Here is a 61,895-nt window from a genome sequence, read left to right as displayed (position 1 = left end):
AAGCATTAACTAACCCTTAACTTAGTGACCCTTATTGTAAAGTGTTACTGACAGAGGCTATAAATTGGATGTATGCTCTGCAGCAAATCAGTAACACTTCTATATGTCAAAGCCGGTCACATCTCATTCCAGCCAGGTCAAGGGGATAAATAGCGTGACCCAGTAAACACTACAGTCATGGCGGTGCTAAATGAAGAACATTGTTCTGTCCTGTGGCAGGACGGCCTGCCAGTCACACAGACTGTCCTGCTACAGAAAGGTCACAGGTCTGATCAGCCATGTGTTCTGCTGAAGCCTCCTGGAGCAAGACACTGAAACTAGAGCTGGGCGATATGGTTGAAATCAATATCATGATAATCAGAAGGATTTTTTTTCTAATTCGATATGTATATCACGATATGGCTCACGTATGCAAAATCACGTTAAATAATCAAATTAATGTTCATCCCATTGAACCGATTGGTAATGAAATTTTCAAATAATATTCCTGCCATAACTTTGTCAGATGTTTTAAATAAAACGTGCTTGTTATCACGAGTTTAGACAGCAGAACTGTGTGTCATGAGATCCCAAAATCACCATAACATCGATATGATTCCACTGAAAGACAACAAATGATAATATTGAATTATCGCCATTATCCAGATAAGAGTGTCAGCTAAATGCCTCAAAGTTAAATGAAAGATTTCACTCCAAAATGAGATACTCACCACTCAAAAAAATGTGTACAGTTACTCGTAAACAATGTCTGCTAGCTAGAAAATAAAATTCACCACTGAATATTGGAAATGATTAGCTATCTTCTAGGGATGGGACGATCTGCTTACCTCCTGATACGATTCGATACGCAATATGTGGTTCACGATTCAATACAACCACGATACAATGTAATAAATAAAAATTCAGTGACAACAAAGTCTGACTGTGCAGAATTATGTTTATTTCGATGCCAATGGCTGCTAGAATGTAAACAACAATTTCAAAATGTCATTACAAAGTGACAATAATATAATTTGGATGGAGAGCTTGTGAAACTGTGATGGTAAAGAGTCTCATTTGTGATTACTACAGCAGAATAACATGGAGCTGATATCACCATTCATGATATACTGAATTTCAATATATCGTCCTATCCCTACTATCTTCATACCCTATAGCTTACAAATTAGTGACATTTGAGGGCATGTGATCATCTGTAGTTTTGAAACAATCAGAAATGTACAACAGGGGCCAATTGCATAAAGATAGACCTGGTCTTAGACTTAAATGTGACCTTAAGTCAAACTTGCTATAGACACTTATATTTACCCGTTCCTACAACTTCTTGATTGTTGTAGATCTCTAATGTGTTGTTTCTGTCTCTAAAGACTCGCTCTCTTCTTCAGGTCTTTCCAATAAACAGAGATTTGCCGTCTTTTATGAAACAGCTTCAGTATTTAAACTTCCCACTCACAGTTAGGCCGACTTGTTGCCATAACAACAAAGTTCTTAACTCAAGATTAGCCAGGGGGAAGGTGGCAAACGTTCCTACCTCAAAATAAGTCAGTCATAATATTTAAGTAACAGACAGTCTTAATTAGCCGAGTCCAACCTGAGAATCTAAGACCAGTCTAAGGCTTAGACTAGTCTTAAACAGTGGTGGAAAGTAACTAACTACATTTACTCAAGTACTGTACTTAAGTACAATTTTGGGGTACTTGTACTTAACTTGAGTATTTCCATTTTCTGCTAATTTATACTTCTACTCCACTACAATTCAGAGGCAAATATTGTACTTTTTACTCCACTACATATATTTGATCTTAAGTTACTAGTTACTTTGCATATTCAGATTAATAATACAAAATATAATCAACAAATAAATCATGATGTATTATTATAGATTAAGATAAAACTTTATTGATCCCCAGGGGAAAATTTACAAACTACCCAGCAGTAAATAAAGTCATTAAAATCAGCTTCACCTTTACCAGCTGCAACATTAAGTGATGCTTACACATTAATGCATCAATAATTATAATCCAATAATATGATATACATTATTCTGAAATGGGCCATTCTGCATAATGAGTACTTTTACTTTTGGTACTTTAAGTATATTTTGATGCTAATACTTTTGTACTTCTAGTTAAGTAAAAATTTGAATGCAGGACTTTTACTTGTAACAGAGTATTTTTATACTGTGGTATTGTTACTTTTACTACAAGTACAAGATCTGAGTACTTCTTCCACCGCTGGTCTTAAACTAGCTTTATGCAACCGGCCCCCAGGTAACAAGTTTCCAAAATGGACACAGAGTGTTTTGGAATGAAAGGATCTGACGTTACGAAACAGCTTCTATCTCCGGAGCATGGACCTGCAGCTTGGCCTCCTGCCTGGACCCACGCTCCCGCTCAGCATCTGGCAGGCGGGCCGCTCCGCTCACAGAAAAGGGTTTTGTGGAATACGAGCTGCTGTAAGAGAGACCGGGATGCAGCTTGAAATTAGGTCATGTTGTTTTTGTTGTTGTTTTTATGTCTTTTTTATCTGCCTTCTCATCCCCTTCGGTTCCTGCGGGTTACGGCGTGCGTGCGCTCGTCTCTCTCGGGGGAAAATAGTTTCTAACTTTAGCCGTCGGTTTGTTGTTTTGTGTCTTTTACTTCAGGACAGCCGTAGATCTGGGGTCTAAAGATAGAAGATCTGCATTCTAATGATGGCATGTCGAGCTTGAAAATGAGTGTTAGCTAATGGTAACCCTCAAAGAAATAAAAAAAAATGACAAAAACCTTCACATTTAAAGTAATAATCTGTGACATTTCTATAAAAATAAATGTCCATATTGCTGCTCTCTAACTCAACAGTGATCCAACCTATATCCAGTTCATAAATCTTCTCCACTGTCTGTTCTAAACAGCTGGTGTCTGGTAGCTCTTTCCTGGGAAAAATCCTCTGCCACACAGGAAGTGATGCGTTTTACGTTTCCGGTTTGTTTGGAATAAACAGAAGAAGAAGAACTGGGTAGTTAGCATGAGCAGTGATAGCCACCATGGCTGAACAAACAGAGAAAAGAGAAACTCAAACTGCATCAACAGAAAACCCAAGCTCCGCCCCCACACTGTTTGATTGACAGGTGATCTGTGGGAAGAGCAGTGCAGAAACACCACAGTGAGGCTGAGGGATGAAGATCTTGCAGATTCCCACTTTACATTCCACTGATGTTTCTCTGTATTCTCTCTCTCTCTGACAGAAAAGGGAGACTTCATCGCTCTGGACCTGGGGGGGTCCAACTTCCGGATCCTGCGTGTCAAGGTGACGCAGGACAAGAAGCAGCCGGTCCAAATGGAGAGCCAGGTCTACGAGACGCCTGATGACATCATCCACGGGAGCGGGACACGGGTAAAAACTTCAGTGTGACATCTATACGTGTGACGTCCTGTTGGGTTCCAATTCGGCTTCAGGACTGACTAGCATGTCATCCCCCTTTCTCTCTCCAATCTTTCATGTCTCTCTCCACTGTAAACTGTCCGATAAAGCAGATATGCCAAAAAATAACCCATACAAAATATAATTAAACTGCAGTGGTACCTCCTTATGTCCTTATGAGACCTGGGTCATATTTGAAAATACTTTCTTTTTGGTCTATTTTAGCCTTCTTGGGTGCGTAAAAACTGTAAAAACATACCAGACCCTATCTGAATTGTCCTGGGGCCAGTTGCATAAAGCTAGTTTAAGACTAGTCCAAGCCTTAGACAGGTCTTAGATTCTCAGGTTGGACTCGGCTAATTAAGACTGTCTGTTACTTAAATATTACGACTGACTTATTTTGAGGTAGGAAAGATAGCCACCTTCCCCCCGGCTAATCTTGAGTTAAGAACTTTGTTGTTATGGCAACGAGTCGGGCCTGCCTGTCAGAGTGGGAAGTTTAAATACTGAAGCTGTTTAAGAAAAGATGGCAAATCTCTGGTTTTTGGAAAGACCTGAAGAAGAGAGAGGGTCTATAGAGACAGAAACAAGCTGTTAGAGATCTACAACAATCAAGAAGTAGTAGGAACAGGTAAATATAAGTATCTATAGCAAGTTAGACTTAAGGTCACATTAAAGTCTAAGACTAGGTCTATCTTTATGCAACTGGCCCCTGATGTTGTAATTCCGAACCGTGAACACTCGGAAAAGTAATATTTGGAATAAGATACTCGATTGTTTTTTCCATTGCAAAGTACTTCCTGTTTTTGTCTGCCCTCAATACAAAGCCCGGTGGTTTTTAAGGATCGATCGGTTGTAAAATCGGCTCCTGAACAACACTGAGACTAATGAGAGTGACGTCAGGCCTCGGGCCGCACGCTGACCCCCTCTGAACCCCAGCAGAACAGCCGGCAGGCGCACCGTAACACGATAACCAAAACATCAGACTGTCTGAGACGGTGTGATTGGTTTAGAGCGCGGCACACAAAAGAAATGACCAGAGACAGATGCTGATTAATGAAAAGTAGAGGGGACAGCTGGACAGAAAAGTAACGTGATCTACGAGCAGGATTCCCGATGACAAGGTTTATTGTGATTTGGTTAAACGTAAACATTATGAATCCAATGCACTTCAGCCAACAGCCTTCATCTGGGTGACATTCACAATACAAGTTCCTGTATGGATTGTTTACCAAATGTAGCCGAATTCTTCTGTTTGTTCAGTTCACTGTTTTGTAAGCACCTTGGGAGAACTGAGAACTTCTATTTCCTTATTAAATGCAAATATTTGATATTTTTATGTAGTAATCCACTACCAGTCAAAAGTCTGGACCCACCTGACTGAATGTTCAGTGTTTTTCATTCTCTTAAAGCCATTTTGATCTAAAGGCTTCTGCTTGAAAATGCTTGAAATGTGTTTCTTAGACAAATATAAATAGTGAAGTTGATCCTATGTATGAATTTCTTTCCAAAGCCTTTTGCCTTTCCATCAAGGCAAAGGGCGGCTACTTTAAAGAATCGAAAATATAAGATAGTTTTGATTTGTTTAACACTTTTTTTGGTCGCTGCATGATTCCATTTGTGTTATTTCATAGTTTCGATGTCTTTACTGTTACTCTAAAATGTGGAAAATAGTAAAAATAAAGTAGTGTAGTTGTGAAGGATTATCTAAGAACTACAATGTTTTTATCAGTTAATGACAAAACTATCTGCTAAACTTCTAGTAACACTTTACAAATGTATGTTAATGTGATGATGGTGAAGAGTTTTGGTGTGTTCCTCTTCCCTTCCACAGTGTAAAGTCTGTTTTCTGCCCACAGCTCTTCGACCATGTCGCAGACTGTCTGGGCGACTTCATGGAGAAGCAAAGCATCAAGGACAAAAAGCTTCCTGTAGGATTCACCTTCTCCTTCCCCTGCGCCCAGTCCAAACTGAATGAGGTACGCACTTTAAAAACTATATTACATCATGTGTATGTATAACTGTGCCAAAATCAACTTTCAGGGTCGTATTCTGCAAAAGTAGATACTTCGTAATACTTTCTTTAAGTTTTTTCTGAGTTTTGAGTGATGGGTTCCCGAGATCAAGGATAATGAAATTCTGTGACATCATCAAACCGCATTACCTGAGACGGTCGAGAGAAAATTTAATTTCATTCAGTCATTTTCTCATCCTTACGGAAGCCGAGAACGGCCGTGCTTGCAATTATTTTTTTTAATTATCTCGAGATCACAAGTTAATTTAATCTCGTGATCTCGAGAAAACGAGCTTTGTTATCTCGAGATAATGAGATAATCAACCCGTTATCACGAGAAAACAAAATGTTGTTTCCTCTTATTACTTATAATGTTTATCAGAGATCAGGAGTGACATGCCAGCATGCATAGATGTTGTCTTGACAACTGTAGCAACTGATTTAAGGGGAAAATGTCTGATCAAGGAGTATCCATTATTGATCAACGCATCAGACTGTACTTCAATCAAGGTCTAACACAGGCAGAAATTGCATTGTGTCTTGTTTTCTCGAGATAACGAGATAAATTAACCCGTTATCTCGAGAAAACGAGCTTTGTTATCTCGAGATCACAAGATAATTAACTTGTGATCTCGAGATAACGGCATTAAAAAAATAATTGCAAGCACGGCCGTTCTCGGCTTCCGTACATCCTTGTATTAAATGTCTACATTTTTTCATAATTTAAAAGCTTAATATAATCATGGGAACATCACAGACCAATTTTGCCTTGATGCATTTTCCTTGATTTTGGGAACTCAAAACTCATAAAACAAAAGAAAAAAAAATCTTGGGAAATGTTTTACTTTTGCCTAAAAGTTAAATATGATGGAATTGTACCTAAAATGTGTTTTGGTGTAAGTGTTAGTGTTAGAAACGTGTTGTCTGGAGACTGAAGCTGTGGCTGGAATATCAATGGACAGAAATCTCCGAGCTGCCAAGTCTGTGTGACTGTAACTCAGAGTTTGGCCTTATAAAAGAGTTTGTTTTCCAGGCCGTCTTAGTGACATGGACAAAGAAGTTTAAGGCCAGTGGAGTGGAAGGGATGGATGTGGTGAAGCTTCTGAACAAGGCAATCAAGAAACGAGGGGTGAGGGTTTTTTTTGTTTTTTTTTAACTAGTTTACTAACATATATGTGATACATACATGTCCAGCAGCTACATTCACTATTTTACTAGTCAAAAGATGGCGCCAGTGTATGGTGACATGGTGCGGTATCCATCTTCATTTTTCCTTTTTTTTATTATTTTTCATGTATTCTATGTATTTTATGTATTATTTATGTTGTGTATAGTCTACCGTCTTAGGAGTAGAAAACTTGGCAAATCAAACTTGTTGACAAGGAAATAAATTATCTTGAATCAAATGTGTTTTTAAGAATAGAAAATGACCTTTGCACAATGATTGGCTACTTATCAAAATAGCTGGTAGAGTAGAGAAACTTACCAGCCAAAGTCACAATGTGCCAGCTTTTTCTTGGTGGCTAGTAATCAAATTTTGGGCCTTTTTAGAGTTAAAAATCATCTTGTGTTTTCAGGACTACGAGGCGGACATCATGGCTGTGGTGAACGACACAGTCGGCACCATGATGACCTGCGGATTTGACGACCAGCGCTGTGAAGTGGGAATCATCATAGGTAAAAACAAAGATTGGAAGGGGAAATAATAGTAAAAAATAAATTATACATAGTGATTTAATAAGATAAATTGCATTGTGCTCCTGTACCTCATCAAGGAAGAAGTTAGAAAATAAAAAATTCAAGGACAGATTGTTTTAAGATGATCATTCAGAATCATGTCTGGGAATATTACCCCCTAACCCTGCCATTATTACTACCATGTAGAGGTGTGACCAAGTCAACTCTGCTCGAGTCCCAAGTCAGTTTCAAATCTTGAGGCACAAGTCTCAAGTCAAGTCTCAAGTCTAAATGTAGAACAGCAAGTCAAGTCAGAACAAATCAAGAGTCCAGTATCAATTTAATATCTTAAAGAAAACTAAATATCGAGGACTTTTCAATGCAATATGGTTTTAATAGGATAAAAACTTGGTAAGAGCATCATGAGTTTGATTTCTATAATCAGTTTCAACTTCAATAAATCCAATCATTCCATACAAATTCAGAAAACAGAATTTAAATTCAGTCGTCTGCTGGAACAAATCTCATCACTTTCAATCTGAGTCATTTACACAAACACAAGATCTCAAGTCAAGACTTTAGAAACCTTTTCAAGTCATCAGAGTACAAGTCAGAGTCGAGTCCCAAGTCAACAGAACCCAAGTCAAGTCTCAAGTTTTCTCTTCACGCATCAAGTCAAGTCTCAGGTAACTAAAACTGTGACTGGAGTCTGACCTCAGCCACCCAGGAGCAGCAGTCTCAGGTGTCACGTGTCTCTGAACCCCCACAGGAACGGGAACCAACGCCTCCTACATGGAGGAGCTGCGCCACATCGACCTGGTGGAGGGAGACGAGGGCCGGATGTGCGTGAACACGGAGTGGGGCGCCTTCGGGGACGACGGCTCGCTGGAGGACCTCCGCACAGAGTTCGACCGCGAGATCGACAGGGGCTCCATCAACCCGGGAAGGCAGCTGTGAGAGTTTTTTTTTTTTAAACCTAACCTTTATTTATCCACAGAAGGGTTTTACTAAGCGAGCATGGCCCTGCTTCACAATCACATGGGAGATTCCTCGGATCTGCTGACTGCCCATTTTCAACACCAAGATTTCCCTAAACCCCCCGATGGGTTCAGGGATTCACAAGGCTGCTTAAACTATGGGAAATAATTGGAAATATAGTTTGTTTTTTTTTAAACTTTGTTTATTGGGTTTTGCAAGAACATACAACTGTGTCATCAAAGCATTTATAAAAAGTAAAAAGGTATATATTCCCTCTATAAAAAGACATTATAAAAAAAGTGGCAATTGACATATTGCTAAACACCAAAACAGCTTACAAAGACTGAGAAAACTAAAATAACACAACCACAAACACAAATAATAAAAAAAGGAAATATAGTTTTATAGTTTTATATTCATGTACATTACCTTTCCTGTATTTTTTTTATTTTATTACCTCTTTTTTTATTATGTTTCCTGAACTCTACATCCTTGGCATTGTTCCGCCAATTGCTGCTGTGGCACCTGAATTTCCCCCCGAGGATCAATAAAGTGCAATCTTATCTTTATCTTATTTTATCTCATCTTACCTTAAAGTAACAAGGGGCTACACAGAAGCTTCAGCTGGTTTAATCTAATCATGAACAAATAGTCACCATTTGAGAAAAGTGTCATCTACTCTTGCAGAATAATTGATACCGCAAAAAAAAAAAATTGCAGTACGTTTAAAGAACATTAGGTAAAGCAAGTGCTTTGTTGATAAAAATTATTACACATTTACAGATTAGATACTCAATATTTTAGAGATATTGAATGAACTACAGGTAATGCTTTTTTTCCCAAATGGACACACAGCATTTTAGATCAGCACTCTTGAAATTTCAACATTCTTCCTAGACATCGACATTTTATTGTGTGTATTATATTCTACTTGTGGGTCACTTAAGAGAGGATGACATGACTGATGCCTTCATGATCCGTACAGCATCACCTGACGATGCTGCTGTGTTTGTGTGCGGTCAGGTTTGAGAAGATGGCCAGTGGGATGTACATGGGAGAGCTGGTGCGGCTCATCCTGGTCAAGATGGCCAAAGAAGGCCTGCTGTTCGAGGGGCGGATCACCCCCGAGCTGCTGACCAAGGGAAAGATCGAAACAAAGCATGTTTCAGCCATCGAAAAGTGAGTGGGAGATTTTCCTCGTATGCTCTGAGGGTCTAAGGCTGGTGGAGTCGGTAGGTTAGGACAGTGGTTCTCAAAGTGGGGTCCGGGGACCCCCAAGGGTCCTTGAGGGGGTTCCAAGGGGTCCCCAGCAAAAAGGGGAATAATTTATTTTCACTATAATTCCATCCATATGTAACACAATGACAGAATGTATGACTATTTTGGTCATGGTTTTCATACACTTTCTGTAATAAAACATCTAAAAGCAAAAATCTTATCAGATGGGGGACCCTTGGACAAAATCTTATCAAATGGGGGTCCGTAGTCTAATTTGTGTCAGTTTAGGGGTCCTTGACGTGAAAAAGTTTGAGAACCACTGGGTTAGGATATGTAGATTAGGTAGGCTGTTATCTCGCTAAAATCTGCTTTTGTGTGTCTTGTGCTCTCCCTGATGTTTGTTCTATATCATTCTGTTCTATGGTTGATTGTTGATCAGTTAGATCTAGTTAGGCTTATTCTCTGTTAAGTCCTTTGAACCATGAACCGTGATAAAGGGCTGCAGAAATAAACTGGACTTGACTTGAGTGGGGAAAACTTACTGGTACTGTATAATACACAAGAGAAAAATGTGCATAAAGTTCTATGCACTGTATGATGCTGTTGTCTCACAAAACCATAAGTTTGCATAAAGTACGCATAGGATTATATATATACTGTATATACTGAATACCCGTTTTCAGCTTCATTAATTTTTGAAATTATAGAATGGGGTTTCAAGAGTTCAAGGGTCATGAAACTCACTCAACATAAAAATGACCGTTCCACTTTTAAATTTCTATTGTTTTTTGTTTTGTTTTGTTTAGAACTTCTGTTTATAACCCTGTTAAAATAATACAAATATTTTAACATATAAATGACCATGTAAACTTTAAACTCAAGAAAAAAACACCAAGATAGTAGGTACACTGCCTTTCTGCAACAGCGGGAATACCTTCTGTAATATACTGAGAAAGCACTTCCCGTTTCAGGAGCAAGGAGGGTCTGAAGAAGTGCATGGAGATCCTGACGAGGCTCGGCGTGGAGCCTTCGGACGAGGACTGCCTCGCCGTGCAGCACGTCTGCACCATCGTTTCCTTCCGCTCGGCAAACCTGATCGCCGCCACGCTGGGCGGGATCCTCGCCCGCCTGAAGGAGAACAAGGGAGTCGCTCGCCTTCGCACCACCGTGGGCATCGACGGGTCGCTCTACAAGATGCATCCGCAGTGAGTGTTTCACCAGATAAGACATTCACTGAAGGAAGAAGCGAGCAAGTAGGGGTGGAAAGAGGACTTCAACATCCTAGTTCAGTGGTTCTCAACGTCGTGTCCGGGGACCACCAGGGGTCCTTGTGGGCATTATTTAATTTACAAGAAGTTAACCCAATTAGAGAATGTAGAAGAATGACTGTTTTGATCATAGTTTCTCTGTTATCTCTCTACCTACAATACTGAATTCTGGACAAAATCATGTCTGACAATAACAATATTCTCAGATTTGGGTTTGAGAGACAAACTCTCATCAAACGGGGGTCCGGGGCCCAAATGTGGACTAAATTATGGGTCCTTGATATGTAAGGAGAAATATGAAAGAGATATGATAGAGTTATGAAAAGGAGAAATTGACCTATGATTCACCAAACATACATACATAACATAACAAGTCTCTATCCTGTAACTTCATTCAAACCAGAAGAAGGAAGAGTTTCTGGAGAGTTTAACCGAATGCAATGCATCCTGGGAAGTCTGCTAATAAACTAACAGTGTTGAGTTTAGTGAACGCTTTATAAGGTGTTCTTTCAACTCATAATTTTAACTCATGATTTTAAGTCATGAAGCTCATAACTAGCACTTTTAAGTTGAAATTGACAAACACATCTATATACATTGTGTTAATGGATAAAGATGAGTTGATTTCTCTAAATTGCACTATGAGTTTTCACACTGTAGAGATTAAGCCTTTCTCAATAAGGACATCTTCTGGACTCTCCTCTGAACAGATACGCCCGCCGTCTCCACAAGACCGTGCGCCGCCTGGTGCCGGACTCCGACGTCCGCTTCCTGCTGTCGGAGAGCGGGAGCGCTAAAGGCGCCGCCATGGTGACGGCCGTGGCGTACCGGCTGGCCGACCAGGCGCGCCAGATCGAGCAGACGCTGGCGGAGTTCCGGCTGAGCAAGGGCCAGCTGCTGGAGGTGAAGAAGAGGATGCGGACGGAGATCGAAAGAGGCCTGGCGAAGGACAGCCACAAGGACGCCACGGTCAAAATGTTGCCCACCTTCGTCCGGAGCACGCCAGATGGAACAGGTGACAGGAGGGGGGAAGGGGGGGGGGGGGGACAACAGATGGAGGGGAGGGAGGAGTGATGAAAAGATCTGATTTTCATGTTTGAGTCCTCTTGATGTTGATCACTGCTGTCTTTCTATTTGTTTTTATCTCTTATATGTATATGTTGACTAGGGCTGCAACTAACGATCATTTTCATTGTCGATTAATCTGTCGATTATTTTCTCGATTAATCGATTAGTTGTTTGGTCTATAAAATGTCAGAAAATGGTGAAAAATGTGGATCAGTGTTTCCCAAAGCCCAAGATGACGTCCTCAAATGTCTTGTTTTGTCCACAACCCAAAGATATTCAGTTTACTGTCATAGAGGAGGAAAGAAACCAGAAAATATTCACATTTAAGAAGCTGGAATCAGAGAATTTTGACTTATTTTTCTTAAAAAAAATTGCTCAAACCGATTAATCGAATATCAAAATAGTTGGCGATTAATTTAATAGTTGACAACTAATCGATTAATAGTTGCAGCTCTAATGTTGATGTATTTTCCATTGATTTTAATCTTATTTAAATGCACAGTATGTAATTTCTGCTGCTAGGGGTCTCTCAATCAAAACAATAACAAAAGATGTAGTTTGATGATGTCGTGAAGCAGCGTGGGATCATGGGAGTTTTTTTAAGGGGACAGCTTCAGCAACAGAACGGGAATGAATAATAAGTGATCCGTCACAAGTGAGCGATAAAAACAATAGAATGAAAAAAACAACAGAGCGGCTAGAGCAGCTAGCTAGCTAGATGGCCGACTTCCTTCCTCACTCTCTGATGGATCATCTGGTGTTTCCCGTGTTTCCCCGGAAGTTAGGGGGTAAAGGGGATATGATGCCATGACAGGAAGTTAAGGGGTAAAGGGGATATGACGCCATGACAGGAAGTTAGGGGGTAAAGGGGATATGACGCCATGACAGGAAGTTAGGGGGTAAAGGGGATATGACGCCATGACAGGAAGTTAGGGGGTAAAGGGGATATGACGCCATGACAGGAAGTTAGGGGGTAAAGGGGATATGACGCCATGACAGGAAGTTAGGGGGTAAAGGGGATATGATGCCATGACAGGAAGTTAAGGGTAAAGGGGATATGACGCCATGACAGGAAGTTAGGGGGTAAAGGGGATATGACGCCATGACAGGAAGTTAGGGGGTAAAGGGGATATGACGCCATGACAGGAAGTTAGGGGGTAAAGGGGATATGACGCCATGACAGGAAGTTAGGGGGTAAAGGGGATATGACGCCATGACAGGAAGTTAGGGGGTAAAGGGGATATGACGCCATGACAGGAAGTTAGGGGGTAAAGGGGATATGACGCCATGACAGGAAGTTAGGCGGTAAAGGGGATATGACGCCATGACAGGAGACCAAATGAAACGCACCGTTACCTTTAATACAATTACGGATTTCTCTGGGTTTGAACATTGTTGGAAACATTTGGGATAATGTAAGTACAAAACTAAAAAAAAATATATAACATAGCTCTAGTCATTTTTAGATATTTTAATGCGGAAATGTTACATATTATACCTTTAAAGACCCCATGAATGCCATTGCCCAAAAAGCAATATTATTTGACGGGAGGGGTGGAGGGGCGGGACTGTTCAAAAATCTGATGGTTTTATTGGTTAGAAATTTATAATTACGCCTACTAATGCAGCATGAGGTCACCATGCAAAGATACTGTGTTTTCCAAGAGGTAAAACTAATGGGAGTTAATTTCCTGGGGGACTTGGAAAAAATGGTACATTTGTTTTTATTTGGTGTAAACTTCAATAAATTATGTATTATGCTAATTTCCATTAAAAAAAAAAACACCACAGGAATGGTAGTGGAAGGAAGACAGTACTGTAAGTTAGAGTTGCTGTGACACAATAATTCAGCTGGTACCTTCAGGTGAGGTTCGGTATAATTAATAGGTTCCCACAGTTTGCATCTCAATTTCCACACATGAGGCAGAGTTTGTCTACCTGGCGGCCGTCCAGAAGCACAGTTGCATTATAAGATCAAAGGTGGCGAGTGCAAGTGGATCAGGTTCCTCCACATTGTTGCTAAATAATCCTCAGGCATCAACATGCAGAGGTAATTTTATGTTAAACTGTCCACAGCTATCCCGCCCTAATGTTGACAACATATTTAGGTCTTGGTGCTCGAGCAGTTCAAACATAAATGTGACTAAATGAAGAGTTCAATGCCAAAATGGGATACGCACCATTTGAAAACTTGGCACCTAGTCTGACAAAATGATTTTTTGCATGGAAGTAAAACTACTTATTATTGTAGTTATTATTAGTCATCTTGAATCCATACCTTCCAGCATTTTAGACAATGTAAACATACTTTAAATAGCATGCATTGAGCATCGAGGAGCATTATTTCTTCTACAATCAAACTCTTCAAAGTTTTTGTCGGTTCTTCGGCTAACGAGGCCCTTTTCTCCCGACACAGAGAACGGGGATTTCCTCGCTCTGGACCTCGGAGGGACAAACTTCCGCGTGCTTCTGGTCAAGATCCGCAGCGGGAAGAGGCGAACAGTGGAGATGCACAACAAAATCTACGCCATCCCCATAGAAGTCATGCAGGGCACAGGAGAAGAGGTAAAAACCAAACCAGTGAACCTTAGTTTAACAGCAATGTGGATTCTCAGTTTTGTTTTTGTTTTTCCCTCCTCAGTGGGTGAGTTCATTTCATGGGGACTTTAAACCCTCCAAATGAATCCAAATTTCCAATAAAAATGTTTTTGTCTCACCATATAAAGTACACACCTAACAATTATCTCCCCATGTTCAAAACCACTGAAGTCAAGTCTCTGTCTCTGTGATTCCCAGCTCTTCGACCACATTGTGCACTGCATCTCCGACTTCCTGGACTACATGGGAATGAAGAGCGCCCGTCTGCCTCTGGGATTCACCTTCTCCTTCCCCTGCCATCAGACCAGCCTGGACGCAGTACGTTCTCCATCAGTTACCTCAAAAACAGCACCAATTCTTAATCTTTATTTAGCCAGGGACACTAAGACCCAGACCTGGATCCCTACCTGCTAGTGCGGGCGGGAAGTAACAAGAAGGCCACTGAAAGTCAATTTAGGGGACTTTTCTGAGATTCTCAAATGACCTAACATAATCTGCACTGTCCTAATGGGGTAAATCCCCCAATCTGGTCCTTCAAACAGGCTAAAACATATTCTACTTTTACCTCCAAATACTAATAGACCCTGGTAGCCTAAAACAACACATTCCTGTTTGCAGCAGTGGCCATGGAGAGCGGGTAAACGCATTCACTCACATGGGAACTAGTCAGTGCTACCACAGTATTAGCAGTCTGTGCTGTTGGTCACTGAGCAGATGGGACTGACCTTCTAAGCCAGTGATTCTCAACCTTTTTCATATACAGGACCCTAATTTAGTCCACATTAGAGCCACGGACCCCCATTTGATGAGATTTTGTCTCTCGGACCCAAATCTGAGAATATTTGTATTGTCAGATATGATTTTGTCCAGAATCCCATGACTATATATATTGTAGGTAGAGAGATAACAGAGAAACTATGATCGAAACATCATTCTTCTACATTCTCTAATTGTGTTGACTTCTTGTAAATGGAATAATAGTGAAAAATAGTCCATTTGTTGGGGACCCCCTGGAACCCCCTCAAGGACCCCTGGTGGTCCCCGCACCTCATGTTGAGAACCACTGTTCTAAGCATCATGACTAACATCTCACCGTCTAAAGACAAAATACACAGCTCAGTTTTTAATCTTTATTTAATCAAGGAGGGCTTGTTGAGTGCCCTGACCTTTTCCAGCCCCACCCTGCTTCACAGTCACACAGTTCCCCAGGTTCACACTGGGAGCTTCCCAGTATAACCACAGTCTTCTACTGTTGGACACTGGGTATCTGGGACTAAACAGAGCGTTACTCATTCAATTTCCATTCCCAGATTTTCCCTTTGTGTTCAGGGACTCAAACAGTGACCTTCCAGTCAGAACGGTTGCTTCTCTGACCTTTAGGGGACTGTCAAATGTTTTCTGTGATCCGAACACAGTGTCATGTGCTCTGCAGGGAATCCTGGTAAACTGGACCAAAGGCTTCAAAGCCACTGACTGTGAGGGGGAGGATGTGGTGGAGCTTCTGCGGGAAGGAATCAAGAGGAAAGAGGTAACTGGAGACAGGAAATACATCGAACCGTAACAGTAGCTGTGTCATAGAGCTGTAGACAACACTGTATCTGCAGCTAGAGTTTATCCATCACTGCCAACACATAACGCTCCAAACACTACATATGACAATGTCTCTTAAAAACCAGTGGTGGAAGAAGTACTGAGATCTTTTACTTCAGTAAAAGTAGCAATACAACAATGTAAAGATACTCCATTACAAGTAAAAGTCCTGCATTCAAAATCTTACTTAAGTAAAAGTACATAAGTATTGGCAGCAAAATGGACTTAGAGTATCAAAGTAAACGTACTCATTATGCAAACTGTCCCCATTTAGAGAGTTATATTTTTCATAAATTATTGGAATATTAATACTGATTTATTGACATACATGTACATGTAAGCAGCATTTTAAAGTTGTCAACGTGAAGCTAATCTTAACAATTTAGCTATACTTTTGGGTAGTCTAATCTATAACAATGCTACTTTATAGTTATTTTATAAAGATGATCAAATGTTTTAAATATAAAATATTGATCTGAAAAGTAACTAGTAACTACAGCTGTGAAATAAATGTAATGGAGTAAAAAGTACAATATTTCCCTCTAAAATGTAGTGGAGTATAAGTACAAAGTAGCATAAAATGGAAATACTCAAGTAAAGTACAAGTACCTCAAAATTGTACTTAAGTACAGTACTTGAGTAAATGTACTTAGTTACTTTGCACCACTGTTAAAAACACTAGTGTCGCTTCTGTGTTCATTCAGCAGCGGTGTGCTACTACAGTAAGAAAATGACTGCCACTGGTAGAGAAAATGAAAAATTTCCCTTAAAACATAAGGAAGTATCGCCCTAATTTGTAGAATTACTGTTTTTATTTTGATAAAGTATCCAAAGGAAAAACAAGGACAAGGATAAAAATTTGAAGAATGTAGAACCAAAAAAATCAAAATGATACCCTGAGCACGATTTTAGACTGAACTGCAATTTTGCGATTTTAACATGAAGACATTTTAGCCCCGCCCCCCCACTCTGTAAGCCTGTGGTTGGACAGCACCCAGCACTGACCGTGTCACTCATCATCATAAATATGCACATTATCTGTTCTTATCACTCTTATCACACCGTGTCATTTTTGTATTCTATGAGTTCCCATTATTCACAAGTCATCAGTTTTGAGTTTCTTTTATTGATTTCGCCCTTTTAGATGGAGGATCCAGTAAGTATTAAGCGAATGTGAATTATTAACCTTCAGGTAAAGCGGTGCCGGGCTGCAGAGGCGTGTGGTTATGGTTGTAATGGCATGTCAGAAAAAAACTGGAAAACTTACTTTCAGACTCTTGTGGAGGAGTGTGACTGTCGTGTGAACTCTGGACTCTCCATTTCAGCCGAGGATTTTAATGACTATGGTATTTTTTGTGTGTTGGGCATTGCTTTTGAGTTGTGTGGCGATCTGAGTCGGTCTGTTTATTGAACTGTCTGCCGTCCAGTCTGTCAGGGTGTGAGTGACCTGCATTGTGCTTGGTGTGCCATTTGAAAAGTTGCCAGGTCGGATATTATCCCTCAATCAAAACAGCCATTCAGTAACAAGTGTAGTCAGAATTAAACATTTGGACTAAACAGTACTGAAATGTTGAGTGGACAGCTGGATAAGTAAATTTGAGTTTGAGTTTGAGTTTATTAGTATTCATGCTCACAGTTAACAACTGAATAGAAGCAGAATTTACATTAATAAAAATAGAATAGATTGTACATCATAAAAATGTAAAACTATACATATTTATATACACATATGCTCCCATACATTCATACTCATACATACGCATTTACAAAATACAACCATACACTTACATACAACCATGCATACATTTTAAAATGTATGCAGTAATGTGAAATATTAACAATATTGCCAGTATTGCTGATTTTGATATGATATGATTATTTTTGGTAAAAAAGAAAGTTCTGCAGAGACATTTTAACAAAGAACTACCTAGCTTTACCAGCTCTAATGATTAAAATATAATATGATAAACTTCTAACAAAAACTTGCTAATCTCCTCTGTGCATTGCATGATTCTTCGAGGGTGAAGGGTGAGATTTATCTATGTGACAGCAAGCGTACGTGTTTGTTTTACTGCAACAAATATGTAATATAATTATACTCTACAATATGACTAATTTGTGTTGTGTCGTTTGTGTGTATAGGAGTTTGAGCTGGATGTGGTTGCCATAGTGAACGACACAGTGGGGACGATGATGACCTGTGCGTATGAGGAGCCCACCTGTGAGGTGGGGCTGATCGCAGGTGAGTTGCCTCTGCACTCCTTTGACTGTCTAATAAAAAAAAATTACCTTTAAATAAAAAAAGAAATGAATGGGAGTTGCATGTTCAAAAACCTGAAATCCTGAAAATACCAGCCATAATGCTAATACATGCATACATAAATGTTGCTAAAACAGTATCTCCAAATACTTCAGGAACCATAATTGAATTGTGTGTGAGTAAACTAGGAAAAAGAAAAAATGGTGTAGGAAATAAAAATGTATACCTGGGTGAAAGTAGAAATCCCCTTGGCAGAAAATGAGAAATGTATTTTAATACACTATTTTCTTGGAATTACATGTGTGAAAGCACAGGATGGATAAATATATAATTTAAGAAGGTCGTTCAGACAAGGATTTATAAGTTTGCTATTATTCTTGAGGAATTGTGATTGATTTATAATTTTTGTGTTTGGGCTTGAGGTCTGGATGACAATACTGTTTCTCTTCCATATGTACTTGTTAATTCAATAAGATGAGCTGTTGTGTTTGTTGTGTTTATGTGGTTATAGTGTGTATAAGTGTGTATGACTGTATGTGTGGTGGACCCCAGGAAGAATAGCCAATGCTTATGCTGGTGCTAATACTGTAATGCAGTGGTTTTCAACGTGGGGTCCGGGGACCACCAGTGGTCCTTGAGGGGGGTTCCAGGGGGTCCCCAGCAAATTGATGAATTGTTAAACTTCACCATCATTTAATTTACAAGAAGTGAACACAATTAGAGAATGTAGAAGAATGACTGTTTTGATCATAGTTTCTCTGTTATCTCTCTACCTACAATACAGATAGTCATGGAATTCTGGACAATATCATATCTAGCAATACAAATATTCTCAGATTTGGGTCGGAGAGATAAAATCTCAACAAATGGGGGTCCGTGGCCTTAATTTGTACAAAATTAGGGGTCCTTGATATGAAAAAGGTTGAGAATCACTGCTGTAGTGCCTGTTATAGTTCAAGACATTCTAAAATTCGTGGGTCGCCGTGTTCTTCCTCTCAGGGACGGGCAGCAACGCCTGCTACATGGAGGAGATGAAGAACATCGAGACCGTGGACGGGAACCAGGGCCGCATGTGCGTCAACATGGAGTGGGGGGCGTTCGGAGACAACGGCTGCCTGGACGACATCAGGACCCAGTACGACCGGGCCGTGGACGAGAACTCGCTCAACGAGGGGAAACAAAGGTGAAGTTTACCAATTTTAAAGGAACTTCAACCGCTACATGTTGTCCGTATGCAGATTCTACACTTAAGAAAACATATATCAAGTGTTTGTCCTACTGATGTCATCACATCAGCCACTGTCCTCACTGTCCACCATCCAAAACTGACAGTTAAATACTTAAATTCAGTTCATTCATACTATTGAAATCAGAGCCCACTCAAATAGCAGATATGGGGTTTTGAAGGCCGACACCAATATGGATATTTTTAATTTGAAGCTGTCAATAGCCGACATTTTGGGCCAATTTTCATGCCAAAAAATTACAAGGATTCAGAGTTTTCTTCTCATCAGGATGCAAAAGCCTCTGAAAAAGCATTTAGAGCATCACAGGACACTAAAACTCTCCACTGAAACCAGACTGATGAAATTATTTTAGTGTCAGAAGTGAAACTCTGGGATACATTACTGCCTTTAAATGAAGAATTAACTTCCAAAAATATTTTGAACAATTGAATAAACAAATAAAATGCACAGGTTTTCCAGCCTGTTTTTCTGTATCTGTGGTCAGGGAGGAACCTCCATCATATCAGAGATGGATGACACTGACTGACTGATATCCAATGTTTAATACAAAGCCAATATCAACCTGCTACATTGGCAAACCGATATATTGATCTAACCCTAGTGCAGTGGTTCCCAACTCTGCTCCTCACTGTCTAAACTTTCTGACACTCACTGTATTGTGCTGGCAACTAAGTAGGCAAACACAAACCATAAAGTGTATTTACAGATGTTTCTGATTCTGATTTAATCACAATGTTTTATAGTAAACATTCCATTAGTTACTGTGGAAATGGTGATGTGTTTTTTAATGAGTGCTTAGTGACCTTTGTGCTAAGTGAGACTCTTCTCCTCCTCCTCCATGTCAGATATGAGAAGATGTGCAGCGGCATGTACCTGGGAGAGATCGTCAGGAACATTTTGATCGACCTGACCAAGCGCGGTTTCCTGTTCCGGGGACAAATCTCCGAGACGCTGAAGACCAGGGGCATCTTCGAGACCAAGTTCCTGTCCCAGATAGAGAGGTGAGGGCTTCGTTTTCACTCTTATTACTGTTTTAAGGAAGAAGGTTCTGCACACTTAGATCCATGCAAGTTTCTTTAATAAATCAAGTGCCAAGCTTTCGGTCACAAGACCTTCATCAGGGCAAAGCAGCCTTCACAATGACCTAGGTCCATATATGATCATCAAGGCAATCAGATGTACAGATAACACCTGTGCTGTATTGCTCTTGCTCAGATGGGAAGTGTAGTTCAGCAGATTCTTAGTGTGTAGTCCTGTCTAGATGCACACAAGAAAATACATACCGTACATTAACTAGATGGAACACAAGAGGATGTATAATCCACATAATCACAAGTGCGAACACTCAAGAAGCACAGTGTGCAAAAAAATGACAAACAACCAGAAAATAGAAAAGAAAAAATACTTAACATATATATTTAAGGGGTAAAGGTAAAGTTCCTAAAGCCCTAGGTTATCAGATAAACCAATGAAATCTCACAAAACTCCACATTATAACATTATGACACATCGACATTTAAACCCGTAGGATATAAGGAGCCTAGTGTGTGTATCCAAAAGAGTTCCCTTTGACACAGCCTTTTGTCAGTGTCTCCTCCTTATGTCTACTCTTATTACTGTTGACTCATCACTGTTGAATCAGTAATTTATTGCCACATGAAAAACACTAGCTGTTTGTCTATAGGCAAGCAATATGTGTTTGTTACCATCTATTCTATCATATTTAAGGAAAAATCCATCCTAAAACATTTTAACAGTTAAAAAACAGCTTTAACTTTTTGGGCCCATTTTGCTGTTTGGTGTATTTTTCTTCTTCCTTTGGAAAACCGGTCAAATGTGGACAAAGCGACGTCACCTCCAGATGTTTCCAGCAGCTCCAGTGGAGTTTGATATGAGAAAATGTTTCAGGATGTAAAACCTCAGCGGTAAACGTCAGGTTTTTGGTGTCAGTCCCTCAGAATCAAAGAGCGAGGGCTTCTTCTTTCTAGAGCCGCCATTTTGCAACCAAGAGACGTTCAACAATCATACAGGGAGAAATCCACCGTAGAAGAGGCGAGAGAGACCAATTTCTCCACCCACAGGAGCAGGAGAGAGACCAGAATGCAATGCAGCAGAGAGACAGGCTGGGTTTTGGTCATGAAGGGAAACAGCAGGAAATCACTAACTGAAGTAGAAAAGGGCGAGGCAGGTTGAGGGGAAAGTGGGTTCACCAAAAACAGTAAATTACAGCAATAATTCAGTGTCAGAGTATCCAAGGGTGGATTTTTCCTTAAACAAAAGAACCTAAATTGCATAAAAACATTATGCTCATAAATATTCCAAACTACACTATTCCTATCAAAGTAGAATCTAGTGGGAAAACACACCTAGAAAAAAAAGGAGGAGGAGGGGAACGCAACGAGTCGACTCAGTTTATACAACCTTTAAGCCCACCTTAGCCTCTTGGAACAGCTGTATGGTATCCAGTGACTCTCCTGCTGTTGGCTGACCTTTGACCCCCTCTCCCCCCCCTCCCCCCCCACTCCACAGCGATCGTCTGGCCCTGCTGCAGGTCAGGGCGATCCTGCAGCAGCTGGGTCTGGACAGCACCTGTGACGACAGTATCATCGTGAAGCAGGTGTGCGGCACCGTGTCCCACCGCGCCGCTCAGATCTGCGGAGCCGGGATGGCGGCCGTGGTCGACAAGATCCGTGAGAACCGAGGGCTGGACCGCCTGGACATCACCGTGGGGGTCGACGGCACGCTCTACAAGCTCCACCCACAGTAAGGGACGGGACGGGACACGCTGCAAAAAAAGATGTCATTTAGTCTCATATTCAGCCTTCAAACTTTATTTTTCCTAAAACAAGAGAAAAATTCGGTAACACTTTATAATAACCATCATTAATAAATGGTAAATTGATAGTAAAATAACTGTTAACTAAAGTTTATTAACTGTTAGCAAACAATGAAATGATCATTAATAATGTTTACTAATTATTAGTAATGCTATAATTTATGTTATTTTATCATTCGTTTGTGTAATATAAAATCATTTGTTTATAAATTATATATTGTATCATAGCTTTTTACCCTTTTTACCGTCTCTTATCAGCTATGATACAATATATCATTTGATCAATGATTTTATATTACACAAACTAATGATAAAATAACATAAATTATAGCATTACCAATAATTAGTAAACATTATTAATGATCATTTCATTTCGTTTGTTAACAGTAAAATAACTATAAACTAAAGTTTAATTAACTATCAATTTACCATTTATTAATGATGGTTATTATAAAGTGTTACCAAAAATTCTGCCTGTGAGGAGAGATAACTCCACTTCTTTCCAATACAGTTTCACTTGTTTCAGGAATTTCCTAGAAATCAGAATCAGAATCAGCTTTATTGGCCAAGTATGTACACATACAAGGAATTTGACTCCGGTTTTTCGTTGCTCTCAATGTACTTACACAGAATAAATATACAGCTAAAAACAAGGACGACAAGATGAACAGAGGTAAACCTAAACATTTAACTACTATGTAGAGTGTCAGCATGTTTAAACAAGTCAGAATAAGGCAGATTACTGCACTGCTATCAAGAAGGCAAGGCAAGGCAAGTTTATTTATATAGCACATTAAAAAAACATTAAAAGCATCGAGACAGAAAAACGACAGAAAAACGACACTTTCTACTAAAATTGGAAACAAGTGAAATTATCTCAACCCACTGGTAGATTCTTTCACTTATTTTTTTTTAGAAAATTACAGTTTTACGGCTCAATGATAGACCAGGGTTCCTACACATTTTCAATTAAAAAATTCCATACTTTTTCCAGATGTTGATTTGTTTTGAAGATTTTGTCTGGTGTTCAATATGATTTACGCAGATAGACATCTTGCCCCTGCTAACTAGGTCATATCACTGTATAGATGAAGATTGTTCTTCACAGAGACAAATATCAGAATATGTGAGATGATTGGCAGGGTTCCTACACGGTTTCCATTTTAAAATTCCATATTTTTCCCAGACCCTATGTTCTTGACCGGATTTGATTTTGGTGGGTATTTGATATAATGCATGCTGACAGCGGCTGGGTAATAAGAGCGTCCCTCTATCTGAACATTATTCTTCACATCAACACAAACTGTGGACTCAAAGTGGCTCTACAACAACATAAAAGATAGAATGATGTGTGTATCGGACCTGAACCGCAACATTTTCCATACTTTTTCCAGACATTTTTTCAAATTCCCAAACTATTCAAGACCTGGAAATGATCAAATTAATTTTTAATACTTTTCCAGACTTTCCAGACCTGCGTAGGAACCCTGACAGACTAAAATGACTTAAGATGGAGACTTTTTGCTGTGTAAGAAGGGGAGGGGGGGGGATCTGCCTGTTACTGTGGGGACATTAAAATCTGAAGAGAACCCTAAAGGAGGCGCTTCATAAGAGCCACTGATCCCCACGGCTTTACAGAGGCAATAACTGTGTAGCTGTTGTCAGTTTAATTCAGCGGCCCAGTAACCCGAGTCCTGTAACCCCCGTTTTTTTCCAGGCACTTAAGTCTCTCAATCCAGTATAAGATAATGGCGTTGCAACATTAGCTGACTGCTATACTTCCATCTGATTATGGAGGCTTTGTTTCAGACTGTCTCTCCGTTCAGTTTGTGTCGGCAGAGACAGCAGACAGGAGGAGACAGATGAGCCGCAGCATAGGTGCAATGAATTATGGTTGTTGTAGTTCACCAGTGGTGGAAAGTAACTAAGTGCATTTACTCAAGTACTGCAATTAAGTACAATTTTGAGATACTTCCACTCCACTACATTTCAGAGGGAAATATTGTACTTTCTACTCCACTACATTTATTTGACAGCTTTAGTTACTTTTCAGATGGAGATTTGACACAATGGATAATATAACAAGCTTTTAGAATACAACACATTGTTAAAGATGAAACCAGTGGTTTCCAACCTTTTTGGCTTTTGACGTCTTACAAAAAGCAGTGTGTAGTCGGGTCACATTTCAGATGTCTATGAGTTGTTAACAGCTCCATCAAATAGTGATTTTTCCCTCTAAACCTCACATGGTTTCATTTCAATAAATGTTCAAATGATCCAATATTTCAGCAAAAATCAAAGATTAGAGAAAAAGTCCAAAAACTGAAAACAGATTTGTGTATCAGAACTTTGCTTTTTCTTCTTTCCTCTCCTATTAATCATCTCACGACCCCTCAGATTTATCTGGTGACCCTTTGGAGGGGCCCGACCCCTAGTTTGGGAACCACTGGACTAAACTAGCTAACTGTATATAAAGTAGTTCAAACTAGCTCCACCTCCAGCAGCTACAACAGTAACATGCTGCTTACACACTGATGCTTCAGTATTAATAATCTAATGATGTCATATATAATAAAATATCAGTCAGAGGGACCAAACCACTACTTTTACTTTAATACTTTAACTACATTTTGCTGCTAATACTTATGTACTTTTACTTAAGTAGGATTTTTCATGCAGGACTTTTACTTGTAATGGAGTATTTTTACATTGCTGTATTGGTACTTTTACTGAAGTAAAGGATCAGAGTACTTCTTCCACCACTGGTTGCGGTTCTCTAGGGTTAGGGGTTAGGTGGGAAGGGCTTTCAGCGCTTGGCAGCATTAGATCTGGTGCCATCAGGTGATTTCACTGATGAGTTCCCCCTCTCTGGTTGAAGTTTTACTAATCAGTGAAATCAGCTGCTGCAGACGGTTGATCGCTCGTCCGTCGCTTTAACATCCGAGCCTCTTTTCTGCATAGCTGCTCATCCTCGTTTTACTGCACAAGGGAAGAGTTACATCAGATGTTTGTGCTGGCAAACGTCTCTCTCTCCCTTCCAAGCGTTGTCTCCGTGGAGCTCAGTAGAGAAGCGTCTGCTGACCTCGGTTTCCTGTCGCCCTCCTCCCACAGCTTCTCCAGGATCTTCCACCAGACGGTGAAGGACCTCGCCCCCAAATGTGACGTCAACTTCCTGCTGTCGGAGGACGGCAGCGGCAAGGGGGCCGCCCTGATCACCGCTGTGGGCTGCCGCCAGAGGGAGGCGCAGCACTGAGGAGCTCCGCCCCCCCCCCCCCCCCCTTCAGGCCTCCAAGACGACCTGCTGCTCCACCTCGAACCTTCACCCACCGCACTGCCACCCCCCCCACCCCCACCCCCCCCCCACCCCACACACCTCCACCTCCATCTCCCCTTGGCAGCCGTGACTCCACCTCCGCCCCACCTGGCCCCCCCGACAGCCAGAGAGACACGCTACATGCATAGGGAATTAACTGAATATTTGAATATTTATTTATACTGCACCGGAGGGTTTATTATTTCAATGTTTGTACATTTTCCTCAATAGCTTGTTGTCAATAATCTGATAAATCTAAACTCCTTAGGTGTGCAATATTTGTGTATTGCTAATTTTATTTTTATATGGAGGCGAATATATAATTGTATTTATATAGCTAAGGCCACTTTGAATCCCAGAGGTCATTTAGGATTTTTTGCACCACAGACACAAAAAAATTCTCTGTACTTTTTATATCAGAGTTAGTGAGAGCAGCATTTAAATGTAAGGAACCCCCCTCGCTGAACGCTATGGGACTCGACTTCTCCGGGCTCCGCTGGTTTAGGAAACCAGTTCCAAAAGGGCTCACGCATCGGGTTGAATGCCAGAGTCACGGCTGTTAAAAAACATCCTCATTTTACGTACCACACGCTCACACCATGTGCTAGGCTACTAACCCCCTTTTTTCGTGTACATGTCAGTGTAACTCACATCACGAAGTAACCCAGCAGCATCACACCATTTCCTCCTGAGCGGGTGGAACGGCCCCAGCGGAAGTGTTAGCCTATCTTGTTGCTGTTTGTGATCTACTTATACTTTTAGGTGTTGTGTTGAATCCCACCTCTACACATTGTACGTACAAAGGAATAAATGTTTATTGGGCCACGAGAAACGAGTGGACACTAAAGAGCGCTTTCGTGTGTATTTGTGGCTGAGTGTCAGTGTGTCCTACTGTAACGACCTGTAGCTTTTCAATGTCCAAAGCTGTATGGAGACTGCATGCCTTACATTGAGACAAAGGAGAGTACTGGATCCTTTTCTTTTTTTTTTTTTTTTTTTTTTTACATCAATATAGATTTGTGATCAAAACAGTGAAAAGTGAATTCATTAAATTATATTTTGTTGTGCAGTAAATCCTGTGGTCTCTTTCTTGAACTGCCGAAGATGAGGAGAGGCGAGCCTGAACCTGCAGACCAGAAGGGGAATTTAATAACAGGCAAACAGCTTCAATATATGAAATGTGGGAAACTTGTCTGATACAAGAGAAGAGACTGATTACCTTTTAATTGTGTTGCATCTTTCTTTTGCCCCAGGCTAGACACACCTTATAGTCTCACATAAGTTATGTGAGCATGTTTTAGATCTATTCACACCAGAGGTGGGGATTCGAGTCACATCAGACTCGAGTCACAGTTTTAATTGCATGAGACTTGACTTGGGTTCTGGTGACTTGGGACTTGACTCTGACTTGTACTCTGATGACTTGAAAAGGTTTCTAAAGTCTTGACTTGAGATCTTGTGTTTGTGTAAATGACTTAGATTGAAAGTGATGAGATTTGTTCCAGCAGACGACTGAATTTAAATTCTGTTTTCTGAATTTGTATGGAATGATTGAATTTATTGAAGTTGAAACTGATTATAGAAATCAAACTCTTGATGCTCTTACCAAGTTTTTATCCTACTAAAACCATATTGCATTGAAAAGTCCTAGATATTTAGTTTTCTTTAAGATATTAAATTGATACTGGACTCCGACTTGACTTGGTAATCTACAGTTAGACTTGGGACTTGACTTGAGACTTGTGTCTAAGACTTGAGACTGACTCGAGCAAAGTTGACTTGGTCACACCTCTGATTTGCACACATTTTATGTAACTCGAGCGCAAAATCTTTTTTTTTTCTACAGGACAGCCAATGCCGAGCTCCGTAAGACTGTGTTCATGTGTTTTTTGTATGTCTGTGTGTGTGTGTGTGTGTGTGTGTGTGTGTGTGTGTGTGTTACTGACCTCCTCTCTGTGCTCCCGGCACCCAGAAACATGTTGGTGAAGCCGAGACTCAGATACGACCTCTGAGGTTTCTTCCCATTCTTCTCTCTAGGAGAAAATCAACAGGATGGCTCTGACTTCACATTAATTACTGAAATTGGTGCACTGAAATTCCCTCCACTCCAAATATGGACTCTAACTATCTCCACACACTCAGCTGGAGACTCTTCCAACTTTAAAATATTCGAGTTCAAGTTCAAGTTCAAGTTCAAGTTCAAGTTTGTTTATTTCTGCAGCTCTTTATCACAGCATGACTCAAAGGACTTTACAGAGAATGAGCCTAACTCTAACTGATCAACAACCAGTGGTGCAAGAAGTACTGAGATCTTTTACTTCAGTAAAAGTAGCAATACAACAATGTAAAGATACTCCATTACAAGTAAAAGTCCTGCATTCAAAATCTTACTTAAGTAAAAGTACATAAGTATTGGCAGCAAAATGTACTTACAGTATCAAAGTAAACGTACTCATTATGCAAACTGTCCCCATTTAGAGAGTTATATTTTTCATAAATTATTGGAATATTAATACTGATTTATTGACATACATGTACATGTAAGCAGCATTTTAAAGTTGTCAACGTGAAGCTAATCTTAACAATTTAGCTATACTTTTGGGTAGTCTAATCTATAACAATGCTATTTTATAGTTATTTTATAAAGATGATCAAATGTTTTAAATATAAAATATTGATCTGAAAAGTAACTAGTAACTATAGCTGTGAAATAAATGTAATGGAATAAAAAGTACAATATTTCCCTCTAAAATGTAGTGGAGTATAAGTACAAAGTAGCATAAAATGGAAATACTCAAGTAAAGTACAAGTACCTCAAAATTGTACTTAAGTTCAGTACTTGAGTAAATGTACTTAGTTACTTTCCACCACTGTCAACAATCAACCATAGAACAGAATGATATAGAACAAACACCAGAACACAAGACACACAAAAACAGATTATAGCGAGACCTAACAGCCTTCCTGTTCTACAGCCTAACCGGCTCCACCCAGTGCATAACAAGGAAAAATGTCCAAAAAAAAACCTTGTTGGGAAAATGTTTGGGTCATTTAGGAGATGTGGGGATATATTCAACCTGTTGATACTCTTTACAACCTTTTGATAAACTATAAATTATTCTTAATATTTAATTTAATATTTATTAATTCCTTAATATATTCCCAAGAGTGAATAGTGACACCTGCTGGTCAAACTGTGAAGCCTTTTACAAGATTAAAGTCACAATTAAATGAAAAGTGACTTTGCCAAATTTCCTTATTGTAATGTACAACTATTTAACAATAACTGACAAAAACATTTTCATTTTCATTCATTTTCTCCTATTTTCATATCAAAATCAAACAAATGTACAACATTTCGGAGTGCAGCTTTAAAGGATAAGTTCAGTGATTTTGGACTTTTCATCAAAATATCTCCAAAAAAGCCAGTCTGTCAAAACGATCCGGAGAGCGACCGACGTATTTCTCTCCTCGGCCCAGTAGATCGTCTTCTACCGAACTCTACTGGTTACAATCTGACCCGACCGTCCAGAACTATAGATCACTCCACCAGGAACCGCCTTCCGCCCCACAGCGGTCTGTGCTGCGGCAGCAGAAAAAAATAGTTCTGTGTATTTCCTGATTAGAGAAACTGTGCATAATGGCAGAACTGTGTCATGAAATCAGAGCTAATTGTATTTTTTTAACTTTTCCGTCTCTTCCCCTGTGGAGCCACAAACGACTTTTTTGGAGATATTTTACAAACCCAGTTTGGACTCATCAACAACTGACTCTGGAGCCAATATTGTCTGTGGGTCCAAGTATTACAGGTATGTAAGAAATAAATTACATATACCGTAAAACTTCAATTAAAAGCAGAGTCCCATTTACTGGCCGGGTGTGGCTACAGGTTTTGACGAATAAAGTCCGGTCTCAATTAGAAGCCGGTTGCCATTGACGCTGTGAAGCAGTTTTTTTTTTTTTATTTGCACTCAAACATCAGTCACATTTGCTGATCACCATGGCGGCACAGTAGGTAGGTAGGCTACCGGTATTTTGATACGGGGCTCTCTCTCTCTCTCTCTCTCACTCTCTCTCTCTCTCTCCCTATCTCTCTCTCTCTCAGTGCATGAGGTCGGCCTAGATGCGCTGTCTCTCGGAGCGAGATCAAATGAATGATTCGTAATTGATATGTTATTCGATAGCCTAATTTTTATACATAATATTCATACTGGTTTCAATAAACAATTTGATTAGTATTTCCCATCTTTGCTGAGCAAGAGTTTTGTGCGAAAGGAATTAAAGGCCTGTCCCATATAGACACCTGTCCCAAATACAGGCCGGTTGAGTTCAGTGTTTGAAGCAAATAAAAGCCCGGGCTGTTAAGTGAAGTTTTACAGTAAGTCGAAAAATCACCAAACTTATCCTTTAACATATAACTGTGGCCCACGATGAAATTAGGGGAGGGACTATATGGATCGCCCCGGTCCCTCTGTCACTGTTTGGATTTTGATGAAACCTGGGGGAATGATGCATCTCACCACTGTGTTCTCACATTTTCAAAATTACACTGATCAGCCCAAGACAAGGGGAGGCGGAGGGCTAAATCATTTGTTTGCCATTTGTCAAGCACAATATCTCAGACACCGCTGTTTGGATTTTGACAAAACCTGGGGACAATGATGCATCTCACCGCCGATCGGCCCAAGGGGAGAACTACAGCTGCAGCTCAAAACACGGTGACATGTCTGTTCCTGATTGGCCCAGACGGAGACTTCATCATTCGTAGGGGACGACATGTTTACCGTTGTCTTGTTTACTGAAGCGTTTATGTCTCGCCCCTTCCCTCACTTTACCTTTGCGTCTCCGTTGCATCCTGGCAGATACGAGCCGAACCGGTCCTGCAAACCACATGGAAGTTATCCACCAGGAGCAATGCTACAGTGCAGGCAGGACGTCTCACTGTACAATGCTCTTTTAGCCTGTAAAATATTTTGTTTGCACACCCTGCGTATGAACTGTAAATTTCCAGATCACCTGCAAACATTTGCTCATCTATGAAACTGTCAGCAGCTGATATAGAGAGGATTTGTTCAAGCTAATAGAAGTTTTATTATGATGATGCTGTATGTTTATCTTCAATGCATTGTTCCTGTAATTAATTGTTTTATTATGCTCAGTACATTCTGTCTGTTGTAGGTTTATCTATATCATTTTCTTTGTTTCCCTATGGGGATCATTAAAGTTTCACATTAGGGTTTAACCAATACCATTCACTCCAAGTTTAGTCTGCCTGTGTGTGTGTATTCATTCATGTTTGTTTATGTTTATAGTCATGCTTCCTTAAGTGTGGTGTGTGTGTGTGTGTGTGTGTATTTGTATGCATTTATGTTTGATGATGGTCATGCTGCCTTGTGTGTAGGTATGTGTGACTGTAGTCATACTTTTTGAGGTGCGCGCGCGCGTGTGTATGCAGTTTATGCGTGTGCATGTATGTATTGTATGTATTTATGGATGAAGTAATGCAAGTACACTCGCAAATTGTGCACGATTTAAGATGATTTAGGACAACCTCCAACACTCTGGCGTGATCGTAGTCATACTGTGTGTTTGTGTGTGTATGTGTGTATGTGTGTGTGTACGTGTATGTGTGTGTTTGTCTCCAGCTCGCACTAGGTTGTGGTGCGTTATAGAGGGCTTCCTGCTGCATCCATCTCCGAAATTAACAACCACCGAATTGTCATTGCATATTGCAGGTACGTTTTCAGGGTAAAACAAGATGCAAATACAATGTAACTGTAAGCTAGTTTGGTCGAAGACGCTTTGTGCAAAAAAAAAAGGGTGTTAGCCAGTTAGCAGGCAGGCTAACTTTAGTAGTTCTGCCTTTGGCTATATGCGCTAGCTAGCTAGTAATCTAGGTTAGCTTTGTATTGTAGCGTGGAGGCGAGCTTCGATAGCTGCTTTTATGTTTAGCTAACGAGGCTGCCAGATGTCATCTAATATTTAACAGTTGAAGTTTGTTTTCATTTAACCACGGCGGTTTGTATGCACGAGAAAATTTGTGCATTTCGTGTAGATTTCTGTGCGGGAGTGGAGGGGCTAATGTCAACAGCTAACGCCAGCTAACGTTAGCTTGTCAGCGTTAACCTGTTCGCTTGTTGCTACGGCTAACGTTAGCTAGTTAGCCATCCTTTCACTCGAACTGACAGTTGCATTTGTGATTAACAGGGCGTTTTATTTCTGCAGTTACTACTGTCCTCCTCGTCGTGGGTCTGTTTAGCTCAACTTACAGTCAAAGAATCATTGGAGTTGCATGACCGGCCACCTACTGTGCAGAATACCCAAATAATATGACCTAACTAGTAGCTATCGGACTCGCGCACGGCACGTGCTGTCATTTGTCCAAAACAGGTGTTCCAGATGACGCACGCGATTGATTTGATTATTGGTTTGATGACTAATTGGCAGCTGGTCAGCTGTCACTTCTGTCACCCCCTAGCTACAGCTGTATGATTTGGCATCAAAATAAATTGAATTCATCAATACATAAAATAAAAACACTTTGTGCAACTGCATATTTAGCATTTACAAATGCTGTTGTGATTGATTTCAACAGGGTTTATCTGAGTGAGTGAAGTTGGTAGAAAAGCACCTCTTGAAGTCCCTCCCTCTCAGGACAACAAAGGCAGCTCCTTCAACACTTGAAAACAGTAGAGAAGCAGCTTGAAGCCCATCAGACTCATGACTGTTTGAAGGGAGGCGGCCCCACCGTGGCCCATGCACTGTACCCGTTTCCCTCCCTGTCCTCCTTATCCCTCAAGCTGACGCAAAACCCCAGACACCTACCCCCCCTCCCCCACCCCCACTCCCACCCCCACCCCATCCCCGGCGCCCCTCCCCCTCCCGTCATGGCGCCCGGCACGGAGACCGTGCACTACATCCACCTCCACAACTCCAGCCAGTCGGTGCTGGAAGCCCTGCGCACGCAGCGGCGCGAGGGCCTGTTCTGCGACGTGACGGTGCGGATACACGACGCCTCGCTGCGCGCCCACGCCTGCGTGCTGGCGGCCGGCAGCCCCTTCTTCCAGGACAAACTGTTGCTGGGACACTCCGAAATCTCGGTGCCGCCGCTGGTCCCCGCCGAAACCGTGAAACAGCTCGTGGATTTCATGTACAGCGGCTCCCTGGTGGTGCTGCAGTCGCAGGCCCTCTGCATCCTCACCGCCGCCAGCATCCTGCAGATCAAGACGGTCATTGACGAGTGCACCCAGATCATCTCTCAGAGGAAGGCGGCCGCCGGGGCGGCGGCTGCTGCGGCCGCCGCACAGGGGGGGATGCTCGGAGGAGTTCTCCCCAAACAGGAGGAGCGCGGCGGGGGCAAAGGGAGGGATAGCGGCGGCGGCGGCGGAGGAAGCTGTTCTGGTGGTTCTGCAGGTGGGGGTTATCCAAACTTCTCTAACTTCATGGCGGACTGCGGGGCTAGTAACATGGGCGGGGGGTTGGGGAGTCCCAACGTCAGCGTTAGCGAGAGCGGCCCCGGCCCCATGGAGCAAGCCAACCCCGTGGGCCTGATGGCGCTGGCCGACATGGGTCCCGGCTCCATGTGCGGGGCCGACGGGCTCGGCGCCGCGGCCGGCTCGGTGCTCATGAAGCAGAGCTCCAGCTGCACTCAGGACGTCAGGTACAAGCTCCGAGACCTGTTATCGCAGACCGCCAACGGAGCCAGCACCAGTAGCACAGGGAACCTGTCGGCGGGCTGCAGCTCCGGAGTGGGCAGCGTCGACAGCATCGGCAGGGACAGCCTCCGCGGGAACGCCACCGACCTCTCCGATGACCTGGTGGGGATGGACAGGTACAGCGAGGAGGAGGACATGGACGGACGAGAGCGGGGAAGAGACGGAGACCGAGACAGGGGGGCGGGACACAGCCGCAAGCAGAGGCAGCCGCTAAGACTCCAGGTAGGGGGATAAGGGGAAGGGTTGCCATGGTTACAGCTTTCAGGCATGCAGAGCTGCAACGGTTTGCTTTTCTTTCTTTTTCTGCTTTCCCTTCTCCCTCACTGCATTGGCGTATATCGCTGAGATGTTTCTGCACTTGACACAATTGAAGAGAAGCTGTCGTCTAAACTCAGTCTGTAATTGCCCAGTTGATATTCTATGGACTTCTGCATACCGGCTGTAGGTCATTAAACTTATTGGCGTCTGGGCGAAGGGCCGAGACCGTTTGATTTCTCCACTGCTCTTGTATATCTGCTGTCTTTTGACACCTATCGTTTCTCTGCTTCACTGTTGTAAGCATCATTTTTTCCACACTCCCTGAAACTAAATCGGGACCTTTGTTCCTAGGTGCTGGGAGGAGAGGGAGTGGTGGTGAAAGACGAAGGCGTGCAGGACACAGATGGGGCCGTCTACACCTTGGAGGACGGGAGACGGGACGGAGAGCAGGAGGGCTCCCAGGAATCCATGGCAGGCTTCGGACAGGTGGGTCAGAGCCAGTGAGAGGGACTGACTGAAATAACATCAGTCAGTCATAAAAGAAGTTACATGCTGAATTGAATGTATGAAGAAAAATGGAAAAAAAAACCTGCTTAGACAGACTGATTGCTGTCATGGATGTAAAGCTCACTACTGAAAACCCCGTGATTTATCAAACCGTTTACTTACAGAAAAGTATAGAACACATTGTAGTTTTTAAAATGTTGAGTCAGGATTTCAAGGTTGAGATTTTATTTTTCAGAAGTGTTCCAGAGGGAAACTTTACATTTTGGGAGTTATTCAGTTATCGTTTTGTTTAATTTCTGCTCAGTTCAGCCCGTGTCTCTGTCAACGAGTCCTGAAGTGAGTAGAGAGAGAGAGAGAGAGAGAGAGAGAGAGAGAGAAAAAAAGAAAAAAATAGTGGAGCGGATTTATGCCGCAGCCTACTGTACCCTGCAGACTACACAAGGAACATCTGCCACACAGTCAAAAGGATTCAGCTTAGCCTGTCAGTTTTCTCCAAAGTGCTGCACAGTAAGTCACGATCGGAAAAGGGAGTAATCCACTCAATTTAGGAGCTTTAAGAATAATGTTTCCATGCAGAGCGAATCATGTTATCGTCAGTTATAGCCCACAATGCATGAATTAGTCTGATGCCTTTTTGATCTCTGGGGAGTTCCTCTGTTTGGCTTTGTGTTTCACATGACATGGTGAGAAGCTGTTTCTGTTTCAAAATCAACTTCTCATACACGCTTCATTGTACGCTGCACTGTATGCTGATAGCGCTGCATGATTATGGCAAAAATGATAATCTCGATCATTTTGCTAAATTTTATGATCACAATTATTTTATCGCCCCTGTGCACCTTAACATATATTTTCACTTTTTTTCCCAATGCAGTAATTCTCAAAGTAGCAGCAGCTAAAAAAAAAGTATTGTTTTCACTTTTACTGCCTTAATATTATTATTCTAATAATAACTACTTTATTACTTTGGGGTGCAGCTACGACCCAAAGGCAAACTGTACAGAATCTGTACTTGTTTCTCGTCATCTCATGTTCACGTTTTCTTGAAAATCTTGAATATCTGGTTTAAAACCAAAGTATCTCCAAATGACAGGCGATGATCCACTTTTAGGAAGTAAAATAACGTTTCCCTGTTCAGACTCAGGAGGATTTTCCTCTCTAACAACAGACTGATTCATTCCTTTCCTCTTTGCTCGCTGCTACGTTTTCCCACAGATGCTCTTTGTAAGGTTTCCCTGTTTTCTTCTCCATCTGAACTTTCATTTTGGTCACATGATGCGCGTTGTGCATTTAAAGGTTGTGATTGGCCAGGTGGAATGGGAGCACTTGATATACCACACTGACAGTGGTGGAAGAAGTACTCAGATCTTTTACTTAAGTAAAAGTAGAAATACCACAGTATAAAAATACTCTGTTACAAGTAAAAGTCCTGCATTCAAAATGTTACTTAAGTAAAAGTACAAAAGTATTAGCATCAAAATGTACTTAAAGCAACAAAAGTAAAAGTCCTCATTATGCAGAATGGCCCATTTCAGAATAATACAGTATATATTATATTATTGAATTATAATTATTGATGCATTAATGTGTAAGCATCACTTTAATGTTGCAGCTGGAAAAGGTGGGGCTGATTTCCACTACTTTATATACTGCTGGGTAGCTTACAGTAATCTATAATAATACATCACAATTTATTAGTTGATTATATTTTGTATTAATAATCTGAATCTGCAAAGTAACTAGTAACTTAAGTTATCAAATAAAGGTAGTGGAGTAAAAAGTACAATATTTCCCTCTGAAATGTAGTGGAGTAGAAGTATAAAGTAGCATGAAATGGTAATACTCAAGTAAAGTACAAGTACCTCAAAATTGTACTTGTACAGTATTCGAGTAAATGTACTTAGTTACTTTCCACCTCTGCACACTGAGGCTCTCAAGGGAATTGACGATAACAGACACTTAAATATTGCAGAATTACATCGTTGTTAATTGTGGAATAATAAAATTGTGATATATTTGATTATGTAAGATTAATTATGAAGCCCTGTGTGCTGGGTGTAAAATGTTTAGTGACTCCATGCCTGGCAGGTAGGATGTGAAATTACCAGCAGCCAGATGCTGGTAAAGTCTGACTGTCGCTGACTACAAACTTTGTCTGTGTAGCACTTATCTGAAGCGGGGTTACAAAGTGCTTTACTGCAGTAAGAAACAACAGATGTTAGGAAATTACACTTGATAAAAGTGAACAGTGGCATAAAGGAAATGATAATAAAAGCAGATTAAACAAAATAAAAACAGCATAAGAGTCTTAAGGCGAGAGAGACCGTCTTTCGAGTTCGAGCCCCGACACACGAGCCCCCGCCCTGCCGAAGTGTCTGTGAGCAAGGCACCGAATCCCCACCAGCTGCTGTTCTGTAGCTGACCTCTGACCTCTGAAAGCCAACACAGTGCCAACCCATTTATACTCTGGAACCCAGTGCAGTATTCTCTAGATCTGTATAGTATATTTCTGTTTATTCTCTTTTGTTCAATTACCAACTTCCATAGCTTCCCTTCAGTGGAAAATACCTATTTCTTAAATCTCTATTTTAATTTTTTCTACACTATTTAGAATTTTTATATTCTACGTATATAAACTTTATTTTTATGCTACCTAAAAAAAAGAGGCATATTTCCTTAATTCCTACTTTAACATTTTTTAGATAATACTTTTTTGCATGTATTTTTATGTTTAGGGTGACCCATGGGAGAAACCCACCAAATCCTTGTATCTGCAGATTTACATGGCCAGTTCAACTAATTCTGATACTTGATTGATTGATTGATTGATTGATTGATTGATTGATTGATGTGTTTATTTGAGTGTCCTGCACCATTTATGGTGCCCAGCCCATATGGGCTTACAAGACACTAGACAGCAGCAACAGCCAGGATGGCCACATGACAAATCATAATATACATTTCCACAAATTCAAAAGGAAAACATTTCAAAAACATTCAGTTTCCATGACAGAAATGTCCTATTATGTGGGATACAGTGTTCTCTGTCTTAGTTGCCATGCATTTTCTATAAATAAAGACAAAAATCTCCTCATTAAAGAGCCAACTCAACATTTTACCTTCAGATAACCAAAACAAACCAGGGTTCTTCAACTGAATTTTTTCAAATAGATGATTCTTCAAATCACTGTACATGAGGCAGTGAAACACAAAATGAAATTCATCCTCAACAACACCAAGATCACAAAAAACACATAAACGCAGCTCTTCAGGAATACCTTTATATCTGCCTACCTCAACTGCCAGTGGTAAGGTGCTAAAACTAATTCTGATACTAAAACTAATTGTGATGAATACTTCGCCATGGACTCCCATCAGCCCTCTGTGTCTAGCAAATGTAAAAGTTCTCCTCCTTCCTTGTTGGCAGCCGTTGTTTGGATCTCATTACATTCCCTGCCTTACATTAGACTCTACCCACGCAGACACTTCTTCTTAAATATCTCCCCACAGATTGTACAGATGGCTGCAGACAGTAATGCGGCTTGACTGGTTGAACCGCACTGTACCAGTTCATCTCTTCTAAACGCTCACATAAGATGCAATCGAAGGAGGAGTTGGGAGTGGAAGTAGATTGTAAACGCAAAGGGTGAGGGATGAAAAATTAGGAGCGAAGAGGGTGCCGCCCCTATCTACACCTGAATCCAGATGGAGAGCGATATGACACACACACACACACACACACACACACACACACACACACACTGCGCTCTCTTCTCTCAGGGTATCGAACCCCCCGGAACGTGTGACATCCATGTTATCAAGAGACGATACTGCAAAACCACAGAGAGGCTCGTCTTGAAGTGGATCCAAGTCTGAAACGTCAGTCACATGAAAAGGATTCAGTCGGCCTATTAGAGTAGTCAGGAGTTTCACACACACACACGCACACACACATTTCATCAGAAGAGTCGAAGCACAGGAGCAGCTAAGAGCGACACCCATGGAGCAGGTGAGGTTTCGGTGTTACATCTGTTGTTTTTCGGGGGGAATTGAACCTGTGACCTGAGCCGCAAAGCCATATATAAGTGAGTGGGGAACTTTCTTCATATTTGTGTGTGTGTGTGTGTGTGTGTCTGTGTGTGTGTGTGTCTCTTCCAGGATTTCTATGACGAACAGGGCGTGTTCTCGGAGAGCTTCTGGCCCCAGAGCGAGCCTCCTCAGACCATGACCTTTAACCCCAGAGGAAGAGTCAACAAGCCCCTGACTCCGCCTCCAACCACTCAATCCATCAACAACCAGGTGGGTGCTATTGCTACATACATTTAGTTTGAAACTTGGATTTTCTGATTGAACGCGTTCTAGTAAACCGGTATTCAGTTAAAGGGGCGTTAAAGGAGAACGCTTATGTCATTTAGAGCAGTGATTCTCAACCTTTTTCATATCAAGGACCCCTAATTTAGTCCACATTAGGGCCTCGGACTCCAATTTGATTAGATTTTGTGTCTCGGACCCAAATCTGAGAATATTTTTATTGTCAGATATGATTTTGTCCAGAATCCCATGACTGTCTGTATTGCAGGTAGAGAGATAACAGAGAAACTACGATCAAAACAGTCATTCTTCTACATTCTCTAATGGTGTTGACTTCTTGTAAATTAAATAATGGTGAAGTTTAACAATTCATCAGTTTGCTGGGGACCCCCTGGAACCCCCTCAAGGACCCCTGGTAGTCCCCGGACCCCACGTTGAGAATCACTGATTTAGAGTTCTAGGCCGTTTATTTCTGTTGACATCTATTTTACATTCCCCCCCTTTTTAGTTTGTAACGTTTTTTTAAAATACCAACTTTGCGGTCACAAACCTAGCTTGAAATTAACTGCTGTCCCGGATAACAAAAGACGCCTCGAGTAAGAAGACATGGATGTGACAGTGAAGTTTTAGAGGCGACATGTTTTCTGAGGGATTATGTCCTGGTTGGAGGAGACTTCCATTATTTCTTCCTGTGGTGTCAGCTGAGTGGCGGGGGAGGCGGAGCGGAGCGTAAAATGAAAACACTCGACTCAGCTCAGTGAAATGAGGAGAAAACAGAAAGTTTGGCTTTGTGGTTACTGTGATGGATTCTCTCGCTCTGTGGAAGTTTGTTTTTCATACTGGACAAGAATGCAAATAGCTTCTTCTGAATCACGAAATTATCAGCGTAACACCACAATGGGCTATGGCAGCGGTTCTCAACCTTTTTGGCTTGTGACCCCTCAGGGTTCCTACGCAGGTCTGGAAAGTCTGGAAAAGTATTAAAAATGAATTTGATCATTTCCAGGTCTTGAATAGTTTGGGAATTTGAAAAAAATGTCTGGAAAAGTATGGAAAATGTTGCGGTTCAGGTCCGATACACACATAATTCTAGCTTTTATGTTGTTGTAGAGCCACTTTGAGTCCACAGTTTTTGTTGATGTGAAGAATAATGTTCAGATAGAGGGACGCTCTTATTACCCAGCCGCTGTCAGCATGCATTATATCAAATACCCACCAAAATCAAATCCGGTCAAGAACATGGGGTCTGGGAAAAATATGGAATTTTAAAATGGAAAGCGTGTAGGAACCCTGCCAATCATCTCACATATTCTGATATTTGTGGCTGTGAAGAACAATCTTCATCTATACAGTGATGTGACCTAGTTAGCAGGGGCAAGATGTCTGTCTGCGTAAATCATATTGAACACCAGACAAAATCTTCAAAACAAATCAAGGTCTGGAAAAAGAATGGAATTTTTTAACTGAAAATGTGTAGGAACCCTGACCCCTTAAAACGAAGCGATGCCTACTTACTAGGGATGGAACGATGTAACGAAATTCAGTATGTCGCAATAAAAAAATGTGACAATATGAATCGTGGGTCAGAAAAATGAATGGTGATATCAGCTCCATGTTATTCTGCTGTAGTAATCACAAATGTGACGCTTGACCATCACAGTTTCACAAGCTCTCCGTCCAAATCATATTATTGTCACTTTGTAATGACATTTTTAAATTGTTGTTTACATTCTAGCAGCCAATGGCATCGCTAGAAAGATTTGTGGCTCAGAAATAAAAAACATAATTCTGCACAGTCAGACTTTGTTTTCATTGAACCTTTATTTATTTAATCGCATCGTGGTTTTATCAAATCCTGAACCCCAAATCGCGTTTCCTGAGAGCAGCAGATCGTCCCATCCCTACTTGCGACCCCCCCAGCACACAGGGGCTCAACCAAAATATTATTTTCACTTTTCAAATTGTTTCATTTGATTAATTATCAGAGGAGGCAGAGAGGCTGAAACTATGCAGTATTTCACAAGAAAAAAGTACAAATTTTAGAAAAATCTGAAAAAATAGACATGATTTCCAACTCCAGATATTAGCAATGGTCATGGTTTTGAATCTGGTTTCTGACCAGTGTTGCACGGCATCACCTCTCTATACTCCATATCTCCTGTCACTCTCCAACAAAGCAGAAATGGATTAAAATGAATCTTAGAAGCATTGCATGAGGATTAAAGTCTGCATCCCCCCCCCCAGCTTCTGTTCCAGTACCCAGTGAGCCAGTCACAGCCAGCGCCGTTCTTTGTGAGCGGGCCCATGGGTGGGATTGACAGCATGGCGGGGTCAGAGCCCAGTCAACAGGCTCCGCCCCCGGCGCCGATGACCCCCGCCCCGGCCCCCTCCACCTCCTCCTGCTCGGCCGGCCCCTCCCCTTCCTCCCAGGGATCTGAGACCTCGTTCGACTGCACGCACTGTGGCAAATCGTTACGTTCCAGGAAGAACTACAGCAAGCACATGTTCATCCACTCCGGTAAGAAACTAAAAAATTTTGGGCATGAAAATGGAAAAAATTTAAGTGATTGAGTATCAGCTATTGGTAACTTAAGCCCTTTTCGCGCTGGACTAGTATTACCTGGGGACCTCTAGTAATTTGTAATAATTGCGGAGGTCATCTGTGATCTTTAGCGCTGCAACTAACGATTATTTTCATTGTCAATTAATCTGTCGATGATTTTCTCGATCAATCGATTAGTTGTTTGGTCTATAAAATGTCAGAAAATGGTGAAAAATGTGGATCAGTGTTTCCCAAAGCCCAAGATGACGTCCTCAAATGTCTTGTTTTGTCCACAACCCAAAGATATTCAGTTTACTGTCATAGAGGAGGAAAGAAAGCAGAAAATATTCACATTTAAGAAGCTGGAATCAGAGAATTTTGACTTATTTTTCTTAAAAAAAATTACTCAAACCGATTAATCGATTATCAAAATAGTTGGCGATTAATTTAATAGTTGACAACTAATCGATTAATCGACTAATCGTTGCAGCTCTAGTGATCTTAATCCCGTGCGAATCTGCCATGTCCGTAATTTGTAAAGTAAAAATTCCACCGCAAATTACCTACCATATTTCTCCAAACACAGAGGTCATGTGATAATATTAGTCCCGTGGGAATCAGCATCTCGATGAATTGGGGTCGTATTTTTTTTTTTCAAGGTTTTTTGTTTTCTCCGCGCCTTTTGTCTGCCTCTTTTCCGGTCGAGAATTACGGAGGCTGCGTTGGCAAATTATAAATGAACGTTTTGACAGCATTTTGGGTGCAAATACAGGAGGCTCATCTCACGCTACACAGCATGGAGACCCATTCACAGAAAGAGCAAGCTCAAATCCATCAGTAGAGCGAAACCTCGAAAGATGACGAGATGGATGACATCATATCCGGGGGATAATGTCAGTAAATTCGAGTAAAATACAGACTTCGCTTATCCCATGTGAATGCGCCACATGAAACACAGACGTGGGGGGGGTAATTTCTAAATCACATGAGGTCCCCAGGTAATACTAGTTCTGTGTGAATAGGGCTTATAACACAAAAATATTAGTATCGGCCTTCATAAACTCACATCGGTCGATCCTATCCCACTCAGCAATTTTACGTTGATTAGACGTTTAAAACACGTCTAAATGGCCCAAAGCCGTCTAGGATAAATTAAGTTTAAATGGGGTTGAAAAGTGAAAGTTTATTAGATGTCTACGTCTTAGCTTGGACGCAATGTTGAAATTACTTCTTGTGCTCAGATAATTATCTTGTAGGCTCGTCTACAGGACTTCTCCGGTGCATATTTCTGGTATTTACAGATGTTTATTCACTGTAATAATGTATTTACTGCTTGGTCTAAAATAGGTCCATACATAGCCGTGATGATCCTGGGCTATATGAGAGCTAAAGCATAGACGAGACGTTGAAATCACGTCTTTTGCTCAGTGGGTACTTTCCACCCTGTGAAAAAGAAAATTATTCAGAAAAAACTGACAATGCTAAGTGCTTTCTGCTCTGCTTGTGTGTGTGTGTGTGTGTGTGTGTGTGTGTGTGTGTGTGTGTGTGTGTGTGTGTGTGTGTGTGTGTCTGTGTGTGTGTGCGCGCCTGCAGGTCAGAAACCTCACCAGTGCTCCATCTGTTGGCGCTCCTTCTCCCTGCGCGACTACCTCCTCAAACACATGGTGGTGCACACCGGCGTCAGGGCCTTCCAGTGCTCCGTGTGCGGCAAGCGCTTCACCCAGAAGAGCTCGCTGAACGTGCACATGCGCACCCACCGCGCCGAGCGCACCTTCCAGTGCACCGTGTGCCACCGGGCCTTCACCCACCGCACCCTGCTGGAGCGCCACGCCCTGCAGCACGCCCACCACGCCCCGCAGGGCCAGGCGCAGGGGCGCGGCGCCGACATGACCTCACCTACCAAGCACAGCCCTCCGGCTCTGGGAGGGCCCTCAGGTATGGCCGGCACGGCTGGCATGGTCGGCGGTATGGCCAACATGTCCAGCCACGGAGCCTCCTCCACCTAGAGAGGGAGAGAGAGAGAGAGGGAGAGAGGGAGAGATCAGTGCGCCCTTTCCTTTATTTGGTCCTAACAGCCTTGTTGATCCTTTGTGCCGACGTCCAGAAGGTTTGGTGTGGTGTGAACGGGGCTTTACAGGTTCCCACCGGTTTGATTTGGCTGCACCTTTCACCAGGGTTCCTACACAGGGCCTTCAAAGTCTGGAAGTATGGAAATTAATATCAATTTCTAGGCCTTGATGCATTTTGGATTTGGACAAAAAAAAACAGAAAAAATACATAGAGACATTTTATGTAGTTGCAAGACCCACTGTCACATCTTGTGTTGTGATATTTGTAGCTGTGAAGAATAATCCTCAGCTTCAGAGCGATATGGCCTATTTAGCGATCGTATACCATGTTGAACGCCCACCTTGAATCTGGCTAAGAAATTTAATGTTTTGAAAAAAAAAAAAAAGCAGTCTGGAGTTTTGAAGTGTAGAATGTGTGGGAACCCTGCTTCAACGAGACCAGGGAGTCACCAAAGAGGTTAGGAGTCAGGAGCGGGGGCCATGGGATCGGGTGAGGAGAGCTGCAGCGATTCTAGGTGGAGGGAGGGAGGGAGGGAGGGGAGGGAGGGGAGGGGGTGGGTGGGTGGGAAAGGGAGGGGGGCGGGGGGGGGTGTAAGGAGATACAGGTGGGGGGAATGGGATGGGGAGGGGCGGGGGTGTGGGATCAGGGGGTTCGATTCCCTTAATTCTGAATCAATTCAATTCGATGTTATCGTGTTGGAGGGGAAAGTCTCCTCGCAGCCGAGTGCATGAAATCAAATACATAAACAATATAAAATATACAACAAATATACAACAGTACAGAAAACAGCACAAGACACAGGAGTCATATCGTCCTCTTAAGTGTGACATCATCTTCCCGCCCAAATAAGGGATTCCGGATCCCTGTTAGAATGAATAGGGGTGTAAAATGATGTTAATGCCTTTAACTGCATCCAGCGCTTATACTGACTATTTTTGCTTTTGGGGTTTTCCTCTATTATGCATTTCTGTATTTGTTGAGGTGATTCTGATGATTTTGAAGCTGCAATGAAAAAAATATATATAAAGCCAGATAACACAACAGCCGCAAATATGTAATAACTTTGTCATATGTAATTTCTACTTACATTATTTCACCCATTTTAAGAACAGAAATGTTGGCAAACAGGATCCAAAAATCCCATTCGTTTGGATGGAAAAAAATGGATCTGGATAGAATCTGAAAGCTCCGAAATGACGACAACACTTGAGAGGAAAATATTAAGAACATCCATACAACAGCATTAAAATACAAAGCACTATCTGCACTTCATGTAATGACAGAGGCTTCGTTCTCTGTTTCTGTATAGATTGAATACAAGAACCCGGTTTTTGAATAAATGCACTTCCTGAATTGATTGAACTGAGCGTGAATCGACCCCCCCCCACCCTGATCAGGGGCGAGGCAGAGGGGCAAAGAAGGGTGCCGACGAACGAGGCGATGAAGAGGGAGAGTAGTCTAAGCAGAATTAGAGTACTGTAGAGAGGAGGGGGGGTGGGGTGGGGGGGGGTGGGGGGGCAGGAGGAGGCGTGATGCACAGCGGAGTGAATGAAATTCACCATCATCCATCAGACAGCTTTGTAACATTTCCCACAGGCGCCACCGGACGGCCCAGGATCATATACCTCGAACCAGGATGAGCTGCGGCTCACAGTCAGAGACACTACTTTCTCATTTGAAATGTTTGGGAAACATTTCAGCATGTTTTACACTCACACACACACACACACACCTACAATTACCTCGGTGGTCCAAAGACAGGCATTATGCTTCACATATTTTAAGCTACATCAAAAGAAGAAACAGTGAAAAACTAAAGCGAAGATAGATCCGTTTACTTTTTGAAACCTTACTAAAGTAAATCTATGTAAAGTTCCTGTACATCGCTATAATGCTAGGTTTGTTATTTGTCGCTCATGTGATTCTTTGACGCAGAAATAAGGCAAAACATTTGAAAGAACTTTTTAAAGTGAAAGAGCCATTCAAACCGAGTTAAACTTGGTTGAATAATCAAGACAAATCAGTGATTTTTATCAGGATTTTTATTGAGTGTATGTTTGGTTGTATTTGTCTTTTCGGGCTCTGGTCAATAAATGGGAAATGTTTGTTGGTAAAAAATAAAAGCTTTTCTCGCAGCGCTCTAATAAACTTTTTTTTATTATTTTAGTCAAACTAAATGAATCATGAAAATGTACAATCACCCCAACAAGTTTTGACAAAGTCAAACTCGTGATAATGTTAATTATCACATTAATATTTATTACAATTTGATCTCTATGCACAATTAAGTTTGCACATCATGTTACTTAGACCTAGATGTTGTTTTCCCTGAAAGTATTTGGCCTAAGATATTTGTTTTCTTATTTCACACCTGAGAGGTGATCTTAAAAAGTCTTTACTTGTCCCTGTTGTTTTGCTAATTTTTCTTAATGTTCATCAGTCCAAGCATTATATGGTATTCAATAGTGTACTTAAGCTTTTTAAGAGCCTTCTAATTGGCGTTGATACATCAGTTGACTTCCCTAACAAGTGAGACATTTTTTGAGACCGAGAGGTTTGACTGTTTGTGAAAGGCAAAGTGAGAAGTGAGATGATTTGAGTAAAATATCACTTTAGTCGAGACTTTTTCATCTGAAGCAGTGAGTCCAGCAGAGTGTGAGATTAAAATCCTTTCTGTCTGGACGTCACTATAAATATTGACATAAAATGTCCCATTTTAAATGTGGAAAAACTGCTTGTTTACACGGAGCAGGCCTCGCAATGTGCCGCATTGGTCTCTTAAGATTACGACCTAATTTGCATACGGAGTAGCTGTCCGTTTCATCAGCGCTGCAGATGAAAAAGACGAAATTGTTTTTAAGTGTAGCTGGACGGAGACTCTGCCAACTCACTGTTAGGCTCTGCGCTTAATATACATTTTGTGGAACACCAAACTTTTAAAGCTTTTTGGGAAATATTTACCTCATTTGCCAATTGCCAACACCATGCTCTGGTCTACCTTTGGTAAATAAGCAGTATTGGGCTGTTTCAGAGGTTTGATCTATCCTCAGCAGTGGAAGTGGTTTTGGTGCATTTTGTCTGAGGCGGACCCTTGTACAGTACTGTAATATGTGTGCTTTGAAGCCATGTCAGCGCATTGTAACGTACTGTGTAATGCCTTTTTGTTTTCTGTTGTTTTTTTTTCGGGGAGGGAAGGTGATAATTGTTCTTTTTTTACATTTACTATTTCTTTAACAGAGGTTAAATATGTCAGAAGAAAAAAAAAGTCATTTTATAAAAAGCACTTGTCATCGTAAACCACATCTTTTATGTATAAAAAGACTAAAGGCATGATTTAACTTTTTATGAAAACTTAGATGTCGTACTCAATGAATTAATTGAATTTTAAAACAAGTGATTTCAAAGATTTCTTTCTCCAAATAAAGTCTTCTATGGCTCCAAGCCAGCTGGTTGTCCTACATCTGAATTTTTCACTGGAGGGGAAGTGGTGATGTCACAATGCTGCTGTTACAGGTGAAAGATACATAACTGCAATTTTGTTTTTTTGTTTTCTTTCTTGAAATGAAAAGTTACATGTTTTCCCTTTGGTTCTCAAAAGCTGTTAAAACCCAATTGTTTGTTCTTTTAACACAAAACGCATTAGTGTCAATGAGAAAATAAGCTTTTTCTTTCCTTATTCCTCAAAAATTTACCTTTTTTTTTTTTTTTTTTTTTTACATGTTTTTTGTCTGACAGCGACACTGTAGGTTCTTTGTCGACACTCATCTGACAACAGAAAAGTCTGTTTTGAACATTTTAATTAATCAATATCTAGGTATTCTCTTATCACAATTCCGCGAAAATCCTAACAAATTTATCACAAAGACGACACAAAAGCTCTCTTTTCTTAAAGGCCCATAGATAATCTTTTCTGTGCAGCTCCAGCCTTTGAAGGCCTGGCTGGTAGTGGCTGAACTCTGGCCAGAAGGCATCTGTTACTCAACAACATCTGTTCCTGTTACTCTCTTTCTCCCAGCATGCCGAGGGACACGCAGGCTCTCCCAAGGGTGGCCTTTTGTGTGCCCCATTGTCAATTCCATCATTGTCTGCTGAAGTCTGTTCCCATGATGCCGTGAGGTTATAAACCCCTTCAGAGGCCGGGCTGATGATTTACAGTTATTTGTGTCTAAATACAATCGCGGTCTTTGTTTTGCAATTAAAAAAAGAAAACCGAAGGAAATTTTTAAGAGGCAATTGTTAGAAAACGGTAAAATGTAAACTGGAAAATGTAAAGTTTGTTATTTTTTCTTTTCTTTTTTTTTACATGAAGCTAGTTACTGAATTTAGACACGACAAAACTTTACTGCAGTAAAAAGAAAAACCCCCAGCCTCCGGAGGGAAGTTGTTTTTGGTGTAAAGAGGAAGGCTGAAAAACCCCGGAGATGCTGCAGAGTGTTGGACGTTCAGTAGGCGTCACTTTACATTTATCTGAATTTTAGAGGCATGAATTACCTGACTTGTTCTTTAGCAGAAGAAATAGGAGTGGTAAATCTAGCGTAGGGACATTGTTTTTTATGAATAGGCCCCCTCTCCCGTCTCCAGGGAGACACTTTCAACTTCTGGCAGTAGCCAACAGTGTCGGCATAGAAAAGCCCACTATGGGGTCGCCAGGGGAAGACAACAGATGTTACTGATTAACTTTGCTCACAGACCCCTAAAGAAGTGTTTCAGAGTGCCTGCAGATGGACAAAACAAAGTTGCACGCAATTAAATTTCACGTTTAATAATATTTATTTGGAAAAATAGTCTTGGCTAATTCCTTCATTCAAAAACAGTAAAGGAGACGGTAACATAATAACAATTTGTACAATCCCTCTTAAATAACATTTCTTAAAAAAAAGTCCCATTGACCTGAAGTGCCTTTGCAAATATCATCATTAAAAAAGCAACTTAAATAATCATAACAAACATCACAAATATACAATACAAAATAAAAATAACACAAAATCATTAAATTAACTTAAATTAAATCATAATTTTAAATCATAACTTTTTTCTTGTTTCTTTTTTCTTTTTTTTACAAAAGGACAATCTGTATCAAAACGAGCAATTTTTTTTTTTTTTAATTAAGACAAAGTTTTCATGTCCAAAAAAACAATACTATGTCATAAATGGTTTTGGAGGGCTTAGGGAAAAAACGCACTTCAGTTAACACAGTGATCAAGTATACATACAGTCTTCACAGGTCTAGTTTTGGGTGCACAGCCCATGTGAACAGCCTCGTGAAGAACAGGCCAGTATGGCCAAACATCCACCGTTTGATGCAGTTCCTGCGCTCAGCAACGGCGTGTGGGTTAGAGAAAAGGCCCGGGTGCAAATGTTGCAAAAAAAAAATAAAAATACCTCAGCGTTTCCGTTTACACTGGCTGAAATCGTTAACGTCGCACGTCATCCCCGCGTGACAGTGTCCAGTTTTCGATCTTGTTACAAAACCTTTTTTTTTTCTTTTTTACCCTCCCCAACCCAATAAAAGCCAGAACAGAAAGCCAAGTGACGGTTTTACTTTGAAAGGTAAAACGTTTTTTTTTTTTTTTTGTTTGTTTTTTGCCCCGCCAGTTCTTATCCCACAGGCCGCCGCTGCCTGCGCTTAGTTTCCAGTAGAGAACCAGCTCACTCTGAATATCAGTTAAACGTCTCAGTATCAGCAGCAGTCTCAAGGCGGGACACCTCCCCCTAGGGTTAGAGCAGCATTTGAAGGAGTATAAAAACTCTCCCATAGAGCAAATGAGCAACGGGCAGCCCATTGGTGGCTCGTTACACCTGCAGAGACACAAACAGACAAAAGGAAACCAGCCATTAGTGTTTGTGTGCCAAATGTCCCGGGACAGAAGCCGTGTCTACACAGTGATGTCGAGGGAAACAAAGTGAAGCAAAGCATTCGAGACTCACCTCAGTTGCAATTATACATTCGTCCTTTTCCTCTGACATCACAAACACAGATTTGTACTTGGTGTCCGCACATGCAGACATTTCTGGAGCTTTCTTTTCTGATGCATCGCTTTGGGAAGAAAGAAGAAGAAGAAGAAAAACAAGATGTTAGCCTCGTGGCACGCAACGCTCAAGATGCAACGTTACATTCCGATTTTTTTTTTTTTTTTTTTTCATTCAGAAACATTTACCTTTTTAAACGTTTGCTGCGTTTCTCCTCAAACTCGAACGAGTCCAGGGATTGGCACTTGTCCTCGCAGGCCGCCTCCAGCATGGCCTCTTTGGCCGCCTGCTCGTAGTTGACCTCGTGAACGAGGTTGTAGTCCGCAGGCAGAGGGCGGCTCTTGTAGCCGCTCCTGCCCGGTGAAGATCCTTCGTCAGGGTCGCTGCAGAAGTCCATCTTCTTGTTGATGTTCTTGACGCCCGGCGTGGGAACCACGCTGACCGCAAGGTCCCTGTCACTGCGGTGACAGTTGTTGGTCAGGTTATTTATGGTTTCTCCCTCACCGCCGGCGTCTCCTTGCCCGCCGCGCTGGGCCTTAGAACGGAAACATCCGACCAGCACGGCGCATCCGGCCAGCAGCAGCAGCACCAGCGCCACGCCGGAGCCGACCGCCATCCAGGGAACCTCTGTCCCGCGGATCGCCGCGTGCTCCGGCAGTAAGAACTGACAGTTTCTGCCTCCGTAGCCGGGGACGCACGCGCAGACGTAGCGGTTGTTCCTCTCGTGGCAGGTGGCGCCGTTGTGGCAGGGGTTGTGTTCGCAGCGGCTGATGGGAGAGCTGCAGTTGCGGCCCGTGTATCCCGGCGGGCAGGTGCAGGCGTAGCCGTTGGGACCTTCCTGGCACGTGCCGCCGTTCTGGCACGGGAACGCCGAGCACTCGTCCCCGGTGTGGTCGCAGTTCATGCCCGTGAAGCCGTCCGGACACTGACACAGGTACGAGTTGACGAGGTCCACGCAGCGCGCACCTGTGAGCAGAGGAGAAGCCTGGGATCAGTATGTGGTCCATAAGACGGGGGGGGCGGGGGGACAGACTGAAGAGGACGCTGCACATCCACCAGACTGAAGACAAATTCTACAGGATTGTGTTTCTTACCGTTGGAGCAGGGGCTGGAGGTGCAGTGGTCAATCTTCTTCTCGCAGTTGAACCCGGCGTACCCCGTGGGGCACTGGCAGTAGTACCCCCCGTCGGGGTTGTCGGCACAGCGGCCGCCGTTGAAGCAGGGCCCGTCGGCGCACGTCATGGCGCTCAGCTCGCAGTTGTTGCCATAGAAACCGCGAGGGCAAGTGCAGGTGTATGTGTTTTCCAAATCCTGTGGGGGGGGGGGGGAAAACCAGAACAGACTTAACATCAGAATCCTGGTGTCATGGCTTTGCATTAATGCAGTTTATCGTCCTCAATCCTGATGGAAATTATAACTGCTACAATCTGTACATTTATTACACCACCAGTCAAAAGTCTGGACCCACCTGATTGAATGTACTGTGTTTTTTATCGTATTAAACCCATTTTGATCTAAAGGCTTCTGCTTAAATGCTTGAAATGTGTTTCTTAGACAAATAAAAATAGTGAAGTTGATGCTATGTATGAATTTCTTTCCAAAGCCTTTGCCTTTCCATCAAGGCAAAAGGCAGCCACTTTAAAGAATCTAAAATATAAGATAGTCTTGATTTTTTGGGCTGCTGCATAATTCCATTTGTGTTATTTCATAGTTTTGATGTCTTTACTATTATTCTAAAATGTGGAAAATAGTAAAAATAAAGAAAAATGTGGTGTGTCCGAACCTTTGACTGGTAGTGTACATGGATTTCTCTAATTCCACTGTATATTGTTCTTGTAATATATGTTTTTTTAAAGATAATTTGGGGAGCTTTTCAGCTTCAGTGGATAGTTTACAGTGGAGAGAAACAGTAAAGTTGGGGAGCGAGAGAGACGAGGGACTGACATGCCGCAAACGTCCCAGGACCGGATTTGAAACCCGGGACGCCGCTGTTTTCACGTAACGCTCTTTTCTTTATCCGACTCGAGTCACCAGCAGGATGCCCGTTCTTTCTTGCCATGAGTCTGACAAAGAAGAAGAAGAAAAAAAACAAAAAAAAGATACTACTTACAGTGCAGCTTCCCCCGTTGCGGCAGGGGTTTCCGGCGCATTCGTTGACCTCGAGCTCACAGCTGGCCCCAGTGAAGCCGGGCCGGCAGGAACAGGTGTAGCTCCCCTGCCCAGTGTTGCTACAAGTGGCTCCATTCATGCAGGGCTTGTGGTGGGTGCAGTAGTTGAGATCTGGAGAGACACAGCGGCACATGTGGATTAGCCGCAGCAGAACACATGGCAGAACAACAGCGGCGGCGACAGAAAGTCTTTTTTGTCTTCCTGCACACTCTGCTCTTTCTCTTCTTCTTCTGTTTTTTTTTTCTCTCTCTCCACCTCCTGTCCTCGATGTTTATCTCGACACATGCACCGAATTCTTTTTTTTTTTTTACCAGTGTCAATGCTCTTGTGTGTTTGCATCTACCTCCATCTTTTTTGACCCCACTTCTATCTCATTATTCTCTCTCCCATCTTTATCTTTTCTATCTCCCATCTACCTTTTTTTTTTTACATATATATTTATTTTTACTTTATTAAACAGTTTTACAGTGGAGAGAGACAGGGAAGAAGGGGGAGACAGCGTAACAAAGATCCCAGGCCGGATTCAAACCCACAACTTTTGCAGGTACACCTTGCCAACAGGACGTCCCATCTCTCTCTCCTTCACTGCAAAAAAATCTCCATCTTAACAAGTCATTTAGACTATTATTGAGTCCTGAAATCGTAATTTTCTTAAAATAAGTAAAAAAAAACGGGCCGATGGGGTTCGATAACTTCACTTGTTTCCAATGCAAACCAACTTGTTTCAAGAATTTTGTAGTGATCTGCCTTATTCTGACTGGTTTCAACCTACTGACACTCATTTCTAGAAAATCCAGAAGAATTTTTGTCTTGGTTTAAGAAGAATAAGGTTTGACGGCTGAATTTGAGACTCAATAACTCATTAAGATGGATGTTTTTTTTGCTGTGTTTCCTTTCTGTCTCTCTCCACCTCACCCCCCCACCTCCCACATCTCCCTCTCCTCACCTTGGTTGCAGAACAGCCCCCCCCAGCCCTCCTGACAGTTGCACTGCCACGGCTGCTGGCAGGTCCCATGCAGGCAGCCCGGGTAACGAATGCACTCATCACAGTAGCGGCCTTTGAATCCCACTCTGCACCTGTTGTTGTCCAATTAGGGAACACCGGTCAGTCCACTCACATTACCTCATATGTCCCACTAATTAATTAATGCCTCTCTTGTTCGGAGAGGGGGGGGAGGGGGGGACGGAGGTCAGACTGGTAAACTTACTTGCACTCTCCGGGTTTCTCGCAGAAGCCGTGCTCATCGTCACACCCCGGCAGGCAGATTGCTGCACAGAGAGAGAGAAGAAAAAACACTTTTAAGAAACATGGAAGCACAAAACAGCTAAAGCATATGTTCTTTGTTTAGTTTGGCTTTGGGGGAAAAGAAAAAAAACTTAGCACTTAAATCCCAACAAATTCATTAAAATAAAGGGAGGGGCTCCTAAACCCATTAGCTGTTACCTAAAACTCAATCTCCTTATCACCGTGGAAGAATTTTCTGCTTAACATAGTGCAGAGACAAAGGAGGGTGTGTGTGAGTGTGTGTGTGTGAGAGAGAGAGAGAGAGAGCACACACACACACACACACACACACACACACACACAGCACAGCATCCCCCCCTCCTCACCCCACACCCTCTTTTTTTCTTCTTCGCTGTGGGTCAAAACTCTTTTATTCATTCTGTGCACACACACGCACACACACACACACACACACACACACACACACACACACACACACACAACTCCCCTTAATGTCTCGGATTGGGGCAGATAAGAGTGGACAGCTGGCGAGTGTGTTGCCAGTGCGCGACAGCTGCTCCATTGTCTCCTCTCTGCCGGCAGCTGCCCACTTCAAACAATACCTCCCCCGCCTCAGCCAATCAGCGCCCAGCCCTCTCCGAGAGTAACGAATCGGAAGGTAGCATGTAAATTTATGGCACGCGTGAGATTATTCCCAAAAACTTTCCTTAGAATAAATCAAGTGGTCGTGTGTGAGGGGAGGAGGGGGGGCGTGTGTGTGTGTGTGTGTGTGTGTGTGAGCGCGCGCGTGTGGTGTTTACGCACAAGTTGCTTTCTAACGGCAGCCACTGGATCTGATCAGGTCCAACATAGAAAATAACTTTTTCTAGACGAGCTACAAAAACACTTTGCATCATCCTCAATAAACAAGATTCCTATAATATTCCTATAGGATCTTATAGTGTGAATAGTGACTTTATAGTGACTTTGTCGTACTTAATGTGATTTTATATACCATAGTATAACTGTAAACCCTATATTCCTTTAAGGATTTGCTGTAATATCCGCATAGTATCCTAGAATTCACTATTAGAGTTCTCATATATGTTTTACTTCCCACCCTCCACCTAAATGTAATAAACAATAAAGTTTTTCACTCACGTTCAGTGCAGTACTGGCCCTTCCACCCGGCGTCGCACACTATCTCCCCCCGCTCTCCACAGGTGAAGTGGCCGAAGGCGTCGTCTCTCGGCCGGCAGAACACCGAGCATCCGTCCCGTAGTAGTGCTCGTCGCAGACAAAACGGTACGAGTACTTCAGCTCCGTCCTCCCGCCGGTGTGCAGGTCCTGGGACCATTCCTCTCCCACCGTCAGATGCCGCTGGGTGGTCATGGTGCTGATAACGCGGTCTGGGTTCTCTAAAGTGTGTGTGTGGGGGGGGAGATGGGGGTGTGAGTTTGTGGATATTGGGTAAATTTGTAGTAAAATAGTGTACCGTTGAACGGGCAGTGTGTCTGTTTCCTACCTGTGGAGAGGTCGTCTTTGGAGTCGGTGTGTAATGCCTCAATGATCAGCGAGAAGGTCCCCTGGGAACACAAATGGCTTCATGAGACAGGTGGCCAGCGGAGATGTGGCGATAACATTAAGCAAAGGCCCGAGGCGATTGTCCCATACACTCTCTGTGGTGAATGCTGTTTCAAACTGCCTAACCTGATCCGGGAAACAAAACACCGACAAGCTGTATGCACTCTGAGCCCCGCATTGTGGTCAGAAAACGTTCCACTGTGCGTTTTTACGCACGGATTACGCACAGATTTACCAAAAAAAACGGCGCGATTTCGCTATTACGCTCTGGGCTGGGCATGAATGACTCGAAGCAAAGCCACAGTACTTACCGGCCACGTGAAACCGAAGTTAATCTTGATCGGGTTGGTGAATGAACTCTCCGGGATGACTTCGGGAACCTGGAAGGAGTTGGACCCGAGGACGGGCGTCACAGCGCCGCCGTAGTTGCACGGTGGCTCCGGGGAGGCGTTGGGCTGGTAGTGCTTCAAACAGATCCTGAAGAAGGTTTTACATTCGCACTGCTGCTGGAAGGACGAGGCCAGTCCTCCCTTACAGCAGTTTTTGTTGCCCTGTACTCCTTTCTTGTTTAGGAACTCCTGCAACTTCAGTTCAAAAACTCCCGAACAAAACCCCTGTCGAGGAAAACACTTTATTAGCAAACACTATGAACACAGGAGGGGGGGCGGGGGTGTGTGGGGGGGTACTGATAGTTCATTGTTTGGAAGAGATGGAGATTCAGCATGCATCTTACCTGGCACAGCAACATGGACATGACGGCAAGAGTCAGAAGGATGACGCGCCCCATATTAATAAATACATAATAAATAATAAATAAATAGTAAAATAAAAAAGTCTCGGGGCTCAGCTTGTCCTCAGGATGCCTCCGTTCAATCCCGTCCGCAGCGCTGAGGAAGATGCATTGAGCACGTTTCTCTTCTCATCAACTGCTGGTGGCAGCCACGCCGTTTTCATTCATGTCCCGAGGAACAAAAGGATAAATCCCCAACTTTTAAAGAAAAAAAAAAGAGAGACAAAACGTGTGAACTTGGTGCGAGTGCGGTGGGAAATAAATAAAAAAAAAAAAGTCCTCCAATTCCGTTAGAATGTGATAATCCAGTGGTGAGCGTGTAGAAAAGTCGTTGGTTTCGGTTCCTTTTGAAGAAGGTGACAAATTTAGGAAGTCGCTTTTTGTGTTACGTCTTGGTCTAACCAGGACAGATTTGTCACTGGTCCAACATGCTTCCTTCTTCCTTCCAATGTCTTTCCTCACTGTGAACTGTGCGTCTGTCTCCAGCCAAGGCCGCCTGCAGCCTGTTTTATACGGCCTGACACATGCTATGGTAATAACATGCAAATGACCCCCCCCACCCCCCCAATCTGGCCCGGGTCTCCACAATGGGATCCCACCCCAGTACCCCAGTAGCCTCCGCAGCCCCAGCGCGCAGGACAGTGTGTGTGTGTGTGTGTGTGTGTGTATCTGAGCCCAAAATGGAGTTGTGTGTGAAACTATTTCGGCCAAATAAGAAATGAACTTTTGAAAAGAAGCTGTCGGGAAATGTGAGACTCCTACAGGTGGAGAGGAAAGCAGCTGAGAACTGAGTCAGCTTCACAGTCAGTGGGATCAGACCGGTTCAAGTTACAGGAAGATGTAGGAAAAGACATTGATGCTTTTCTGAAAATATAATTGATTATTTGTTGATGTTGAAGCTTTTTGGGCTAACAGAAATCTTAATGATATGAAATTCATAGTATGCATCATAGTAAAACAGCATCAAACTGATGTAGTTATGGGGATGTTGTCTTTTCAGGGGGGAAAAGACAAAATTAATGTTTTATTTGTAACATACTAGATTTCTGTTTGTTGTTTGGGGGATAACAGTTTATGTACCTCTGCACCACTGATGATATTTAACTAGGAAATGATGGAGCTGTGTGGAACTATTTCAGCCAAATCATAAATAAATAAACTCCACAAACAAGCTGTTGGACAATGACTGACCCATGTAGGTTCAGTGTTTTATTAATGCTGATTTTGCTATTGATCCGCAACAACTAGAATTCCATGTGGTGTGTTTTGTAAAGTCCCATATTTTCTTGTTCCTAGACTGGATGTTAACGACACAGGAGACACGTGATCCCTCCAGTTGTTTCCCCGCTGGAGGGAAACTCGTGTTTTTGTGTGTTAAGATGTTGGGAAGAGTGCCAGAACAGAGTGAAGCTGATTCAAAAGATCTCCAAAAAAAAAAAAAGTGGTGTGCTGCTGTTTCTTGGTCAAACCCTGACTCAGTTAATTGTGTGGCTTCTTGCATTGGCTTCACCCCTCCTCCCCCCCCCCCTCCTCCTCCTCCTCCTCCTCCTCCTCTCCACCTCTCTCTCTCATTTTTTGGTATTTCTGGTTGTGGGAAGAATTTAATGCTTTGAATCAAGTGAAAAGACTCGACTAAAGAAAACATTCCTTGGCACAGTTGTGCGGTGAGGTAAACGATAGGGGGGAAAACTGCGTTTGTATGGACCGCTGCTTTTCCATTTGCTCCCCTCTCCTCATTCTCCAGGCGAAGAAAACGTGTGTGTGAAAGCGTGTGTGTGTGTGTGTGTGTGTGTGTGTGTCCGTGCGTGCGTTGGGGGGCGCGCGCACCCGAGTCGCTCGCGTGGCCAACATGAGGGGGCACTTTTGTTATTGTGTGGTGAAGGAATAAGTTTGCTCTCTCTCTCTCTCTCTCTCTCTCTCTCTCTCTCTCTCTCTCTCTCTCTCTCTCAGCTGTATGGTAATTCGGGCAGCACCTGCTCTCCCCTCAATAACAGTGCGCGCGCTTCCCTGAGCTGAGTGCGCGCGCCCGTCCTGCAGCACAATGCCCCCCCTCCAACCCTCCTCCTCTCTTCTCCCTCCACACATACAGACACACTTTGCACCACCCGCCCCTCACACACACACACACACACACACACACACACACACACACACACACGCCTCAGAACAAAACATAACCGGACAAATATCGCCTATATTTGCCTTCTTCCCCCTCGTTCTTTGAATATTTAACAACTTCTCTTCTCCAGGAGGAAAAGGGAAGAAAAAAGTCCGACTTTGGCCATTATTCAAGTCCCACTTTTGTGCGTGTGTGTGCGTGTGTGTGTGTTGGGGGGGGGGGGGGGGGGGGGGGGGGGGGGGGGGGGGGGGGGGGGCGTTTCTTAATTAGGTCGTTCATTATAAGTGTGATTTTCTCCTGGATAATGGCCGGCTCGAGCTCCATAGTTACCGTCCACACACACATTGCGTCACTGTGTTCAGATATGCACGTCAGGCTGTGTGTGTGTGTGTGTGTGTGTCTGTTACCTGTTGTCCTTCCTGTAGCCTACTGACGACACCAACACACCGACTGCTGTCCGTCTGTCAGTCCCATTTACTTTGCCTCAGTAACCGACAGAGGGACGCACCCAACCCCCCCCCCCCCCCCCTCTAAAGAAAGTGACATTCTTCCCCTTTCTCATCCAAATCACCTTCCCTTCTTATTTCACATGACATGCTCGCTCTGTCTGTAGTTACTGATTACCTCCAATCAATAGAGACAACAATCACAGCTTCTTCCATTAATAAACCTTCACCCATCCCCTTTTCTTTCCCTCTCTGTTCTTCTACCCAGTGGTAAATAAGACGCTAAACCGTGACCTCCAGCCCCACAATGCATCACACACACAAAATCAATTCTATTTTCAGAAAAGCAGAACTTTCCACACAGAGCAGGGGGGGTTCTTGTTAAAACAAAAGTGTCAAATCGAAGTGGAAAAACTCCATTTGGTTCTGCTGGGACATTTCATAGCCTACTTTCTTAAAAGGCAGCACAGCACCATAGAGGTTCTATGTAGAACCAGCTCAGTGCCATGGAGAACCTGTAAGATGGGTAACACCAAGGTAAAGAACCCAGCTTCCCAAGACTTAACTATAAGTAAGCTGAAATAAAAAAAATAAAAAAAATCAAACCTAAAGAAAAAACTGAAGCTAAACAGAAAGTAGCCTAAACAGTCTGCCTCCAAAACTGAAATCAAGTCAAAATGAACCTGATTTCTTTTCAGTTCTAGTCTTTTGTCAGCTGCCAGACTGTGAGTGAGGTGGAGAAAGAGTCCTGTGCTCTGGAACAGAACCTGATCAACTATCAATACATTATCAATACATTATCAATACTCAGTGTATTGCCTACTGCGCGCTGTTTGTACACCAAACAGCCACCAACACACTCACAGGCACGACCACTCAAAAAGTAAACCTTAAACTAATACTAAATAAAAGCGAAACCACAACTGAACATTTAGACCTATGACAACAAAAACTCAACTAAACCCAGCAGAGGCCCTTGGAGGACTAACTGAGACTAAACTGGGCTGGAAGTCAAACTCAGACTGAACCTGAGACTGTAAACTGTTCCCTGGTGGGACAGAGTGAAGCGGCTCTGTCTCTGACTGTTTAACTGAAGCGCTACTGTAGGGCCTGCTGTAGTTTAACTCCTGCCCACCAGTAGCTGCGCCGAACAAAAAAGGGTGACTCGGGGTCTGACTATTCATCCATTCTCTGCGCTTTAATTTCCATTGATTGTGAATGCAGGAGGGGAGGGGAGGGGGGAGGAGGGGGGATCTTCACTGAAGGACCACGACACGCCTTCAGACGCGGACAGACCCTTACAAGCCATCTGCCACTAACTAACCCCCCCCCCCCTCCCTTCCAGAAAACGACGTTTATTTCCCCCCGCCCCCCCTCCGCCCCTCCCGGCCTGAAGCGCACGTCTCTATGCGCCTCTGTCCACCGGGCTCCGTCTACACTCAACTGGAAGCATGTTAAAGGACCTGTAACGGTATGGGCCCTCCGGGGCCATATGGCGAGGGGGAAGCCAGGAGTTTTTTTTTTTTTTGGGTCCCCGAAGAGGAGACACCACATGGTCACTCGTGGGAACGTAAACACGGCGCGCATCACACGATATCGATCATATGAAGTGGTGATTGGGGAAGAGGAAGGAGGGGTGGTGGTGTGGTGAGGAGGAGGATGGGGGGGGGGGTGTTACCGGGTGATCAATGGACTTCTTTTCTTTTTAATATAACTCATCGACGCTGGACGTACTGCCACACTTCTCTCCGGACAGACGCCTCCCGGTTGGAGCTCAGCCCGGCAGTGATGCTGCCAGGAGGGTCGGTGGTTCGCTCCCTCAGCGGGTAGAGCAAGGCACTGACGCTGCCAGGGTTAGGGGGGTGGTGTGTGTGTGTGTGTGTGTGTGTGTGTGTGTGTGTATGTGTGTGTGTGTGGGGTGGGGGGTGTTATTCCCATAGGGGCCGCCCATTCTAAAATGTATACTAAAAGGAAATTTCTGCTTGAATCAGCATCTTTTCTGAGGGGAGAAATGCTTTTACGCACACTGACTGACGCGCATCTGTCCAGGAATAAAACACAGTATTTACCCTTAAGATAAACCGCTGTAATATTCCTACAATAAACACTTAAGTGTGTCTGTGGCATTCAATAGTGAGTTTACAGAGGCCTTGCTGTACTTAATCTCCTATGGTAGGCCTATCACTAAAATATACCCCAGTTGGATGTTATAAAGGCTGTAGTTTTCCTGTGATATTTGTATAGTATCCTTATATAAATGTAGGCTACTATAGGATTACTAAAGTACTTTTTCCTGAGGTGACGCATGATTTAGGACTGGAACTGGATTTTTTTCTCGCCTGTTTTACCTGCTGCAACCCAGAGAGCAACAGGACTCTTTGTGTCCAGATCAGATTACTGTGGCCAGCTGCTGGAAGAGGGGCCACCGGCAGGATCCACGGCTCCCCACGGCTCCTCGAGGCTCCCCAAACTCCCCACGGCTCCCCAAAAACTCCCCACGGCTCCCCGGTCCGGGCTGCTGTCTCATTTGCATATGTTGCTGTTGCTGGAGACGTGCTGAGCTTAAGTTTAAGGGAAGAGTGCCGCAGTAATTACGTGGGGGGCCCAGAGACGCGCCTGCAAGTGTGTGCGTAATAAGTGTGTGTGTGTGTGTGTGAGAGAGAGAGAGGGAGAGAGACACTGGGGACCTGGGAGGGGGGAGGGAGCTGTTATGTGGCGAGTCGCGTGCCAATGTTTATCACAACACATCTGCCACGCACCCCGGGGTGACGCACCGCAACATATGCGGGTCCCTATGAATAAAATCGATAATTCAACAACTGATACTTTGCACGACACGTTTACCCACAACAAATAGTGTGTGTCGGATTGTTTGATGTTTGTATTGACGGGATCCAGCCCGCCGCATCGTGATCCTATAGGAATACTATACAAATATCACAGCAGAGCCATTAACTGCTTCTACATCCTACAGGGTTATTATAGGAATATTATAAAGACACCACAGAAGATAAAAAAAAACAAGAACTCTTTAAAGCATCATATGGTCACTACAGACTCACTTTTGAATGCCACACTTTATACACACTTTATTCCCTATATGAATAATAATAATACACTTTATTTGTATAGCACTTTTCAAAAACAAGTTTACAAAGTGCTTCACAGATATAAAAACAGAAAATACACAGTGCATAATACAAATTAGAATAATTACAATGCAATCAAGAATTAAAAACATAGATTAAAGACAATGAATAAAAATCTTAAGAATAGCCTAAATAAATTAATAAAAACATAAAGAAGTAAAGAAAAACCTAATTAAAATCCATTTTATAATGTTATATTAAATGAGTTTTTAAAAGAAAGGAATATCATAGGAATATTATAATAATACCATAGGAGATTAAAAAAAAAAATACCATAACTATAACACTCACTATAAATACTATTGTGTTCCACAGACTCACTAAGGCCCTATAGGAATCTTATGGGAATATTATAATGATTGTGTTATTAAGATAAACACACCAATACAAACTAACTTAAATATGATTGGAGTTAGTAAAAAAAATAGTATGTGATGAAGTTTGAAGTTATTTGTATCCTGTTAATTCATCTAGCAGGCTGAAAAATCACTTTGGTGACCAACCATAGATTATAAATTACAAATATAACTTTTCATGATCCCACTTGTATGTAACAACAAAAAAATGAGGGGAGACCAAAAGTTGTTGTTATGATTAGGTCTTAAAAAAAAAAAAACCTAAGGAAAAAAAAAAAAGAAATTTGTTTGGGTAAAAAATTGTTGGGAATTTTTCAAATTAGATGAATCTCTCTGTTGGACTCATGCTCATCTCTCTCTCCACTTCTCACTCTTAATTCTGATTTTCTGCAATCTAGACTCAAACAGCCATTTTCCCCATGAATGACTGAGAGAGAGAGACTCTGCGAATGGAGGAAGTCTCTCCCACTCCCCTCCTTTTCTTTCTTTCCCTCTCTCTCACTCACTCTCTCTCTATCTCTCGCTCTCTATCTCTACACACCATGAGCATCTGCCCAGAAATGAACAGATGTAGGCACCTGCGTTGTGGGCCCACATATGCGCACATGCCCCCCCACCACCCCCCCACCACCATCCCCCCTCCCTCTTTCAACCTTCCCTGGGACCCGGAGCCGGCCACAATGGGGAGAGATCAGGGATGCAGTAACCAAATACTCCCAATCCCCCCAGGACACTCGCTCTGTTAGAGGCATTGTCACCAGTTATATCAAGTGGCCGCACCAAACAATCTGTTGTATGACTGCTCATTTGAGACATACCATATTTCAGAGAGATGGGGGGAGGAGGGGGAGGAGGGGGTTGGAGTGCATAGGTGGCTGTGTAGAGATTTTCTATGGCCGGGTGAAGTGGCGGGCCGTATTAAACAAGGGGGCTCAGGTTTTTCTTGTGCTTGAGAGAGAGAGAGAGACACAGAGAGACTTCAGAGGAGCGACGGGGTTCGATTCAATTGAATTTGGTCTCGGGATAAGTGGCCGTTGGGCCGGTTTGGAGTTTGGAGCTGGCTGGGCCCGCGGGGGTGGGGGGGGGGGTGGCAGGTGCGAGCTGGGGGGGTTTGGAGGATGAAAGAGAGGCTTGTCGGAGCAGGGCGGGTACAGGACCAGGTTACAGATAAAAAGCCTTGTTTTTTTGTTCAGGGAGACGGGGCGAGAGAAAAGG

At 42.5% G+C, this 61,895-nt stretch overlaps 3 protein-coding genes across 4 annotated transcripts; 2 read left to right on the top strand and 1 right to left on the bottom strand.

Moving 5' to 3' along the window:
* The first annotated feature begins 3,277 nt into the window (after window positions 1-3,277).
* LOC139661997 (hexokinase-1-like) lies at window positions 3,278-26,495 on the top strand. 2 transcript variants are annotated; one of them, XM_071540598.1, is made up of 16 exons: window positions 3,278-3,375; window positions 5,262-5,381; window positions 6,450-6,545; window positions 6,994-7,093; window positions 7,863-8,046; window positions 9,095-9,250; window positions 10,261-10,494; window positions 11,268-11,572; window positions 14,042-14,190; window positions 14,422-14,541; window positions 15,656-15,751; window positions 17,956-18,055; window positions 19,073-19,256; window positions 20,166-20,321; window positions 21,850-22,083; window positions 25,268-26,495. In XM_071540598.1, exons 1-16 carry the CDS (start codon window positions 3,319-3,321, stop codon window positions 25,407-25,409), a joined length of 2,433 nt encoding a protein of 810 aa, XP_071396699.1. In that variant the 5' UTR covers window positions 3,278-3,318; the 3' UTR covers window positions 25,410-26,495. The 2 variants fall into 2 exon arrangements, with proteins under 2 accessions (XP_071396699.1, XP_071396700.1); XM_071540599.1 differs by having other exon boundaries at window positions 3,304-3,387.
* A 4,644-nt stretch (window positions 26,496-31,139) lies between these two features.
* Window positions 31,140-42,808, top strand: zbtb45 (zinc finger and BTB domain containing 45). The gene is made up of 6 exons (XM_071540601.1): window positions 31,140-31,204; window positions 32,065-33,406; window positions 33,794-33,928; window positions 38,108-38,248; window positions 40,505-40,778; window positions 42,396-42,808. The coding sequence occupies exons 2-6, from the start codon at window positions 32,357-32,359 to the stop codon at window positions 42,806-42,808; spliced, it is 2,013 nt and encodes a 670-aa protein (XP_071396702.1). The 5' UTR covers window positions 31,140-31,204; window positions 32,065-32,356.
* A 5,857-nt stretch (window positions 42,809-48,665) lies between these two features.
* LOC139661999 (delta-like protein A) lies at window positions 48,666-54,640 on the bottom strand. Its single transcript, XM_071540600.1, is given in 12 exon segments — window positions 48,666-48,671; window positions 48,801-48,909; window positions 49,031-49,808; window positions 49,937-50,153; window positions 50,953-51,122; window positions 51,958-52,088; window positions 52,220-52,280; window positions 53,398-53,511; window positions 53,514-53,654; window positions 53,762-53,822; window positions 54,132-54,434; window positions 54,554-54,640. Coding segments are annotated over 12 exon segments (2,145 nt in total). The 5' UTR covers window positions 54,608-54,640.
* Between the last annotated feature and the right edge of the window lie 7,255 nt (window positions 54,641-61,895).

Source organism: Centroberyx affinis, unplaced genomic scaffold, assembly GCF_046629955.1.
Source record: "Centroberyx affinis isolate AG114_WGS23_722 - 3 ecotype Tasmania unplaced genomic scaffold, CSIRO-AGI_Caff_v1 ptg003695l_1, whole genome shotgun sequence".
Classification (NCBI taxonomy): Eukaryota; Metazoa; Chordata; class Actinopteri; order Beryciformes; family Berycidae; genus Centroberyx; species Centroberyx affinis.
This window is presented reverse-complemented; position numbering and strand designations above follow the sequence as displayed.

Bases quoted from the DNA above. Each gene is read 5' to 3' on its own strand.
- LOC139661997 (XM_071540599.1), top strand. From the start codon at position 3,319: ATGGAGAGCCAGGTCTACGAGACGCCTGATGACATCATCCACGGGAGC. The intron at 14,542-15,655 runs GTACGTTCTCCA...TGTGCTCTGCAG, and splicing joins ATCAGACCAGCCTGGACGCA to GGAATCCTGGTAAACTGGAC. The intron at 19,257-20,165 runs GTGAAGTTTACC...CCTCCATGTCAG, and splicing joins CTCAACGAGGGGAAACAAAG to ATATGAGAAGATGTGCAGCG.
- zbtb45 (XM_071540601.1), top strand. From the start codon at position 32,357: ATGGCGCCCGGCACGGAGACCGTGCACTACATCCACCTCCACAACTCC. The intron at 33,929-38,107 runs GTGGGTCAGAGC...TGTCTCTTCCAG, and splicing joins CCATGGCAGGCTTCGGACAG to GATTTCTATGACGAACAGGG. The intron at 40,779-42,395 runs GTAAGAAACTAA...GCGCGCCTGCAG, and splicing joins GCACATGTTCATCCACTCCG to GTCAGAAACCTCACCAGTGC.